This window comes from Lotus japonicus, chromosome 2, assembly GCF_012489685.1.
Source record: "Lotus japonicus ecotype B-129 chromosome 2, LjGifu_v1.2".
NCBI lineage: Eukaryota > Viridiplantae > Streptophyta > Magnoliopsida > Fabales > Fabaceae > Lotus > Lotus japonicus.
The window spans coordinates 31,167,722-31,239,810 of NC_080042.1; the positions used below are offsets into that span (position 1 = coordinate 31,167,722).

The window sequence follows — 72,089 nt, forward strand, 5'->3', positions numbered from 1 at the left end:
TCTTTCATTCTAATGAGTGATGCAGAGAATAATGATAGTTGCATATTCTCTTATGAAACAACTCCTTCTCCTTTCATATTCAAGAGACACTGGTATTTATGCTTCTTGAGAGGTTAATTTCACTTTCATTGACAGCTTGTAGTTGTGTTGCTGCAGGGTAAGTAAGAGCATGTACAATGCAAGGTTCTTAGTTCTTATGTTTTAGCTAAGAACTAAGAACTGAGTTCTTAACCATTGGAGGAGATGACGTGGAGTTCTTAGTTCTTAAAAATAAGAACTATGTTCTTATATAAGGAGTTTTACTTTTTGAGATATTAGCATAAAAAAATATTTTTTTTCTCTCATCCAAATTACTTTATCACTTTATGAGTTTTGTTTTATTACTTTATGAAAATAAAAAAGTATAAATAATATGGTTGGTGAGACCAAATGAATAGTGCTAAGAACTAAAAACTAAGAACTCATGGTTGAAACACAATTGCTTGAGAGTTGCTTAAGCACATGTGGCAATACAGGCCCACATGAATAGTGCTAAGAACTAAGAATTAAGAACTAATATTGGAGATGCTCTAAGAGAATTAATTTGTAGTTAAATTTAGATTTCCAGGTAGTATGGTGTAGTGAGAGTGTGAGACTTATCCCCAAATCATATGTAAAACATTTAAGTGGCTTTAAGACTTCTATTGGTAGAAATAAACAAAACTTTGTATGGTGAGTTATTTGAAATTTTTTAGTTATCTACAATTAAACAAGGAAAAATTTAACCTACACAAGTAAAAAGTGGTGCAAGGTTGCACATTGGCCTTTTGACCCACTATAACAGGTTTTAAAAAAAAATCAAAAAACATATTTTCTTAATTAAACATTTATTTTTAATTAATTTCAAAAAAAAATTATCCTTAATTAAATTTATTCACCATCAATTATATCACTGTTTCTTCATCTTTATTCTCCCACAACAGAAAAAACTGAAAATAAACAAATTATTGATTATCATCTTCATTATTCTAGAACAACCTGGAACCCATTTGCTATTATTCCAAAATTGAATCACCAAGCCAAGGCCTCACCCTCACCCATAAACCCAGAACCCACCCCTCATCCAAGCCTCAACCCAAAAACTTTCAAACCCAGAACTCACTCCCTTTCATCCCTGTCACAACCCCCAAAACCCATGGAAGAAGCACGTCCTGGCAGATCCAATCGGAGAAACCCACCCCTACACCACCCAGAAACCCGTCCCAGAAACACAGAACCCAATCAACCCACCCCCACCCAGAACCCATGGCCCCTAACCACCAAAATCTCCAACCCAACTCCCAATCGCAACCCACCCCCACTCGAACCCCGCCAACCCACCCAGAACCACATCCCCAGACCATCGAACCCACCCCCGCCCAGAACCTCATCCCCATAACCCATCACCCCAAACCACCAAAATCCCCAACCCAACCCCCAATCGCAACCCTGAGAAGAAGCATATAGATCAAAAATCTCCGCCCTCACTCACAACCACTGTGGAATTTCATATATGTGCCAACCATAGAACTAACCCCTTATGTGTTTTTCTTATGGGTTGTTGTTTTCTGTGTTTTTCTTCTCACCCTTTATGAAAATGTTTCCTGAAAATAGATGGGTGAGTGAGTGGGATGGGTTTTATTGCGTTTTGTAGAGGTGGGTTGGACGGGTGAGTGAGTGGGAGAAGGAAAAACTTTTTTTTTTTTTTTCTGTAACTGTAAAGGGAGATGATTATAGACAGAGAGAAAGAGGAAAGGGGGAAAATTGACATGGCTACTTATTCTTCTTCAGATCTGAAAGAAAAGCTTCAAGCTTCCAGATCTAAAACCTTCGAACAAACCCAGATTTAAATTTGGTGTTAAATCTGAGTTGGGTTTGTTTAAATCTGGAAGAGAAGGTTTGGGCATGGAAGAACACGTCGAAGAAGGAGAAGAAGAGTGTTGATGATGATGATGATGAAAAAGAAGAAGAAGAGAATCATGGGTTTTGGAGCGGTGGTGGTAAATGGGTTCTGGGTGAGTTTGGGTTCAGTGGGTTTAATATGGTGATGAAGAAAATGGATGAAGATGACAGATTTGGAAGAAAATGAATGATGAAGATAATGTTTGGGTGGATGATGATAAGATTAAGGATTAATTAAAAATGATTAAGATATATTATGTTTTTTATTTTATTTTTTAATTTAATTAAAATTATCACAGGTTAATTATTGTAATTAATAAATCTGTATTTTTTATTTTTTTTTTAAACCGGAAAAACCTGCTATTACAGGTCAAAAGTAGCTTGTGTAACTTTACACAAGCATTCAATTGTGCACCGTAAATTCCTCCATTAAACAAAGCCTATTCTTGCTTCTTACGTATCTAGTTTATCCAATGTGTATTCAATTAAAAAAAACTGTGCAAATTGTGGCGGTTGAACCGCCGTTTTATACAAACTGTAAATTTCGGCGGTTTAAACCGACATTACAAACTGCGTATTTCGGCCGTTCACCCGCCGCTAGTTCACGTAGTGAGTTATGGCGGATGCAACGGAGGTTTCCCAAAACCGCCATTATGTAAAGAATGGCGAGCAGAATTACGTCGTCTACAAAAACCGCCATTAATGTATATTGTAGCGGTTGAAACCGCCGCAAATTGCAATAATAGCCACCACAATTTGCACAGTTTTTTTTTGTAGTGATTGCTTCACCCCTGCCATTTTTTTTAAATGTCTAATTTATATCAATGTCCAATAAAGTGATTTTTATTTAGTTTATTATTTTTGATATCAAAACCGACAAATTGAACTCAAACCTATTAGAGAATATATACTAAGTTGATATTTTTTCATTAAAACTCAAGTCTCTATTTTATAGACATAAAAAAAAGTCAAACTTTGAAATTATAAATACTCATTTAACTAGGGTAATCATCCAACAAGTTTTCTTTCACGTGTTTTTTTTTTCTATCGTTCTTTGAAACTTCGTTTTCCATAAAAACTCTAATTCAATAGCTTCTTCTTTTTGTGAAAATATCACCATCAAACCTGAGAAGAATGTGAAACTCATAGCCAGAATGATAGCATTAGACAATTTTTTTTCTCAAAACCTCTAAGTAAAATCAATTCTTTTACCACAAAGGTTGGATCCATTTCAAAATTCCCCGAATCACTTAAAAAAACACATGATTTTTGCAGTTCAAAATAAAATAAAATAGCATGCCACCACAATCTTAATTGTCAAGATCTGGCTTTTCTGCTTCCTTTTCCATTTCCATCTCTTTCTCTTTGAGGAATTTCAACAGCTCATCCAAAGCAAGATCAGGATTCTTATCTCTTATTATCTTCTCTGCCACTACTGCTGGAGTTACATCTATTTTTTCCAATAGCTCTTCAATTTGTTCAAACAGTGGATGGTCTTGAATGTCCAGATAATTGGAGGCTAAGATTCTGAAAGCCTTGGCTTTAAGGTAGGTGGACTGGGCGGGGCATAAAGACTTCCATGCCCGCCCAAACAAAGAGTCAACCAGTCAAAGGAAGACCTGGCAGGTAAAAAACTGATGACCCTCGCCCTTCTCTTTAGACGGACCCACAAGCCAGCTGGAAGATTCTTCTGGATTTGTCTTATATGCATAGAGATTTGGGCCCTAGTTGTCAGGCCCAAATGTAGGAAAGGTCCACATCATGACCAACCCTCTATAAAAGGGAAGGTCATCACCTTGTACTGCAGACTTTTGAACAATTAATGAGAATATTCCCTTTCTATTACATCTTTACTACTTTTGTGCTCTGCTAGGGTTAGCTCTTCATTCCTCTTTTCACGTAAGCTTATCTTAGGACAGAACATTGGCGCCGTCTGTGGCTCTAACCTAGATCTACCAGTGATGTAGAAGGAGAGAGTTACGATTCATGGAGACCCGTTCAAGCGGTGTGGGCCGCCGTGATCATCGCCGGAGAGGTGGTGGTCGTCAGGGCGGATGCGGCGGCAGTTGTGAGACCCAAGTTTTTAAGTTTGGAATAAATCGAATGAAATTTCTTTTCACGATTAATTTGATGTAACGTGAAGGAAAACCTGAACAAGTGCTTATTGAATGGGATAAATTTGTGAAGGAGAAAGTTCAGGAAAAAGCTAAGGATTGTATCAAAGTCGATAAAAGTTATAACACGATTAGTATTCGCTTAAACCTAGGTCAAGAACGTTAGTAAACAATTAATTTACCCTTAAAGCACTATAGGAACTAATTCCAAAAAAAAAATATTCAGAGGAATGTCAGAATTTCTCTTATTCATTTCCATGACAAGCGTTTCGATACGAAACCCTAGAATGTACGAACGTCAATTTCCAACACTCGGAAGTTTGCCGAAACCGAAACCCTGATAGTTCAGAAACCCTAAAATCAACGGACGATGAAGACTTTTTCTATTCGGAGCTTCAAATAAAGATTTCATTCGCGTACACCCACTCTAATCGACGTTCCGAATCTTTCTTCAGAAGGAAGTTTCTGCATCCGAGGTCAAAAGCAGAAAGTGCATAAAGTGCATTTTTAAGCCGGTAAACATTAAAAACAAGCCTCGAAAACCAAAAATCATACTGATATTTCTTTGGAGAATTAGAAGATTCAGCGGGAAGAATATCATGTCTAAAATACGTAGGAATCAGTAGGAAAAATCGGAATCGCGAAATAATCATTTTCTCACGTTTTCAATTTCCTATATATACTTTGAAAAATGAAAAAAAAAAAAACAAAAGCTTCACAACACACACACACGGCCGAGGCATTGGAGAGGAAAAAGGAGGAAAAGTGATTTTTCCAATTCTTGACCGATCGTCGTTCCGTTCGTTGCTACGCGTAGACCTCGAGGTACTGATGCTTTTCCCTACCTCTGATCGTAAATTCTGTCGCTTTTCTCTATGTCTTTCTGTGCTCAAAGTTTTGAGCTTTTTGTAAAACTGTCCAAATAAGTTGATTTCAGTGTCTAAACTTATTGCCTACGTGCTCTAGAGCATGAATATCCGGTTGTTTTCTGCTGAATCTCGCCGAATTGCCGCCGAGTTTCAATTCTGCTCAAAAACCCATTTTTATGCTGAGGTTCCGCTTTTTTGATCAAAAACTCTCGACTGAGCTTAGCTTCAGTAGGATTAGTTGTTATAAATGTCGTTAGGATCGACCCCATCTAATTTGTTTTTCGAAATTCTGATTTTGAGTTTCTGAGCTAAAAATATTGACCAAAATACCCCTGCGACAGTTTTCGACCCGATAATTTTTCTGAGAGTTTCCCTGGCCTAGATATCGCCTAAGAATACCTAGGAATTGATTTAGATCGAAGAAAAAGTTCGAAAACCCTATTTTCCATAGTGGCCGAAACCTATTTGCTTGGGTACCGTGTCCAAAAATAATTTTTGGGCCTCTATGACCTGAGCCATTGTGTAGCTCTTTCAATTGTCGAAATTTTGGCGCCGGTTTCGTGTCATTCCGAGTTTTGTAGCTCGAGTTATGCACGTTTTAGCGAATAAAGTGTTTTTGTACAAAACTTGAATCGAGTCAAAACTCATCCATTCGGGGGAAGCCCTTCCATTCGTGCCTAAATGTTGTACTCTGAAGCTTCTTGAGCTTTGTCGAACATTAGTTAGGATTGTTTCGACTGTATCGACTTGTGTTAATTCATTATTGCTTTGTTTGCTCAAAGGTTCAATTGTGGAAACTTTGGGATTGATTGAACAAGCTTGTGAGGGAGACCTACACCGCGAGACTGGAACAACTCGAGGTGAGGGCAACTTACTTACTAGCTATTGCTTTATAGGCGTCGATGAATTCGACTTGAATATTGCTTGAATGTTGGATATTATATTGATATTGTTATTGAACTGAGCTATATGCCATTATTTCTGCTGAGTTTATGATGTTTTGCATATGCTCTATTGAATTGTACTGATTTGAGATAGTACATGATTATATGATTTCGGAGTGTGGGAAAACGTGATGTTATGCCATGCTAATGACGAGGTTTGGGAAATGTTAGGCAGGCTTTGACCGGAGGTCTAAGCCATAGTCATTTTAGGATCGAGACCTTCCCGGGAAATTACTTGGGTTTATTGGGATCTTTTTACTTATAGAGTTTTGGAACAAAGAGAAACGAAACTTGACTTCATAAATGAAATTCATAATGCATTAACCAAAGATAGAACATATTCAAATAGTAATAACAATTTCTTGGAAAAGACTTAGGATCTGAAATAAGTTTGAAAACGGGAAGTGTCGGCGATCCTAGCGTTGTGACTGGGACAGTCACTGAGTGCGGATGACACTCCTTGCTCCTTGAGCATTTGGTTCGGTCATCAAGAAGATGAGCCATTGTGACGAGAGGTCACTGAATGCGAGCAGCATTCTCTCTAATCGTTGATCAGTTGTTTGGCCATCGAGATGGTGAGCCAGGGTAACTTGAAAGGTCACTGAGTGCGAGATGCATTCTTTTGCTCGTGGAGCAGTTTGGTTGGCCATCGAGACGGTGAGCCAAAGTGACTAGGAAAGTTACCAAGTGCGACTAGCACTTCTTTGTTTACCTCAGGGTATTGTAGAGACAATGTACTCTAGCTAGACACGCGTACCTTGGTGAGGACGTTTCGTTGTTTGGCTAACCATATTGCATTCATGCATACATTTCTTGGAAAGTGTGCTGCTTTCCGAAGGACGATCTCAGATCGAACTTCATCGGAGCGAGATGCTTCATTGGAGCGAGATGCTTTATAAAAGCGAGATGCTTTACAGAAGCGAGATGCTTCATACGAGCGAGATGCTTTAGCGGAGCGAGATGCTTGGCTCGTCCCATCCATCGAGATGGTGACATTTTATCCGGATCATATTTTGAGCATGACATTGCATTGGCACGCCATGCACCTAACTATATTTGTTGATGGGTTGGAGATCCAATTGTTATTTGTGATTTGATGATGATAAACATCGTTATATATCTTGATGATTTGATGTTGATAAATGTTATGTATATACCTTAGGGTAGGCAATACGTAAGTTATACGTATATATACAACATATATATATATACCCCCCTTATTCTTCACATGTTGCTTGTATTATTTATTATATTCTGTGAGTTGACCCTCGCGCCTTGGCTTTGTGTTCATGTTTGTGTTTGGGCGGTCGGCCTGCTGCCAGACGTTCAACAGCCGATTCGAGATGGTTCGTCGTTCGGGGAGGACCCGGAGCGAAATGACTACTACTGAGCCTTCGACGTGGACCCGGACTTCATGCAGGATCAGATGAGGGTCGATGTTAGGGGTGTAGTACATCGGGTGTCGTTGTCATAGCTCTGACTGTCATTTCTTATTTTGGGGCAGGGTAGGTCCCCGACTATTAGCTTTTTGTGTGGTTCTCTTCCATGAGGATCACAGGGAGTTTGTCGGACGTAGAAGTCTTTCTTTTGGAAGCCGTTTTGGGCTGACTTACTCTTCGGAGGACTGTATTTATAAAACTTATGACTCTATTTATGAGTCACACTTATTTGCCTGCGGGCACTACTTTCAGTTATTTGATGTTACTTTCCGTCACTTGAGGACTATCGTGACGATGTTTTTAGTTGCAGCGAGGGCTGTACTTATACTGTATATTAGTCGCTGTTAATCGCGATTGGGTTGAGTCTTTAATTCGTCAAGTCTTTTATTTACTTAAAACAAATATCGAAAAAAAAAATATACCTGCTTTTCCGCTTTATTTTATTTTTGAGTTACTAAAGTGACACTCGGAAATCGGGGTGTTACATTGTGGTATCAGAGCTTGTCGAGTCTTTCGGGAGTCTTTGGGAAATAGGTCTTCTGTGCTAGGTTGTGTGACTCTGCAAAGAGTAAAAATTGATTGTCTGCAAGCGATTTTTCGCTTAGAATTGATTGAAGTTATTGCTTAATCATATTGTATAGTTATGTTAGATGCTATCTTATGATGAGTACTAACTGTTTGTTTGACTTAACAGAACATGGTGAACACTAACCAACTAGCTGAGATGATGGCCACTATGGCCCAAGTTGTGACTGCCCAAGCAAATGAAAATGCTTTGAGACGTGCGGCTGAGGAAGCACGTGATCAACATCAGCGTCAGAGGGAAATAACTCTGGATCAGAATAAGGGATTAAATGATTTCAGGAGACAAGATCCTCCTAAGTTCTCGGGTGGAACTGATCCTGATAAAGCGGATCTTTGGATCCAAGAGATTGAGAAGATTTTCGGTGTACTGCAGACTGCTGAAGGTGCCAAGGTTGGCATGGCTACTTATCTGCTACTTGGTGATGCTGAGTACTGGTGGAGAGGCACCAGGGGAATTATGGAAGCCAATAACGAGGAGATTAACTGGAATTCCTTTCGAACTGCATTCCTGGAAAAGTATTTTCCAACTAGTGCTCGGGATGAGCGAGAGGCACAATTTCTGACACTTCGTCAAGGAAGCATGTCTATACCTGAGTATGCTTCAAAACTGGAGTCTTTGGCCAAGCATTTCCAATTCTTCAACGATCATGTTGATGAGCGCTACATGTGTAAGCGTTTCGTCAATGGACTGAGGCCAGATATCGAGGACTCTGTGAGGCCATTGGGAATTATGCGTTTCCAATCATTGGTTGAGAAGGCCACAGAGATTGAGCTGATGAAGAACAAGAGGTTGAATCGTGCTGGAATTGGAGGACCGGTAAGGTCAGGTTCTCAGAACTACCAAGGAAAAGGTAAATTCCAACAGAGGAGGCCGTATCAGCATCCGGAGGGGAGAAGTTTTACCCCAAGATCTTATAAGCCTTTGACTACTGCCACTCCAGGGGCAGGGAGCCAATCAGCACACCCAGAGGTGACATGTTTCAGGTGTGGAAAGAATGGACACTACGCTAATGCATGTCTGAACCAAGGGCCTCGATGTTTCAATTGCAACCAGCCAGGGCATTTGGCCGTCGATTGTAGAGCACCCAAGGTGGAGCCAACTATTAATGCTGTGAAAGGAAAGCGTTCAGCTACAAGGGGGAGAGTTTACCTCATGAACGGTGAAGGAGCTGAGGGGTTAGCTGGGGGTGAGCGCAAGAACGAAGGTAACCTTTTAAATAATCTTTCTGATTTCTAGTATGACATACCTTGTTACTCTCGTAGTGTGTACAACACACCTAACTTGCCTTTACTGTCGATCTTTGACTTTATAGTTATTACCCCTATTAGGACTTTATCTGATTGTTGCTCGTGTTTTAACTATAGAAGTTACACGAGGTTTGGAATAACACGCTAAGCTTAGTGAGTTGTTTTATACCGATGCGTTTAAGTGGAAGCTAGAACTAAGAGTGAACCTCGTATAGATTCCTTATGGGTAATATATGGGTTATGCCGAGGGCGTGTAGTTTCGTAGCGGAATCCTTAAGGACTTAATATCAGGATATTTGTGACTACTGGACGATAGGAACACATTGACTGTTCCAGTGGGTTTTTATAAATTTCCACCTTCGATGTATTAGGCCTGAACAACTTACCATTGAGGGGGTGATATACGGGATCACAGCTGACAATGGACTTTGATAGAAGGACTGGTAGGATTAACTTGATTGATCGAGGATTAGTCGGGTTTGGGGGAAAAATTTGTGTTAAGTATTTGATTTCCTTGCGAAGGAGTTGTAGTTTTAAGAGATGAATTTTCACTTGAAAAGTGTTGAAGTGTTAAAGGACATTACCGATGCAAACTAGATAAAGGTTTAGATTTTAAGCCAATCGATTTGATCACGAACGCGTGAGACATGAAGTCTTGTCAGGTTTTGATCGAAAGGCTAAGTATTGGATTGAATGGAGGATGATCTAGTTACAGAAATAAAGTGTTAGTATTAAGATGAATACTTGAGGTTGTTATATGTGGACAAATTTCTTAGAGTTTAAGAGTGAATGGAACTTTGTTATGGATTTCGGTGATGCATGCTAGAGTTAGCAAGTGAATTTTGCTAAGTTGAATGAGAATCCTAGGGTTAAGGTTGACTTCGGGAGTTGAAAATCATGTACGAATAAGAGATTTAGTGGTGTTAGCATTTACGATTGTAGTTAAACCTTATAAAGTTGAAGGATCGGATGATAAAATGACTAGTTAAGACCCTTGAGGTATAGTTATGATTTGATCTTCTAGAGGATAAGTCTCGATTTATGCGAAGCGTTAGGGATTTCAGTAAGTGTAAATTGGTCTGAGTGAGGAAAGTTTTAAGGAAGGAAACGACAATGAAGGATTGTTAGATATTAAGATGATGATTAGCTTATCAGTTGTTTGTGAATTGATGTTAAAGGGAATAAGTCTAGCGATGAACAAGGTGTTAAGACTCAAGTCAAGTTTTAATTTAAATGGTGATTAAGTAGAAGATTGATTTCAGGGTACGAATGAGGATAGTTACGAAGTTCGAAGTGACGTTTAGGGACTAGTAGATTCCAAGGCAATAGTTCGTCTAGGAGTTATCAAGCGATCGAGTTGAGTTTTGGATCATGAGTGAACATCACGAGGACAAGTTGAGCATTCACTCCAGAACATGGAGATGTACCGAGTTTCTAATCAGAATTTTGGACGAACAAAAGCAAAGGAGTAAGTGGTTAAGGTTGTGCGAATGCACGGAATGCCAACAAATATTATTTCCAACGTAGACTAAATGCAAGTGGTCACGCTGGACAACATAGAGCTGAAAGATGATATGTCTTTGGAGACGCCGTTGGACAACATTAGGGCTAGAAAGTGAAACAATCGAGAGGAAAGCAGAGTGCTGTAGTGAAAGTTATTTGGAACAAAGACACGGACGATGCTATATGGGAGTGAGAGGAAAAAGATCAAGGAATAATATCCGGAACTTTTTGCTGAACCTTAAGTTTCGAGGACGAAACTTTCTTTTTGGAGGGTAGTAATGTGAGACCCAAGTTTTTAAGTTTGGAATAAATCGAATGAAATTTCTTTTCACGATTAATTTGATGTAACGTGAAGGAAAACCTGAACAAGTGCTTATTGAATGGGATAAATTTGTGAAGGAGAAAGTTCAGGAAAAAGCTAAGGATTGTATCAAAGTCGATAAAAGTTATAACACGATTAGTATTCGCTTAAACCTAGGTCAAGAACGTTAGTAAACAATTAATTTACCCTTAAAGCACTATAGGAACTAATTCCAAAAAAAAATATTCAGAGGAATGTCAGAATTTCTCTTATTCATTTCCATGACAAGCGTTTCGATACGAAACCCTGGAATGTACGAACGTCAATTTCCAACACTCGGAAGTTTGCCGAAACCGAAACCCTGATAGTTCAGAAACCCTAAAATCAACGGACGATGAAGACTTTTTCTATTCGGAGCTTCAAATAAAGATTTCATACGCATACGCCCACTCTAATCGACGTTCCGAATCTTTCTTCAGAAGGAAGTTTCTGCATCCGAGGTCAAAAGCATAAAGTGCATAAAGTGCATTTTTAAGCCGGTAAACATTAAAAACAAGCCTCGAAAACCAAAAATCATACTGATATTTCTTTGGAGAATTAGAAGATTCAGCGGGAAGAATATCATGTCTAAAATACGTAGGAATCAGTAGGAAAAATCGGAATCGCGAAATAATCATTTTCTCACGTTTTCAATTTCCTATATATACTTTGAAAAATGAAAAAAAAAAAACAAAAGCTTCACAACACACACACACGGCCGAGGCATTGGAGAGGAAAAAGGAGGAAAAGTGATTTTTCCAATTCTTGACCGATCGTCGTTCCGTTCGTTGCTACGCGTAGACCTCGAGGTACTGATGCTTTTCCCTACCTCTGATCGTAAATTCTGTCGCTTTTCTCTATGTCTTTCTATGCTCAAAGTTTTGAGCTTTTTGTAAAACTGTCCAAATAAGTTGATTTCAGTGTCTAAACTTATTGCCTACGTGCTCTAGAGCATGAATATCCGGTTGTTTTCTGCTGAATCTCGCCGAATTGCCGCCGAGTTTCAATTCTGCTCAAAAACCCATTTTTATGCTGAGGTTCCGCTTTTTTGATCAAAAACTCTCGACTGAGCTTAGCTTCAGTAGGATTAGTTGTTATAAATTTCGTTAGGATCGACCCCATCTAATTTGTTTTTCGAAATTCTGATTTTGAGTTTCTGAGCTAAAAATATTGACCAAAATACCCCTGCGACAGTTTTCGACCCGATAATTTTTCTGAGAGTTTCCCTGGCCTAGATATCGCCTAAGAATACCTAGGAATTGATTTAGATCGAAGAAAAAGTTCGAAAACCCTATTTTCCATAGTGGCCGAAACCTATTTGCTTGGGTACCGTGTCCAAAAATAATTTTTGGGCCTCTATGACCTGAGCCATTGTGTAGCTCTTTCAATTGTCGAAATTTTGGCGCCGGTTTCGTGTCATTCCGAGTTTTGTAGCTCGAGTTATGCACGTTTTAGCGAATAAAGTGTTTTTGTACAAAACTTGAATCGAGTCAAAACTCATCCATTCGGGGGAAGCCCTTCCATTCGTGCCTAAATGTTGTACTCTGAAGCTTCTTGAGCTTTGTCGAACATTAGTTAGGATTGTTTCGACTGTATCGACTTGTGTTAATTCATTATTGCTTTGTTTGCTCAAAGGTTCAATTGTGGAAACTTTGGGATTGATTGAACAAGCTTGTGAGGGAGACCTACACCGCGAGACTCGAACAACTCGAGGTGAGGGCAACTTACTTACTTTGCAAAAGGTACAAACCCAAAACGAGCAGTTGCAAGCCCAGGTAGAATATTTAACTCAGAGGCAAGATTTTAAACAAGGACAACGCCTTGAGGTTGAGGACGTCGTCGAATTTCAACCTTTTGTTCCAGCCATCACCAAGGTGGACATACCAAAGCACTTGCAAACGATGGCATTAGACGCCTTTTCTGGCGACTCTGATCCCATGGAACATTTGAGATATTTTAACACCAAGATGGTGATTGGTGGGGCAACAGACGCGGTGAAGTGCAGATTATTGCCTTCAACATTCAAGGGAATGGCGATGGAGTGGTTCATTAGACAACCGCCCTTCTCCATTGACAATTTTACCGATCTGTCTACTAAATTCCTAACTCAATTCTCCGCCAACAAAACTACAAAAGCAACCATGTTTGATCTCATCAGCATACATCAGTAGCCAGGGGAGAAGCAAAAAACCTACATGGCGCGCTTCAGTAAGATGGCTGTTCAACTGGAGGAGGATAACCCGGATGTATGCCTGGCGTCTTTCAAAAATGGCCTTAGGGCAGGGGATTTGAACCGAGATTTAACAAGGCGACCAGCGAGAGACATGATGGATCTTCGCGCTCGCGTTCAGGAATTCATCTTAATTGAGCAAGACGATAAGAAAAAGCAAGAGAGGGAGGAGGGGCGAAAACATGCCCAACCTGGCGGTGTTCCGCAGGAGAAACCCAAGGCTGGAAAGGAAACAAGGATAGCTCAAACTCCGCGTATGCCAAGACCTGGACCATATCAGAATTCCAAACCCGGTTTCCAAAATACATGGCACAGAAATCCCCTAGGTACCACCACAGCCTCGACTGGTCAACATGGTGCCTCGCCCACTCTAGTCCCACTCACTAAGTTGAATGCTCCCCTAAGCACCATCTTGAAAGCAGTTGGACAGACAAATGTTGTGCAATATCCATCGCCGCCTCGGCGACCACCAACCAATGTGGATACAAACAGATGGTGTGAGTACCACAAAACGTTGGGGCACACCACCGATAATTGTTGGAACTTGCGGCGGGAGATTGATCGGCTGATCAAGGCTGGCCATCTGGCAAATTTTGTTAAAGAGGCAGCAACTCCAGAAGCCACTAAGGTAACTCAAGGGGACAAAGGAAAAGGGAAGGAGATAGTTGAAGAGTTGGGCGATCCTGTTGGGGAATGCTCATCCATTGCAGGAGGATTTGGAGGGGGCGCGATTTCTAGCAAGGCCAGAAAGCGTTATGTGGCGTCAGTACATTCCGTGCATGAGGCATACGAGGGCGAATGTTGGTTAAATCACTTTCCCATTATATTCACCCCTCAAGATTTTGCACATGTTATTCCTCATGACAATGACCCGATTGTAGTAACAATCAGGGTTAACAATTACATGACGAAAAAAGTGTTTTTAGATCAGGGATCTTCGGCGGATATCATTTATGGAGATGCCTTTGATCGCCTGGGGTTAAAGGAGTAAGACTTGAAACCATATAAAGGAACCCTGGTGGGATTTACAGGGGACCGTGTCAATGTGCGGGGATACGTGGAAATACCAACAGCTTTTGGTGAAGGAGAGTTTGTCAAGAAATTTCAAGTGAAGTATTTGGTATTGGCGTGTAGAGCCAATTACAATGTCCTCTTGGGGCGGGACACCCTTAACAAGTTATGCGCTGTCATTTCAACCGCTCATTTAACTGTCAAGTATCCAGCCTGCAATGGGAAGGTCGGGATCCTACGCGTCGATCAGAACGCAACAAGAGAATGTTACCTAAGAAGTGTGACGCTCTATGGGCGAAAGGCCGCCAAGGAAAGCCACCGTATCACAGAAATTTTTCCGCAAGAAGGGTTTAGTTTAGACCCAAGGGACGATGCTGATGATTTCCGCCCACAACCTTTGGAAGAAACCAAACCGGCGCAAATCAAGGATACAGTTTTAAAGATTGGCAGCAGTTTAACAAAAGAGCAGGAGGAAAGATTGACCACCCTTTTGGGCAACAATTTGGATCTCTTTGCATGGACAATTAATGATGTACCAGGGATTGACCCCAATGTGATCACTCATAAACTGGTCATACGGTCAGGGGCGACACCAGTCATCCAGCCAAGGCGAAGAATGAGTGATGAAAAGAACAAGGCAGTGCAAGCAGAAACTGAGAAATTAATCAAGGCTCGATTCATTCGAGAGGTGCAGTACCCAACTTGGCTCGCCAATGTAGTGATGGTCAAGAAGGCCAATGGGAAATGGCGAATGTGCACAGATTACACAAGTTTGAACAAAGTGTGTCCCAAAGATTCGTACCCTCTTCCCAATGTTGATAAGTTGGTGGATGGAGCTTCCGGAAATGAACTTTTAAGTCTCATGGATGCATATTATGGGTATAATCAAATCATGATGCATCCTTCAGACGAGGAAAGTACAGTATTCATGACTAATCAGGCGAATTATTGTTACAAAACAATGCCTTTTGGTTTGAAAAATGCGGGAGCTACATACCAACGTCTCATGGATAAAAAATTTTCAAGCCAAGTTGGCAGGAATATGGAGGTATATGTGGATGACATGATCATTAAGTCCGCCAGGGCTGGTGACCATGGCGATGATCTCAAGGAAGCATTTGCCCAACTAAGAAAATATCAAATGAAGTTAAATCCTGAGAAATGTTCATTTGGGATTCAAGGGGGAAAGTTTCTGGGATTCATGTTAACTTCAAGGGGGATAGAAGTAAATCCAGATAAAAGCAAGGAGATCTTGGAAATGAAAAGCCCAACAAGTGTCAAAGAAGTACAACGTTTAACGGGACGCATGGCCGCCTTAGCACGTTTTTTGCCAATGGCGGGAGACAAAGCGGCTCCGTTCTTCACTTGTTTGAAAAAGAACTCGAAGTTTCAATGGACCGAGGCATGTGAACAAGCTTTTATCAAATTAAAAGAATCTTTAGCAACGCTGCCGGTACTATCGAAGCCCACACCAGGCGTTCCTTTGACGCTCTATTTGGCAGTCACGGATAAGGCGGTGAGTACGGTGTTGCTTCAGGAAGAAGGGAAAAAGCAGAAGGTTATATATTTCGTGAGCCATACTCTGCAAGGTGCTGAATTGCGATACCAAAAAATTGAAAAGGCGGCTTTGGCAATTCTGAAAACAGCGAGGCGCCTTAGGCCATACTTCCAAAGTTTCCACATCAGAGTTAAAACCGATGTTCCCTTAAGGCAGGTACTCCAGAAACCCGATTTGTCAGGGCGGTTGGTCAGCTGGTCAGTCGAGTTGTCAGAATATGATATACAGTATGAGCCAAGGGGCCAAGTTACAATCCAAAGTTTGACCGACTTTGTGGCGAAATTAACACCCACAGAAGGCGAGAAAACTAAGGGAGAGTGGGTCCTGTCCATTGATGGATCCTCCAACGACACGGGATGCGGGGCAGGAATAACTATTGAAAGCCCGGATAGGATGGTCATTGAACAATCTTTGAAATTTGAGTTTAAGGCAAGCAACAACCAATCAGAATACGAAACACTAATCGCCGGATTGAGGCTTGCCATTGAATTAGGCGTCCAGAAATTATTCATTAAAGGCGACTCACAGCTGGTTGTTAAACAAGTAAAGGGCGAATATCAAGTGAAGGACCCACAACTTTCTAAGTACCTGGAAGTGGTACATAGGTTAATGATGGAGATAGAGGAGATCAGGATAGAACATGTTCCAAGAAGTCAAAATGAAAGGGCTGATGTGCTAGCAAAATTGGCCAGTACAGGGCGATTGGGCAACTATCAAACAGTCATCCAGGAAACCCTTCCTCGCCCCAGTATTGACTTGGTAGAAGTTAAGTTAAGAGCAGTGAAGTCAGTGATTGAAGGCGAGCCTTCATGGATGGAGCCAATCAAGGCTTTCCTCAAAAATCCTCTGAAGGATAATGATCTGAACACAAAAGAAAAGCGTAGGGAGGAAAGTTTTTACACACTAGTAGACGGTGAGCTATATCGGCGAGGAATTATGTCTCTCATGCTCAAGTGTGTTGACACAGGAGAAGCCCTGGGAATCATGGAGGAAGTTCACGAAGGAGTATGCTCTAGTCACATAGGGGGGGCGATCATTAGCAGTAAAGGTATTAAGAGCATGATTTTACTAGCCGACAATGAAAAAGGACTGTCTGGAATACGTCAAGAAGTGCGAAAAATGTCAAGTTTTTTCTGACTTACATAAGGCCCCGCCTGAAGAGTTAACAACCATGATGGCACCTTGGCCATTTGCTATGTGGGGGACTAACATTTTGGGACCATTCCCAGTAGCAAAGGCACAAATGAAGTATATCATTGTGGCGGTTGATTATTTCACCAAATGGATAGAAGCGGAAGCAGTGGCAACTATTACAGCCGCCAAAGTCAGAAATTTTTAGTGGAGACGAATTGTGTGCAGGTTTGGGGTCCCATGGCTTTGGTAATGGACAATGGGACTTAATTCACAAGCAATGTCACCAGGGAATTTTGTGCGGAGATGGGAATTGAAATGCGATTTGCATCAGTGGAACATCCGCAGACTAATGGACAGGTAGAATCAGCCAACAAGGTTGAACAGACAAGCACGAAAGGTCTTTGGGCGGAGGAGCTTCCAGGCGTCCTATGGGCATATAACACGACTGAACAGACAAGCACGAAAGAAACCCCATATCGTCTAACTTATGGAACTGACGCCATGCTCCATGTGGAAATTGAAAACCAAAGTTGGCGAGTAACTCAGTTTAATGAGGATGACAATGGGGGAAATTTGATAGTGAATCTAATCATGCTGCCTGAGCAACAACGGGAGGCACACTTAAGGAATGAGGCGGGGAAGTGATGGTTGCAAGGAAATTCGCAACGAAAGTGGTTCCAAGAACTATGAGGGTAGGAGACTTAGTGCTTCGAAAGAATACTATACCCGACAAGCATAACAAACTTTCGCCCAATTGGGGCGGGCCTTACAGGGTAATTGGTGATGTTGGAGGAGGAGCTTATAAATTGGAACAACTTAATGGTCAAAAGATTCCACGAACGTGGAACGCCTCACATTTGAAGCAGTATTTTAGCTAAGGGGAACAACACAAATGAATGAAGCCTCACTCTTTTTCCCTTTCTTTGGAAAGGTTTTTAATGAGGCGGCATATGTAAAGAATGAAGGGGCAATTGCTCCCATGTATGGAAAGTAATGAAAAAATCATTTCAAGAAATTATTTATTTTTTGATTTATATTACGAGTTATGCGGCGCAAGTCGTATCAAGGTATAAAATACCGCGAATAATCCTTTCGGAATAAGAAAGTATCGCCATCGAATATCAAAAGCCTTGGCAATTCTAGTGGCCACTAGAAACCAAGCATCGTCGAAAAATCGGCTAAGGTATATAAACTTAAACGTTAACGAAATTCAGTAAACAACTACTTCAAGGTAACAACAGTTAAACTCAAAAGAACTTCATTAAAAGATAAGAAAAGGGCGAGGCCCATACATGTTTTAAACAACAACAAACAAAGGGGCAAAGCCCAAAGCAAATTTTGACTTAAACAAAATAAAACAACAAACAAATTCAAGCCAGGTTCTCGTTGTTGGCGTTGTTGTCTTGGCTTGCGGCAGTATGTGGGTCCTTCTCCCCTTTATCCTCATTCTTGTCCTCACCATTACCATCTTCGCCATTTCCTTCCTCAGACTCACTTTCAGAGTTGAATTGAGGAAGGAGGTCAATGTCAACATCATCATCGCCGATCACCTGACCATCCTTGATCTCCTTCAAAAACCCGATACGGGAAAGGTCAAAGCCTGGTTCAACAACACTGATTTGCTCTTTGGCCGCCAGAAAACCTTGAGCAAATTGCAGGGATGCACGCCCTAGAATGGAGGCATTCAGGCGTTCATATTTCTTTTCCAGCTTTTGGCACTTAGCCTGAACAGTAGTGTGTTTGACATTGATGGCTTCCTTCAGAGATTTAGTTTTTTGAAGGAGCAAGTTAGAAGTCGCCAAGTCTTCAGTTAACTTAGCACATTTCTCTTCAGCAGACTTCAGATGCTTGTTGGCGGTTTCAGCGTCGACTTTCGCTCGCTCATACGCAGCCTTATAATCAGTCGCCTTCTTCTCAAGATGATTCTTGGCCGCATGCAAATGCTTCACATAGTGAGCCATACCCGCCACGGTGCTGACGGCAAAAAGAGCATGATGAATGGCCATGGAAGCAATATTGGGGGGGCCTTGACCAGAAACGTCTTTATGAATCCGGTTGTTAAAGGTTCGATTCATGAAGTCCAAACCGTTGAAGTGAAGATCGGACAAGTTTAGCAAGGAAGGAGGAGCCTCGCCTCCAATGGCTGAACTAGAGCCAGCATGGCCAAATGGAGTCGGCGGGCGGTTAATGAGCATGTTTGGATCTTCTCGAGGTGGCGGGAAATTGTCATGTCCCTTCTTTTTCTCTGCCGGTTTACTTTTGGAGGTTAAACCGGTTGGATTGAGAGTTGTCTGGTGAAGAGGTTTACCACCAGCGGTTCTTTCAGAGGCGCCTGAAGTTTTTTGGCGTTTAGGGTCCCTGAGATTGTCAGAATCCGAAGTACCTTCGAGTTTTTTCTTCTGCTCAGCTTCAGCAGCTCTTTTCCTCGCCGCTTCAGCAGATTGGGCGAGGTACTCTATCATTTTCATCGGGCCGGCGTCAACCTTGCCTTTACCCATTGTGGCTGCACAGGAAAATATCATAGTTAGAAGTGAGGCATGAATAAAAAAAAACAAGGTAGGTGAGAAGATTAACAACTTACTAAAGAATTGATTTAAAGTGCCAGTTTTCGACGCCTCAATCAACTCATGACCGGAGACAACTGGCAACGAACGAAGGTAGTCGGCGACCCCTCGCTCGGAATCGTCTAAGGCGTCATAAGAAACAGAGATTTTTCGGCGAGGGTTTTTTGTCCAATAAAAGGGAAAGAGGGGAGAATTGTTGGAATCTCGGAACAAATTCTTTATCTCAGGCGATTCAATAATTTTAAAGTATTTTTTCTGCCATACTTTGTAATGGCTCTTGAGGGCGGTAAACCGACTCATTTTCTTGCGGGCTAAAAGAGGGACCCACTTCACGGAAGTGGGTTTCTTAGTAACAGACTTATAAAAAAGAAAGAACAAAGGGTAGGTGGGCGTAAAGCTCAGATGTTCACATAAGATTTCAAAGCAACGGATAAAATCTTCGTTATGAGAAGAGGCGGGATTTACCTTTGTAAACCCTTGAGCAGATATTCGAAGCGAATTAATACTTCCAATACTACCCCAGATGGAACGCCACAGACATTTATCTTCAACCAAATGTACGTTTGTACGCCATTCGAGCGAAGATAGATTCCCATTGGAGGAAAGGATAGAGTCAACAGAACCGGCCGGGCCGGAATCCTCGTGAATGGAAGGCGAGGATTGGAGTTCAATAACAGAGGGGGCAGAAATTTCCCCCTCCGTTGAAGGTGATGAAAGTTTTAAGGATGAAACACTAACGCTATGCAACGACATGCTGGGTAGTTTCATAAAAACTAAAGGAAGAAGATGAACAGTGTCGAGAAAGTAAAACAAAATAAAGAGAAGAAAGGATGTAAAGAACTCACCAGAGGAAGAAATGAGAGTTTGGGAAAGGAGGACGTCGGCTAAAGGGGAACACCGCGCAATGACTACGGCCGGCGTAAACGAAGGACTCACCGGAGTTCGAAGAGGAAAAAGTGAGAGAATTTCAGAAAAGTTTCAGAGTAAAAAAGGAGGATTTCAGAAAGTAAAGAAAGGAAAGGATAAAAGAGGTTTTTATAGGGGAAAAAGAGCAGAGAGAATGAATAGGAAGAGTCGTGGGATTTGAAATTCAAAAAGGTGAGGTGAAAAGGCATAACTCCTCGAGACGCACAAACGGAAATTGCATTCATAGCAAATGATGACGAAATCCCGGAAAACAAGGATGACGTGTGTCAGTTGAAAAGACGTGATGAACGGTTATGATAATGGCGACATATCGTTATAAAAATGGCGGTGCAACAACAAACATAAAAATGGCGGTGCAACAACAAACATAAAAATGGCGGTGTAACAACAAAACATAAACATGGCGACGTGTCAACGAGTGCGAAGAATGGCGATATAAAAACGAAAGCGAAAGGGGGAGTAAAGAACAACCAACATTTATAAACAACTCCACCAAAAATCACTCAGTGAATAATTAAGGCAGGCGACAAATAGCATATTGAAGACATTTCGACTCAACCTACCTGAGCCTCATGTCTTGGGGGCATGTGGACTGGGCGAGGCATAAAGACTTCCATGCCCGCCCAAACAAAGAGTCAACCAGTCAAAGGAAGACCTGGCGGGTAAAAAACTGATGACCCTCGCCCTCCTCTTTAGACGGACCCACAAGCCAGCTGGAAGATTCTTCTGGATTTGTCTTATATGCATAGAGATTTGGGCCCTAGTTGTCAAACCCAAATGTAGGAAAGGTCCACATCATGACCAACCCTCTATAAAAGGGAAGGTCATCACCTTGGACTGCAGACTTTTGAACAATTAATGAGAATATTCCCTTTCTATTACATCTTTACTACTTTTGTGCTCTGCTAGGGTTAGCTCTTCATTCCTCTTTTCACGTAAGCTTATCTTAGGACAGAACAGTAGGAAAGATTAATGTGCATGTCCATTCGACCCGGTCGCAGCAATGCAGGGTCTATTTTATCTTTGTGGTTTGTCGTAAATATTATAATTTTCTCCTCACTACTCGACCACAACCCATCTATGTTGTTAAGCAGACCCGATAGAGTAAACATGCTGCGACCCTGCAAAGTATGATGATTAAGATTCAGTGCGTGCTGCCCAGGATATTTTGGCTTCAATGCCTGTTGTGGAATTCCCATTTCAAAAAAAAAAAGATTTAGTGCGTGTTTAGATGCACTTTTTCATAATTGGTTATAGTATAGGTCAAATTACTTTAGCAAAATTAATTTTTGAGCTGGAATTATTATTTATAGAAGTAAACAGCTCATCCAACACCTAAAATTTGATTTTGAGAGTGCAAAGTAAATTCTAAATAATAGTAGTAGAGTTTAATTTATATGCACCGACGGTGTAAAGCAATCAACCAATCAGATTTATAGGATATGAGAAAATCTGTTTTTTCTTTAAAATCTGATTGGTTGACGGTATAAAAAAACTCTGCACGGTTTGTGCATCATTCTTTTTCTTATAGTATTAACTAATTTTGATCAAAGTCATAAATACCTGAACCTCGTCCTCCTCATCACTGTCTGAACACGAAGATCGAGCATGTACTATTTTGTTGCAATCTATGTCTTCAATCACTATAATGGAACGTTTTGGTGTGCTTTTCATCATTCTCTTAAGAGCAGAGTCAGAGAAAATAGAGCTAAGTTGAAAATCATATCATACACATCAAATCTCAAGTAATTGGCAATAGCTGCAATGAGGCTAGACTTTCCAGTTCCAGGAGGACCATACAATAAATAACCACGTTTCCATGGCTTACCCGCTTTTTTGTAGAACTCTTTGCTCTTTAAGAACTTGTCTAAATCACCAACAATGGCGTGCTTAGTCTCAGGGTCCAAAGCAAGCGTGTCCAATGTGGCGGGATGTGATAACTCACTTCCAGACCAGTGGTAACCGTCCCAAGAATGGATCTCAATGGTCTTCTGCTCAGCTTTCATGGTCTCATATGTTTTAAGCACATGTGGTATGTACCACTTCATTGCTTCTTTCTCTCTATCTTTCTTATCGAATGTTAATTTCAACGAACCACGCTTCTTCTTTTGAGAAAAAAATTCGGAACCTGCAACATCTACCATCCAAGTGAACTTGGTTGCTTCAAATTCGTCCACTACCTCTTCGCTTTCATCCACTGCGAACTCGACGTTTTTGCTTCATTTACTTTGCCAAATTTTAGCGCTTTGTAGGTTTGGGTTACTCGTGTAGGAAGGTAGCTTTGGGCACCATAGTAAAGCTCATTAGGTTTTTCAGCAAAATATTCATCTTTCCAAAATTGGTCAATTGTTAGGGCTACCTGCACACATCAAACCAAAGAAAACAAAAAAAGGGGGTTAGGATTGAAAATTTGACACATTAATAAAAAAAATTGACTGGAGTATATTGTAAATAACTTTATACTCAATACTAGTCGTAATATGTATGGTTAAGTTGCTTAAGCACATGTGACAGTACGGACCCACATGAATAGTACATCTTTTATCCCAAACCTTAAAGCTATGAGTGTATTATATTTATAAATCTACTCTTTCAAAAAAAAAATCTACTAATAAAGTGATATAAGATAAAATTTGATACTAAAATTAAATGGTAGAAAGTATCTTAAATACATTTAAATTTAAATTAAAATGCAATCTTGATTTTCGGACTTCAATAATATAATATATCCTTCTTTCAATTTTTTTTTAATCTACAACAAAAGTAATATATCACTCTGTTTAGTTACAAAAGTAATATATCACAATAGAACATTTTTTTTACTTTAAAAATACAAAGATATTATAATTTTAACAAATGTTTATTTCTTTCAAAAAAAAAAACAAATGTTTATTAATTTTTAAATAAATCTCAACATAAACAAATTTTTATTTATTTCAAAATTAAAAAATAGTAAATTTAAATTAAGAATATACTAAGATATTTTAATCAAAAAAATAATAACATTTTTTTATGTAACCAATTTTTTTTTTAAGTTTTCAACATAACTCTAATAATTGTACATGTCATCTTGCCCCGTGGAAATCCTGACAATTATGCAAGATTGTTGGAGGATTGCTTCTAGTATCTCCTCTATGGAGTTCTGTCATGTGAGACGTGAGGCTAATAGTGTAGCACATGTTTTAGCTTCTATTGCTTTTGATTTCCTTATAATGTGTGGTGGGATGATCCCCCTTAGAAGGTAGCTGAAGCTTTGCCTCCTCTGCTGGTGCCGAGCTTTTGTCTTTGCCAGAGAGGTGAATGGTCTGTATGACGCTTCTACACCTTTAGAGGTATTAGCTCCTTTACCCTCAGATGTAGGTTATTCTGGCAGGTACTTTACTAGAACTAAGAAGACGTGGCTACTCGAGGGAGAACTTAGAGTGATGTTCTCCTCTTAGCGTCCCAGTGTCGATGTGGGTGCATATTTCCTAGCTTTTTGGAGCTTTCCAGCCTTTATAGATTTTTTTGTTTGGGACTTGTGGTTGTAGGCAATTTTTGGTGGGCTTTTGTTTTCTACTAGTTGGAGACTTCGTGACCCTATTTTTGTTGGGTTTGTGTTGAACTAAGATTATTAACGCTACGATTCTCGACACCGGTGCCGGAAAGATGGTTTCTCGACAGACGGGACCATGGTGAGGCCTGAGACTCGTCAGGTAACATTCCCCAAAGTAAAGGGAGTAAGGGAAAATTCGACAAACTCAGCGAAGGAAGCAGTTACCGAGTGATGGGTAGTTATCAGCACGTGCGTGTACCCACGATGCCATGAATGGCGACGGTAATCCACGACTCAAGACCGCCCACGTTGCAATTAGACGATTAAAATCACGTGCTCAAAACCTCCGGCTGAACGTGGGGCAAGGCGCCAAAATTCAAACCCATGAAGCCCGCGTACACTGAAGAACAACCGCTAAGAACGTGGAGGAAGAGAGAACACTATAAATAGGAGAAGCATCATCAGAAAAGGGGTTCCAACTCAACTCTGAAAAATTCACTAAAAGGCTCTCATGTCCGCATCAATGAGACTCAAAGAGCAAGACGTGATGATGGAGGAGTACGTTGCAGGGCCAACTGCTTATTTTTCTTGCATTTAAGCCTGTTGTTTTGCTTGCTTGTTTCCCTGTCGAGATTCACTTCTCTTGTAGATTTCTCTTTACTGTGTTACGTTATGATCTTCATGTAATTAACCTGTGTTTAATAAAGTCCAGTTCCTTTTGAATCGTTCATCTTCGTCGAAGAATATCAACTCACACACAACACTTTGGCAAGACGTTTTCCCAAAAAGGGCCCCGATTTTAAACTTCCCTTTAGTCGAACTAAGAGGATATTTGTTTACTAAAAATCACCGTAAACAAATTGGCACGCCCAGTGGGACCGTTTTTGTGAAAACTAAGTTTTACAGAAGCGTTTTGTGTGTTCGGTTTATTGCATGCTATCTGGTAATTGTTACTTGCTTTGCTTGTGATTTACGTTTTATATGCACCTGAGAAGTGGTAAGACTGTAAGTATGGCAAGCAATCGAGGAAGAACCTCCCCCCAAGAGTCTAACGTGGGCAATCAGAGCAGCCCCGGGGGAAGTAGCGGTAACAATAATGAAGAAGTATCTACTGGGATGGGGCCTGGCACCACTATGCCAACCCAGAATGTGGTGATTTCTGCAGTTGCAGAAATGCCCGTGTCTACATCAGTGCAGGCACAAATTGTCCCAGCGGTGACAAGGGGAGTGGTAAACATGCCACCAACCTCATTTATGCAGAATGTTTCTTTGCCCGTAAGAGACATGCCTTTTGGTATGCCCGCATCTATGATGCAAGGCGTACAAGGCACCTATTCGACATTCTCCAAGAGTGTTCCCCCATTTAGTATACCCCCTTTTGGGGCAAATGGGACAATGTTGAACTTAGGAAGTCGAGTTAGCCCTCCTAGCCCTACCCCTGGGCCCAGTTCGCAAATTTATTTGTCCACAGGTATGAACTCTGGTTCACTTCAAGCCATTAGGCAGCAAGTGGATGATAGCAACCGTGAGATGGTTAACATGCTATCTTGACAGATAGGTGAAATAATTAACCCCGTGCTCCAAAATAATAATGCCAATAATCAGCATTTAGCACATCAGATGGATCGTTTGGCTACAGCTCTGGGGGCAGCAGTCGAAATCCAACCGGCACCAGGGATTAATCAAATCCCATTGCCTAATCATGTCCCAGCCCCTATGCGCTATCAAGCGCCACAGCACCAAGACTTGGGGGCAAACCCTTTGTTTGGGGGAAATGAGGGAGTGCGACCGCCATTGCAAAATGTGTATATGGTGAACAGGGATGAGCACGCTGATGGTGTGCTAGAAAGAATGCGACAACAGAACGCTGGGGGCAACAAAATGTTGCTGCGGTAGTGGAACAATTGTTGAACCAACATGGCTTCAACGTAGGTTTCGCAAATAGACCCCATTTTGTATCGGCCTTTACAGAAGAAGTTCTCGAATCTGAACTTCCTCGAGGTTGGAAGGTCCCCAAGTTCTCTGGGGACTCAGGAGAGTCTACTGTAGAGCACATAGCCAGGTACCAGATTGAAGCAGGGGACTTAGCCATCAATGAAAATTTGAAAATGAAGTACTTCCCAAGTTCTTTAACTAAGAATGCGTTTACCTGGTTCACTACCCTCGCCCCAAGGTCAGTCCATACATGGGCCCAATTGGAAAGAATTTTCCATGAACAATTCTTTAGGGGAGAGTGCAAGGTAAGTTTGAAGGATTTGGCTAGTGTCAAAAGGAAGACAGCAGAGTCCATTGATGATTATCTAAACAGGTTTAGGATGCTTAAATCTCGATGTTTCACTCATGTCCCTGAACATGAGCTAGTTGTCTTAGCCGCTGGGGGTCTAGAGTATTCTATTAGAAAGAAAATTGATACTCAGTATATTCGAGATATGTTCCTACTCGCAGACAGAGTGATGCACATCGAATTACTAAAGGCTGAAAAGTCTGAAGAAAAGGCCAAGACCACTAAGTGGCCAAAAAAGGAAAAAGTAGCGTACATAGACACTGATCCAATGTGTCAAAATTCGTGTGTTTATCGAGAAGTCCCTGCAAACGTTGACATAAATGATGTCAATCTGGTTGAGCTCCAGCCAGGCGATCCTTACGTTTGTAAAGCATTGAAACCATATGAAAACAAACTTGGGCAAGAAAGCCCCAAGAATACCACTCCTGCTGTGAAAACTTATACTTTTGATGTGACCAAATGTGATGCAATTTATGATATACTTGTGTCTGATGGTTTGCTTGTGGTCCCAAAAGACCAAAAGCTTCCTTCTCCTGAACAAAGGAAGGGGAAGAAATATTGTAAGTATCACAACTTTTTGGGTCATTGGACCTCACAGTGTGTTCGTTTCAGGGATCTTGTGCAGGGGGCATTGGATTCAGGGAGACTCAAGTATGATGAGAAAGCTAAAGGCCAAATGAAGATTGATTCTGATCCGTTGCAGATGGCTGAGACCAACTATGTTGAACCTTTCCATATTTGCATGGTCGATATATCTGAAAAGCTAGATCTGGGTCTGACGCTCGGGGAGGCAAAGGAGAAAAACACTGCAGTCGAAGAACCAGAGATCGAGAAAGAGATGAGCCTGGATGAAGTTTACCCCAAGGCTGGAGAAACTCTTGTTGAATTTCTATCCCGGAGCAAAGATGGTGAGAAAGAAGTCATGTTGTGCCCTCGATGCAGCGCAGTCTTCGACAAGTCTGCAGCCAAAGCCTACCAAGATTCTGAAATGAAAAAACACTATCAAAAGAAAGCGCTTGTGTCTAGGAGGCTGAAGTATCCCCACGAGGAGTGGGTTGAGAGAGACCAGGAACTCGATGTCCATAAAGGCCAGAAGTTAACAGGCAAGGACAAGACTTACGTCCCTGATGCTGGATTACCAAAAAATCAATGGTTCAGGCCAGCACCTCCAAAGCCAAAACAACACCAAAAGTGGCAGAAAATCGACTTAGGCCAGGGATCTTCTTACATCAACAATTCTCGCGTGTCGCGAAGCTACTCCTATGGCTCCGGGAACTACTATGCTCCTGAGCAATTGACCAAAACTCAGTTTAGACGTTTCTTGAGGAAAAGGAAAGCTGAGAGGGAAAGAGGTGGCAAGTTTCGTTCACTATGGGACATAAAACCAGAAAACAATCCTAGCAATGAACCTAGCGTGGCGTCAATTATCAATCAGCTTGACCACGCCATTAAACAGGGAACAACCGCGCCACCAAACCCAGCCAAGGAAAAGGGGAAAGATGCTGCTGAAGATGAGGATGAAGACATGCTCGAAGATTTCGACGACAGTGATGGAGAAGACCTCAACATCATTTGCATAGTGTCTATCTTACCTGCAGAATTCGATAGAATCTCAGAGGTTACTGAAAGCGAGGAAGACTACTATGTCGAGGAAGAGCCAAATGGTAACCCTTTGTGTTATTATGTGATGCAAAAAGGGTCTGTCGAGGATGAGAGAGCTATTTTCCAGAGGCCAACCGAACAGATGAAGAGCCATTTGAAACCACTATTTGTTTGGGCTAAAGTCGAGGAGAAAGGAGTTAACAAAGTCCTTGTCGACGGAGGAGCTGCGATCAATCTGATGCCTAGGTTTATGCTCAAGAAGTTGGGCAAAACTGAAGCGGACCTAATCCCCCATGATATGATACTTTCTGATTATGAAGGAAAAACGGGTTCTTCCCTGGGGCAATCATGCTGAATATAACCGTAGGAACGGTGGCCCGCTCCACGTTGTTCATTGTGGTCCCTTCAAAGGCCAATTACAACTTTCTGTTGGGAAGAGAATGGATTCATGGCGTGGGGGCAGTACCCTCAACTTTGCACCAACGTATATCCATTTGGAAATCGGACGGGGTCGTCGAAAATGTACAAGCGGATCAAAGCTACTATTTAGCAGAGACAGGCTACGTTGGCAAGAAGAATTTCGAGAAGAGCTTAGCCACAATTGCTCCTTTGGACACGGTAGCCAATCAATATTTCAATCCATACTCAGAGTACTCAGTGACATTGGATCCCATCCGAGGACTGAACCTCAATGAAGCTGCAAACCTGATGCCATGAGCGGATGGCACATCGATGAAGAGAAAGATGCCACTACTGAGTGGCAAAACAATGGTAAAGATGATTAATTCGAGAATAGCTCGAATTTCGGCTTACGCAGCCGAAAATAGAGTAAGAACGGCCTTAGAGGCCGCAAGAGTGGCCAAAGAAATGGTTATTGATGAAGTTACTAATGTCTCAATTCTGCCCGTCGAAACGACACTTCAGGATGAGGCAACAACAAAAAGGGATAACACACGCTTGGAAGAAGACGAGCAGGGCGTCGAAGAATTCGAAGATCTCCGCAATTTGAGGCTAGATTGCATCTATGATGGTAGCCCATTGGGTTTCGAGAAGCCAATGATCGACGTTTCCAAGAAAATGGAAGCACAGGATCCTTTGGAAGAAGTGGACTTGGGTGATGGCTCAGAGAAGAAACCAACATACATCAGCGCTCTTATTGACCCGGAGCTAAAGGATAGAATGGTGAAATTACTCAAAGAGTTTAAAGATTGTTTCGCTTGGGATTATGATGAAATGCCAGGACTTAGTCGAGAACTGGTAGAATTGCAGTTACCCATCAAGAAAGACAAAAAACCAGTCAAGCAATTACCCAGGAGGTTTCATCCAGATGTGTTGGTAAAAATCAAGGGAGAAATCGAAAGGCTTCTTAAGTGCAAATTCATCAGAACAACTCGATACGTGGATTGGTTAGCCAACGTGGTCCCAGTAATCAAGAAGAATGGGAAGATGAGAGTTTGCATTGACTTTCGAGATCTAAATGCTGCCACCCCAAAAGATGAATATCACATGCCCATTGCCGAGATGATGGTGGATGCAGCTGCTGGTCACGAATACTTAAGCTTGTTGGATGGTTATTCGGGCTACAACCAAATCTTCATAGCAGAAGAAGATGTATCGAGGACAGCTTTTCGATATCCTGGTGCCTTAGGGACATATGAGTGGGTGGTCATACCATTTGGGTTGAAAAACGCTGGCGCGACCTACCAAAGGGTAATGAATACCATTTTTCATGATTTTATTGAAACTTTCATGCAGGTTTACATCGATGATATCGTGGTGAAATCCCTATCAAGGGATGACCATTTGTTGCATCTGAGAAAATACGGCTTGAAAATGAACCCCCTTAAATGTGCCTTTGGTGTCATTGCAGGTGATTTTTTAGGTTTTGTGGTGCATAAAAAGGGCATCGAGATCAACAAAAACAAAGCCAAAACCATTCTCGATACAAGTCCACCAACCAGCAAGAAGCAACTGCAATCGTTACTGGGGAAGATTAACTTCTTGAGGAGATTCATTACCAACCTCAGCGAGAAGACTAAGTCATTTTCTTCACTTCTTCGACTTAAGAAAGAAGACGTATTCCGATGGGAAACAGAGCACCAAAAGGCTTTTGATGAACTTAAAAAGTACCTGTCCAACCCGCCCGTAATGGCACCACCCATAGGAGGGAGACCAATGAAGTTTTATGTCTCTGCCATAGATGAAACCATTGGAAGCATGCTGGCTCAAGAAGGTGAAGATGGCAACGAAAGAGCCATATTCTACTTAAGTAGGGTGTTGAATGATGCAGAAACTCGATACACCATGATCGAGAAATTGTGCTTATGCTTGTACTTCTCTTGTGTAAAGTTGAAATATTATATAAAGCCAATTGATGTAATGGTTTTTTCTCATTATGATATAATAAAGCACATGTTATCCAAACCGATCTTGCATAGTCGAATCGGCAAATGGGCCTTGGCCCTAACCGAATATTCACTAACTTATGCCTCGTTGAAAGCAATTAAAGGGCAAGCAGTTGCCGATTTCTTGGCGGATCATACCCTGCCTAAAGAGATCATAACTTACGTAAGCATCCAGCCTTGGAAGCTATTTTTCGACGGTTCCAGCCATAAAAATGGAACCAGAATTGGAATGTTCATAGTGTCCCCAGGGGGCATCCCCACTAAATTCAGATTTAGGATCAAGGGTAATTGCTCGAATAATGAGGCTGAGTATGAGGCGTTGACATCAGGCCTCGAGATCTTGATAGCCCTTGGGGCAAAGAACGTTGTCGTAAAAGGAGATTCTGAGTTGGTGATAAAGCAACTTACCAAAGAATACAAATGTGTTAGTGAGAATTTAGCTAGATATTACGTGAAAGCGAATAGTTTGTTGGCTAAATTCGACGAGGCCGGAATAAGTCACGTTCCCATAATAGATAACCAAGAAGCCAATGAATTGGCGCAGATCGCATCAGGGTACATGGTTGATAAATTTAGGCCGAAGGAACTCATTGAAGTCAAAGAAAAATTAAATCCCTCTGACCTCGACATCTTGGTCATTAACAATATGGCACCTAGTGATTGGAGAAAGCCAATTGTTGAGTATTTACAAAACCCTGTGGGCACCACTGATAGAAAGACAAAGTACAGGGCTATGAATTATGTCATCATGGGAAATGAGCTATTCAAGAAAAATGTCGACGGAACACTACTGAAGTGTTTAAGCGAAGATGAAGCGTTCATAGCAACCTCGGCTGTTCACGATGGATTATGTGGTTCCCATCAGGCAGGAATCAAGATGAAGTGGATTCTATTTCGACAAGGGATGTATTGGTCTACTATCATGAGGGATTGCATGGAATATGCAAAGGGATGCCAAGATTGCCAGAGACATGCAGGGATACTGCATGTGCCAGCAAGTGAACTTCATTCAATCATCAAACCTTGGCCATTCAGGGGGTGGGCATTAGATCTAATTGGTGAGATTAACCCATCTTCGTCTAGGCAGCACAAATATATAACAGTGGCCATAGACTACTTTACCAAGTGGGTAGAGGCAATTCCTCTACAAAACGTTACCCAAGACACGGTGATCGATTTCATTCAGAATCACATAGTATACCGTTTCGGGTTACCTGAATCACTCACTACAGACCAAGGCACAGTATTTGTAGGTCAAAAAGTAGCATCATTCGCGGAATCTTGGGGTATAAAGCTTCTGACCTCAACTCCTTATTACGCTCAGGCGAATGGCCAGGTAGAAGCGGCCAACAAAACGCTAATCACCTTAATTAAGAAACATGTTGGTCGAAAACCTAAGAGTTGGCATCAAACTTTGGGCCAAGTGCTTTGGGCTTACAGGAATTCACCTAAAGAAGCTATCGGGGCAACACCATTTCGACTAGCGTATGGCCAAGAAGCGGTGCTACCAGCAGAAGTGTATTTGCAGTCATGTAGAATCCAAAGGCAAGAGGAAATTCCAAGTGAAGACTATTGGAATATGATGCTTGATGGGTTGGTCAATCTCGACGAAGAAAGATTATTGGCATTGGATACCCTAACCAGGCAAAAGGACCGCATTGCTAGAGCTTACAATAAAAAGGTTAGAGTTAAATCTTTTATGCCCGGCGATTACGTGTGGAAGGTTATTCTACCGGTTGATAAAAAAGACAAACGTTATGGAAAATGGGCTCCAAACTGGGAAGCCCCTTTCAAAATCGAGACAGTGCTTTCCGGCAACGCTTATTCGATTAGAGAGTTAGGGGATAAAACTCGACAAATGACAATAAATGGCAAGTACTTAAAAGCGTATAAGCCAATGTTGCATGAAATAAACATCGAATAAGGAAAATGAGAAAGAGATTGCCAAAATCGAGTGTTTTATTAATTAAAGTGAAACATTACAAATATGGCAAAAAACTCTAAAATGGAGGGTTGTCCCTATAACTATTATATCTAGCCCTTAGAGGCTCCATGCGTCTCAGTACATCTTCTTGCCGGGCTTCCAGTCGCGATTTCTCTTGTCGAAGTTCCAGTTCCTCACGAGCAGTGGTGGAAAGCTTGTCAACCAAGACTTTCAGAGCTCCCACACTCTCCTCAGGATCCACTTGATTCAGAGCAGCCCTCAACTCGTCGAACTCCTCCATTTTCTCAGTGATTTGGTATTCAGCAAAGAACACTTGAGCGGAGAAGTCCCGGTGCTCTTCATACAGAGGCATTGCCTCATTCAGGAGCCCCAGGAACTCCTGAAGAGGAGTTCTCACGGAAACAATGATGTTCCGATGCAGAAGTTGGTTAATGAGCCCTGCAAGCTCTTCAGCCAGGGGAAGAAAGGAATATAGTTCCCAGAACAAATCTTGATCAAAAGCCAAGCTCCGGATTTGGTTGAGAAGACGACGACTGGCCATGATTAAAGGAGTTAGGAAAACCCTGGAAGAGTTACAGTGATAAGGAGTTTGAAGAAGTTACTGAAGAAAAGTAATAAGAAACGCTCTATTTATAGTGCTCGTAACAGAGGGTTGCATTAATTAATGGCAATCAGTTGCCAACTCTTCACCTTATGGTTATAGGCCACGTAGGCCACCACTACCATCGTAAATAGCTTTGGTCTTTCAAGAAAACGTGGTAAAAGACTGCAATAAATTGGCCTATTTCCCAAAAATCAAGCGATGACGGCATAAATAATGCGTTCAAGTTTGAACGGTGCAACAATAATAGGCAGTCGTTGAGGAGTAAAAGCATAAATGTATTGTAGAAAAACGAAGATGCTTGGCAAATTAATGGTTGGATTAAATAGCCCAAAAGTCAAGTGCCAAAGGCGTTGTCGAAATAAGTACAGGAAATTTGGCATCAAAAGCCATGATCAAAACAATGTCATCATTACAAACCGATAAATGAAAAGAGGAATCCTAGAGCTGAGATTTGAAAGAATCCAAGCGGTCAGCAAAAGTGGCAATTTTGGCTTCGAGATCCCTCTTGACAGCCTGATCAACCTCTAAGTCCTTGATAACCTCCTTCGTCGAGACGATCAGAGCCTTGGTTTCCTTAGTGAGCGCATCTAGTTGAGTCTTCACAGCAGGGCCTTCCTCGACCAAATCAGCCGTTTCTTCTCCAACTTTGTAATCTCTCGACGCAGCTCCTCAAGTTTAGTGTCGACATCAGATATGTCATCTGCAATTAAAACCTTCCTGGCAGTGAATCTCTTGAAGTCCTCTTTCATCGCTGCAATCTGAGCTTTACCAGAAGAGACTTTGGCTTCCTTGAGGCTAACAGCTTGGCCCATGTCCTTGGCTTGATGGAAAGTGGCTAAGGCATCCATCAAAAAGGATTGAAGGTTGGCCAAAGCGGTCTGGCGAGAATCAAGCTTTTGACCAAGCAGGAAGACGAGCAATTCCTTAGCAGTATGACTCGTTTGAGAATCAGCTCGAATCTGGTCGAGGAATCCACTGTCGAAGACAATAGCCTTCAGCCGACCCAGGCTCTCCTCAATTTGCTGGAGATTGGCAATTTCACTGGATTGAGCAGTCTTAGCAGTAACATCAGCTTGACGAGGCGGAGAATCCCATTCCAAAGTGTCATCGAGAAAGCCATCTAAGGCCACTAGTGGGTCTTCCTCAAATAAGGTGTCAAGCTTCTCGCTAGACACACGAGATGAAGAACCGCCCTTGGCTTGAGGTGAAAGCTGCACAATAGCAGTCGTCGACTTTGGAGGAGGCATGGGGCTAGCATCCTTGTCAGGTTGCACTCTCGAACGCGAATCATCGGCTGGCAACAGGATCTCGACCTGAGGAGTCTCTTCTTCATGAATAGGAGAAGTTGCACCTTGAGTTTCCTACGAGAGAAAATCAGAAAAGTAAGCCTTGGCCTCTTTAGTGGCCTCTTTAGTAAAATAGGATGCACATCCAAGGAGCCGCCAGAACGTGGAAAAGTTATGGGGACGAATGATTACCTGACGAGTAGACCCTTTGGAAGGGCTGGAGTTGGTGGAGCTCTTGGAATGGTGAGGGGACTTGTGACCAGATTTTCTCCTAGTCTTCTTTCTCCCCTCAGCTGTCGAAGTCTTTTTGACTGAAGACGCAGCCTTAGGGGGCTTCTCGACGCCCCCAGTTTTGGATTTTGCAGGGCTGGGAGCTGGAGAATTTTCACGGGATGGAAGATTGGAAGTGGAATGCTCGTGGACATCAGCCTGAGAAAAAGGCAAAACTCGATCTGATTGAGAAGTCACAAACTAAAATGCCGCAAAGTATTCTTGAAAATAAGAAACATACCTGAATAGCAGCGTTGCCACCACCTTCCTTGCCATCGATTTCAGGCTGAGCATCAGACACCAATGGAGAAGCCTTGCTTGTTGTGGAAGCACCGGCCCCCTTGGCCTTCTTCTGGCCAACTGAAGCAGTAGGCTTAGCTTTCCTTTTTCGACCCTGCAGAAGAAAATATTAGTCAATATTTCAAAGAAGTTAAAAGGAAAGGGAAAAGCCGAAAGGAAAATACCTTGAGTTTGTCAGCAAGGCTGACATTATCGTCCTCATCATCATCATCCTCAATCTCGACCGGCTTGTCCTTAGAGGAGTGGGCCATCGGGGAAATAACTTGAGGAGCCGGTTGGGTAATGACTTCAGCTGCAAATGGAGAGAGAAGTTAAGAGGCAAAACGGCAAAGTCAAGGCCAAGTCGAAATATTACCTTGACCAATACGCATGTTCAGCGATATGTGGTTGAAGATTTCGACGGGCACATGATACGGGAAGTCCCATAAGTGATATTTAGTCCAAGTTACTCGCTTTCGAGGAGGAAGAGCTTGATTGGCTAACACGTTTATATTTATGTGATCAACCCATTTGGGCAAGACCGGTGGAAAAGCCAATGCAAACCTACTCGTGGGCAAGGATGGGAACCTAAAGCCAGTTTTTCGAATAACAAAAGATAGACCTTCCTCACCAGGAGGAATGACTAACTTGGATTTTTTAGCTTTAGATTCCCATTTTTTCCTTAATACTTGAGCTTCTTTCGCAACTGTATCTCGAAGGCGAAGAGTTGGATAATATACCACACCAAAGAACTCTTGAAAGGATCAGATTTCTGCCAGGTGCATACCTTTGGTCTTCTTGAAGCCCTGCTTCTGCAAAAGAAAAGCATCTGTCATGCATTGAAGACAATCTACGAGGGGCTTCGAAATCTGGGCCCAATACTCAGACCACCAGGTTTTGAAGGCATTAGTGGCATAGTACGAAGGAGCATAGTTGAAAGGGCTCAGGTTGAGAAGCTTATTGTTATAGAAGTGAACAGTTGTGTCAAAAGCAGAAGCCTTCTTGATGGTCCCAGGATATAGGACAAGGCTCTTGTCGAACAAGGTGTTGGGCAAAGCCTGGCTAAGCCCAAATTGTCGAGACACCAATTGAGGGTTATAGCCACACAAAGTGTAGTCGTTACTAGCAAAGCCTACAGTCAAAGCCCTAGGCGAAAGGATGGTCCTCCAGAGAGTAACGTGGTGTTCCTTGGGTGACGAGGGGTCACATGTGTTAGGGTAAGAGTTCTTTAGCCAGAAAGGGCCACGGCTAGCTTTGCTATAAGGAGAAAAACTAGATCGATAATGCTTCAGCTCAAGAAACATGGTAAAATATTTCCTGAAGTCAGCTTCAAAACTCGACGAGTCATAAGCCGGGGTCAAGGTTTCAAGCCTATGAGCATCAATCCTAGTGCTAAAACCAGTCGGAGGATTGTCTCGCGCCGGCAAGAGAGATTCGAACACTGCATTCAACCAAAGTTGAAATAACCACAGAGGTCCAGCCGCATTCAAAGAAATGGTCTTGGTACTCCGAACGTCCTCGACAGCTTCATTCAGCATTTGATAGAGGTTGCCGAGAACAAGCCTGGCCATATCGAGTTGTCGACCCTCATGGATCAAGTTGGCTAAAGGTAAAAGCTTAGCGGGTATACGCAAGGACTTGGTACAGAAAACATAAGCTGAAAGCCAATACAACAGGAACGCAACATGTTCAGCATCAGACACCTCACCATTCTCGACATAATGGTCTTTAATAAACCGGCCAAATGAGATGTTATTAGTAGGAATCGTGATGGGTTTAGTAGCTGCAGGCACGGAGTGATAATCATCACCAATAGGCCATAATCCAGTGATAGCAGCAACATCCAGGAGGGTTGGGGTAATCATGCCAAAGGGGACATGAAGGCAATTAGTAGACCTCTCCCAAAAGTAAAGCGCACTCAACAGCATGGCAGGGTTATACGAGATTTGGGATCTCGACAGCTGAATCAAGTCGAGAATCCCAACATCTTTCCAGTGTTGCCTCTTGTCGATACCATTTGAGATAGGCTTTGTCGTTAGCAGAGGGGTTAGGAGGAGCTGAACGAAAGGCCCTTTTTGTAACACCCTCTAAACCCCGCATAATAATATATCATAAATCAGAGTAAAATGCATAACACAGAGGGTGTCACACTTATTCTCCAGAAACATAAATCAAAACACCTGTCATGCTCATAATAAATATATAAATTTTCCAACTTTAATGTCGCAACATCATATGCATAGCACAGCGGATTTATTTCAACTCCAAAATTTAACATAAAGAGAGTTCATAGGTAACTTTTAACATCAAGGTACAAAACTAAACGTTTCCCGGTGTTACATAACAGAGCATGACTCCCCTAACTAAACCGTAAATGAAAGACTAGCTCCTCCAACTAACCCTCGCGAGAAGCTCCACTATCTTCGGTACCTGAGCGATGTCGCATAGAACATCATTCCAACAGAAGGGTGAGAACTCATATCATATGGATAAGCATAATAATAAATAATGTAAAAGCTTATCTATGCTCCACATAAATTACTCACATTCACTAACAAATAATAAATTATGTAATTTTAACATAATTAATCAAGTTCATAGTTATGGCAAATACTCCATAAATTATAGCTCAATTAGAACATATATAATAGTCTCTAATTACCACCACATCAAATCTCTCCAAAAATATCACCATAACACATATGACTCAAGTGAGACCCGTGCAAATGTCTTTGGTACCAAAGTTGTTATCCTTAGCGGTATCACCGCGTCCACTCCAGACAGATAACCACCAATAAAGCCCTCGCTCTAGGCTTCAAAACCACTCCAGTTTTGGGACAAGTCACTAGCCTCCACGAGAACTAGCAAACATTGCCTCTTGACAACTATGCAGTGTATTGTGCAAAACTCAACTAACATATGCATATTCAGACCATCTCCAAGTCCTAATTATTTTAGCATATTCATCACCAGTTGCACAAAACACATATTACATGTTATCAATTATACAACTTGCAATCACAACAACTTAGCATCTCAAACATAACATCAATTCAGAAACAACATCATATAATGATTATTAAAAATAGATGTAAATTAAATATAATTCATATATAACAGGTTCTGCAACTATTTCCTAAAGACTGGATTTCTCTCTAAATTTTCCCAAAAACTCGCGACATGCTCATGCTCGCCATCTCGCGACATCTCACTGCACAACTCGCCATGTCGCGACATCTCACGACATCTCCCTACGCAACTCGCCATGTCGCTGAATAACTCGCCATGTCGCGACATCTCACGACATCTCCCTACGCAACTCGCCATGTCGCGACATCTTGCGACATCTTCCTGCGCAACTCGCCATGTGCGCGCACCACACATCTAATGAACTATTAAACAGATGTAAATTATCAAATATACTCAGAAAAATCTAATATTTTTATCATGGTTCCGTATACACGTTTTGTAAACCTCTATAAATTTTCAAGTCACAATTCAAAGTACAAAAATCAGGAAAAATCGTACACTAACCGCAGTTCGTAAGAAACTGGACAGCTTAACCTATACTCACTAAAATACACATAAATCGAGCTACAGACGTCAGAATGACGTGAAACCAGTGGCAAAAGTTTCGTAACAGAAAAACCTACAACTTTTATGAAGACTACTTCTTCAAATTCGGCCATTAACATAGCACGAAAAAGGGTACAAGAGAACATAAATTTCTGCGCATCATGCAAGCCTATCATCTACCCCCAAAATCATCTAAAAGCCAAACCCTAACTATTTCAATTTGGGAATTTTTGCAACCTAGGATTCCTAAATCATGCTTTCTATCATTATCCACTATCATACCAATCCATAAAACATGAATCCAAACCCTTACCTCTTGTAGATCAGTTCTAAGTTTTCTCCTCTTTTCTCCTCTCCTTCTCTGCTTTCACGTGTTTCTTGTTCTGCTTCTCTTCTAATCCTTATTTTTTTTCTTTTCTTTCTTTCTATTTCACTCCTAACCCTTAAATAGCCATACAATGGGCCTCACTCTCAATTACTCACACTAAACCCTAAAACCTTATTTAGCTAAATCTTATACTATATCACATAAGATTTAAATTATATCACAAATATCACTCATTTATAATTTAAATAATTTACTCACTCCATATATCACATAATCACTTAATTATCTAATAAAATCACATAATTCATCAAATTACCATATACCATAATACTAATTAAAATAAAATAACAAATAACCTAATAACAGAAAATGGGGTGTTACACTTTTTGGGTCATTGAGAAATGGCATGCGATAAGAGGGTTGGAAAGCCAAAATAAGCTCTTCTCCTCTAACACTAGGGTGAAACGATTCATGTTCCTCAGGAAGACTATTAGGCCTATCATGCTTCACTACTTTCAAAGGACCCAAAATGGCGCGTAAAGTACCATTAACAGAGAAAGGAATGAGTACCTGGGATTTCCAGATAGCTCTCTTCTCCGCTTCGTTGGGGGGTTCTAGGATTGCCACGCGTTTGGATTCATCCAGCTTAAGCTCGGTGGCCAACGGAATGGTCTGCTCAGGGTTAGAAGCCATTGAAGAAAAAGATAGGTGTGCTGAGGAAAACGGAGGAAGACGGAGTAAGAACTCTGGAGAAGAAAGTTGAAAGCTTTTTGAAGAAAGTAAAGCTTGAAGAGGAACGTTAATGGGGTATTTATAAGCAGACGGAACTAAGGCAGCATTGTGCTTCAGTTTATAAAATTTGGAATACAAGTGAGTATTTTATTAATTAAATCATGTCGTTGCCCAGCTTTTTGGTAGAAATGAAATCATGGCCCTAAAAAGGCTATAACTGTCAGCTAGTGGAAAGTCATCAGACGTCATGACTATTGATTGGACCTAAGGATCGAACGGCCAAGGGTGCAAAGCATTTGAATTGTTGAGATTGAACGGATGCGATAAAAAATGCTTGGTATCTTCAAGCTAAAGCAGTCGACAACCAACATTTTTGGGGGGCAACTGTTGAACTAAGATTATTAACGCTACGATTCTCGACACCGGTGCCGGAAAGATGGTTTCTCGACAGACGGGACCATGGTGAGGCCTGAGACTCGTTAGGTAACCTTCCCCAAAGTCAAGGGAGTAAGGGAAAATTCGACAAACTCAGCGAAGGAAGCAGTTACCGAGTGATGGGTAGTTATCAGCACGTGCGTGTACCCACGATGCCACGAATGGCGACGGTTACCCACGACTCAAGACCGCCCACGTTGCAATTAGACGATTAAAATCACGTGCTCAAAACCTCCGGCTGAACGTGGGGCAAGGAGCCAAAATTCAAACCCACGAAGCCCGCGTACACTGAAGAACAACCGCTAAGAACGTGGAGGAAGAGAGAACACTATAAATAGGAGAAGCATCATCAGAAAAGGGGTTCCAACTCAACTCTGAAAAATTCACTAAAAGGCTCTCATGTCCGCATCAATGAGACTCAAAGAGCAAGACGTGATGATGGAGGGTACGTTGCAGGACCAACTGCTTATTTTTCTTGCATTTAAGCCTGTTGTTTTGCTTGTTTGTTTCCCTGTCGAGATTCACTTCTCTTGTAGATTTCTCTTTACTGTGTTACGTTATGATCTTCATGTAATTAACCTGTGTTTAATAAAGTCCAGTTCCTTTTGAATCGTTCATCTTCGTCGAAGAATATCAACTCACACACAACACTTTGGCAAGACGTTTTCCCAAAAAGGGCCCCGATTTTAAACTTCCCTTTAGTCGAACTAAGAGGATATTTGTTTACTAAAAATCACCGTAAACAGTTTGCCTCCCCTCCTTTTCTCTTGAGAAGGGTTCCTCGGATTTTATGATGATGTATAATTTTTTACTTTAAAAATATATATTATTTTATACAATAAAATTGAACACTAGCCTTTCAAAATAAATAAATAAAATTAAACACTAGAGATTACGTTTTTCTTGAAGTGGTGTTCACCAATATAGACATTAAACCTTTGCTGGTCCCTTCTCCACATTAACCAAAAAAACCAGGGTTATAGCTACAGAATCCAGCTTACAATCATATATTTAATGCATCAGACAGGCTGCCAAAGATGGAAGCTTGGTGAATTGGTAAATGCTTTCAATAAGAATATGCAGGGCTGTAACCATAACTACTAAGGCGCGTGGCGTCTGGATGGTGGGTAATGAGTTAGGTTCGCGTCCTAGGGGCTAAGAGCAATTGATGCTTAGGGGTTTAAAGGCTCAGATAAGACGGGATCATCCTCGTTTGATTCGCTTTTGTGGCCTGGGGGTTGTGTTTGTTTGTACATATATCTCTATTTTCATCAATAATAGTAACCATATCTACCAAGGCGCATGGCATCTAGATGGTGGGTAATGAGTTAGGCTTGCGCCCTAGGGGCTTAGAGCAATTGATGCTTAGGGGTTTAAAGGCTCAGATAAGACAGGATCATCCTCGTTTGATTCGTTTTTGTGGCCTGGGGGTTGTGTTTGTTTGTATATTTTCATCAATAATAAAGTTTTGCTTTTAAAAAAAAAAGTATATGCAGTGCTGTAATTTAAGAAATTCATGTTTATTAATAATTCATAAATGACCACAGTAGAAAGTAACATGAACACCTAAACTATGTTCATACCTGCATATTCATTAAGAAAGTACATGCATTGTCTGAAGAAAAAGAAAGGAAGGATTCTAAACCTTCTCTCTCAAAGACTCTTCAGAGCATGTTAAGGCCAGAAGATAAGAAATCAAGATTAAATAATTTCCCAAGTTGCATTGCAAACACAGAAATAGCTGTATAAAGAGTTAATTCTTGAGCAGCTAATACAGGTACATGTCACTAGCAAAAACAAAGAGCAAACAAACCTGGAGTAGTATCAGCTGGTACAACAGGCTCATTTTGAAGTGAAGAAGTACAACTGCGGATCTGAGATTTTGTAGCCTCGAGTTCATCCTGGAAAATGCAGTGATCTTGTTAACATTTCTAGAAACGTGTAATCTAAAATATGACAACTATCACATGTGGAACGTCACCTGTAAGCAACCACTTCACCTTTCACCAGAAACTCGAGCACGTCTCTATCAAATCGTCCATCAAGTTCAACTTCCAGATATTGGCCTGCACATTGATTTTAGTATGATAGGAACTGGATATGGTTGCTGAGTAATTGGAAAGACTCAGTGAGTCTCCCTAAGTCCCAAACCCCAAATGATCCAAAAGATACCAATTCTCACCCTAAACTCTCTATTTATAGGCAAAATGCCTCACACTAACCTACCCACTAATTAACCCGCTTCACTATTTGAGCGTGTCTAACATAGTACAAGTGAAGTTATGTCATAGCATTAGAACCCTTGGTTAACCCTTCAATAATGTCTCTAGAACTGACTTAGATCAACTAATTAAAATAAATAAATAAACTAAGACTTGAAATATATTACAGTTTTTCCATCTCATTCCAGTAGTACAATCTGATAAAAATGCAGGATTTCTTTAGTTCTTTGTCTTCTATTTTTATATTATTAAATTGGAATCTTTATAAGTTTCTATTATATTACTAACTTCCATTACTTCTATCAACAATAAATTGAAAATCTAATTAAAATTGAACAAAGATATTACTTCGAACACTGGGCCTTGATTACCATACAGGGTGTCTCCCACAAGTAGGAATTTCACATTTTTCTGTGTCTGATAGGGGCTGTGTGAAGTGTGAACAGTGCGTGCAAAAAGTACCTGGGGTTGATTTAATTTAAATTAAGTTAGTTATGGATAGTTTGTGTAAGTTATGTAGTTACTAGTTGTGGGTACTGGGTAGTTTTATGACTATAGCAGTTAGGTAACTGCTATGGTTTGAATTTAAATTATATAGGAGTGGTTATAAATAGGGGTTATGTAAGAAGGTTGGGATTATTCAGAAGTTGTGAGTTTAGTGGGAGAGGTCTGGCTCTCGAATTCCAGAATTACTAGGAGAGGACTGGCTCTCGAACATCCAGAATTTGTATAATTATTCCTTAATATTCTGTTCCTATCAGGGTCTTCAGGATTGCTTCAATTAGTTTCTGGAAAAAGAAGTTATAAAAAAGGTAGAAAATGACGAATGTGTACCTCATAGGTAGACATAAACCACTTGCAAATAAACATTTAAGAAAGTTATAAACAATGAAAATTGGGTGAAAAAATAGGATTAACCTGAATGAGGTTATCCAAGGAATTTTCAGGAAGGGAGTTAGAATTGGTACCCCCACTCTTGGATTTGCTACCCCCTTTAAAGCTGGAAATTTCTATAATATCCCTGTTTAAATAATTCCCGAGCCTTAAGTCTCGAGAAGTATTATAATTTTCCTGATGAAAATTCCCGAGCTTTGTTCCTCGGAAACATCCCGAGGGTCTAATTCCCGGAATAATTCCGAGGGCTATGCCTCGGTAATATATAAACGTGGATTTCCCGAGGTTTGTCAAGCTCGGAATGTGAAAAATGTGTTCCCGAGGTTGCCAAACCTCGGAAAGGTTCCTTGAAGAAATTGGAACACTTCCTGAGCCTTAGACCTCGGTAAGGAAAACGTAAGGAAACAACTTCCAGTCCCGAGCACTAAAGCTCGGGAAATAACTTCCAGTCCCGAGCCCTAAAGCTCGGGAGAAAGTGCAGAGAATGTGAAGGCTCGGGAAAGGGAGAATGTTAAAACATGGGGGCAATTTTGGGTTTTTTGGAAAATAAGGGGGGTAGCAATTCCAAGATGGGGGTACCAATTCTTATTCCCTTTCAGGAATCAGCCAAGGAAATGCAAACGATGATGACTTGGGATTAGTTGATACACAACCCAGATTGATTGATGGGCAGGGTCTGAATTTTCTGCAAGAGAAAGGGTACAGAGAAACATTGACGATAATAAAAACCACAGTATTATTAAGGAAGCCATGAACCAAACGATATTTTTAATCTTCATTATCAACATGCAATTTGTAGAAATACAAACTGCATACATTTCGTGAGACTGAGAGAATGAAATTGCTAAGCCAAACACGGAAGCCATTGACAATGTTATGAGAGGTACTAATGGAAGCAGTGCCATGCTTATCAGTCAAAGCAAAACAGCGAGCATGGAGCAAGTAATGGGAAGGCCTTTAAGGACAGAAAGTGGTGCCAAGTTAGACTTTAATCAAATAATTGTGAAGGGAATTATCAAGATATGTTCACAAAGGGATACTTAGCTAGACCAGCTTTAATTTCCAAAAAACAGGAGAACAGGACAAGGTCTTCAATTTGACAATTTTGCTTCAAATATAAAGATTCTTTTAAAAGGGACAAGGAATCAGGATCTGTAAACTGATTCTCCATCTTTGTGCGAGTCATCTCACCATTGACCCCTACATTTTTGGTCCAGGAGTCTTATCGCTACATGACTGTGTTTACATAAATCCTTAACAACAAGAGGTACTGGACTTTATCTTTATACATTATTAGCTCAGAAAAGAAAAGAATGAATGAAGATCCGACCAAAATATGACCCCTTTTATTGTTTACATTGCTCATCACATGTTCAAATTCTGACACTGATGGTCTTCATGCAGGGCAGTATATTTAATTATTTACACGGTATGAAAACATATATATTTAATATAAAAAATTGTGTAACTCGGCAACTAAAGCAAGTAACGATGATTATTTTGAGTTAAAAGAGAATGTTCTTACCTCCAGAGTTCTTGGAAGAGCACGCTCCGATTTAATTCCACAAAATTAAGTTTGCATCAAAGTAGCTATAGATGTTGATAAATCATCATCCATCATCCATTATATACAACTGCATAGCAGTTCTGGTTTCTGGCACAATAAAGATTCAGACTCATTAAACCTGAGGTATACAACAGAGAACTTTGTTTTAACTTGATGAGATAATGGTGCATGATTATATGTACAATGTACCCTAACCTGAAAAATGGAAGTGTAACATATCCTGCGAGTTGCACAATAAAGATTCAGACATATTAAACCTGAGGCAATAGAGAACTTTGTTTTAACTTGATGGGATAATGGTGCATGATTATATGTACTATGTACCCTAACCTGAAAATGGAAGTGTAACATATCCTGCGAGTTCACATAAGGCTTTTTAATTCAACTATATTATATCTTATGAATCGAACACAAAGAGGTTTAGTTAGTAAGTGTAACATATCTACATTCACCCCATTAGCAGGTCTAACAAGATAGATTTCCCCTTCAAAACTTTAAATCCACATTCTCCACTATCATGCTTCAATGAACAAAAATAAAAAGAAAATTTAACTCTTGCTGCTTATCAGTGCAAATAGAATGGCTCTGGAAAATGTTTTGCTGTCACCTCGTTTGCACCAGTCAGCAATACATGCTCCCAGTAACCTGATGGTACAATATTCAGTAGGGTTTTTGATATACTCACACCCAACTTTATCTTCCATCCACTTTTTCTTTCTATCTCTCTCTTATTTTCCTATCATATCTCTTATCCATCTCTATCTCTCTCATGGGGTGTGGCCATGCGGGTGGAACAGGTGTCAAACGAATTATTATTGTATTCAGTATTTTTTTTTAGAAAAAATGAAATATATTAGCTAATAGTATCACCTTGAGGCCACCCTCCTCAATTAGGGATAGAAGAAGGAATAACACTTCCCAAATAGGAACCACCCTATAATATTGTATTCAGTATTATGTGTCAAACACCAATGCTGCAATAATTATACACAGATTACCAATAAACTAATTATTTATTAATTATTATACATCATAACATTTAGCATACTAAACTTGAATATAAGAGCAAAAAAGTTTATGTAAGTAAACCAAAGCAGAATCCAATGAAAATATGCACGGATGAGTAATAAATGAAAATAATTGAGGACCTCACTGTTTGGAAGCGTGGAAAAATTAATAAATGAAAGACAAATGATGACCTCTATGATGAGTTTCAATAGCCCAGACATAACACTATTGCTTCATCTGATAGATATACATCTTATTCCATGAATCAAGGAATAGAATACAGATAATTGCTTGAACTATAAATTTGCAGTCTCCTACTTTAAAGTAGTATACAATCACAGGGGAAACAAAGACAATATAGAGTATACAAGCATGAAATTAGAAGTTACTATCATGGTTCTGATTGTAAAAGGGATGATGTTCCCTTATCTGGGTTCCTTCCAGGGGTTAAAGTTGAAGCAACACTATTGAGGAATGATGACGAGGAAGAAGGACCAGGAGGTGAAGCTCTAACTGTTGAGAATGCACTGACATTGCTGCTGATGTAAGTGCTGGTTCCACTAACAGGTGCTGCTTCAGTCAATGATTTTGGAGCAGGTGGCTTCTCAATCTCCTTCACCCCTTCTAGCATTTGCACTATTCTGCTCATTGCTGGTCTCTGAGATGGCTGCTCTTGGATGCACCAAAAGCTTACCTGAATAGCTCTCATCACTTGCTCCATATCAATTTCTTGGTCAGCTAGTCTTTTGTCCAAGATTCCCTTGATGTTTCCTTTCTCAAACTCTTCATAAGCCCAAATAGAGAATTTCTTCCTATTTGTTTCTTCTGAGACTTCAAAGTTCCTCTTACCACTCACAATCTCCAACAAAACCATGCCGTAGCTATAAACATCAGATTTGGATGTTATGGGAAGGTTCGCAATCCACTCTGGTGCTAAATATCCTCTTGTTCCCCTCACGCTCGTCAAGGTTCGGTGCCTATGGTCCTTCGGGTTAACGAGCTTTGCAAGACCAAAATCAGAGACTTTAGCAACATAATTCTCATCCAAGAGAATGTTCTCAGGCTTTATATCGCAGTGGACTATGCAGTCGCGACACTCCTCGTGAAGGTATGTGATGCCTCTTGCAGTCCCCAGGGCTATGTTGAATCGATACTCCCAGTTCAGCAATTTCCCTGAATTCCCTTGTGCGAGGAACAACAAATTGTCAAGAGACCCGTTTTTCATGAACTCATAAACTAGAAGCCTGTGGCGCCCTTCTGAGCAAAATCCAATGAGCCTCACCAAATTCAGATGATGAGTGCTACTTATTGTTGCAACTTCCATCCTGAACTGCTTCTCACCTTGCTCTATGCCTTCGAGCTGCTTCACAGCCACAACAGTTTTGTTAACAAGAATGCCTCTGTACACAGCACCGAATCCTCCGGCTCCAAGCTTCTCCTTGAACCCCTTTGTCGCGCGCTGGAGGTCCTTGTACGAGAACTGGACTGGTGCACCAGAAGCATACTCAAGAAGAGCATACTGAGCAGACAAAGCACCGAACCTCGCGTTGTTCCGACAACACCACATCCACAGGCCAGCTTCAAACGCAACCAAAGCTATCAGGGTACCCAGAATAACAACCACGACCACCCAAGCAGGTACCTTGGAACTCTTTTCCTTCACAGTCCCGCCCGACGAGGGTGGCGGATTTTGAGCCACTGGTGGACAAACCTTGACAAAAGAAGTGCTAGGCAGCGCAGGATTATGATATCCACTGACAAGATTTCCTGATGGTTTTTGGTGACATTGCCCCGTGCCGTCTGACAAACTAGTAGAAGCATAACAAGCATCAGAGCCTGAAAGACAGTTTCCACTACACCCTGATGTCCCAGCAAAGAAAGACTGTGTCCCGGTTTCAGGGGAATAAGTCAAGAACTGAGTATGGTCCAATCTCAACATAGATACATTCCCTTGACAATTGTCAAGACTCACCTTCCTCGTACACCCTTGCCTGCTATCATTTGGATCAACCATCTCAAAATTCTCAGATGGGCACCCGCAAATCGGGCCGGAATCGTTATAACTGCATATACCATAATTCCCACAGTAAGCATAAACCTCACACTGATCCTGAACAGCAGCCCATGTAGCACTAGGGTTTCCACTACCTCTAGAAGTGCTATAAATCCTCAAATTCCCATCACTATCTAACTTTAAAACCCTCAAATTATCACTCCCCCCATAGTCACTACTATAAGCAACAGTAACAGGAGTACTAAAATTGGCATCAGAAAGCTGCAAAACCCCACTGGTTAGCAACCCCAAAGAAGGAGAACTCAAACTCTCTTTCACAGAGGAATTCAAAACCTGATTCCAGAACTCAATGCTATCATTCCACTTCAGGGTCAAATTCCCAGTACTAGTGAGCATAAATGAGTAAGGCCCAGATTTCAGAACCTTACCAACAGTAAAATTCTGAGTAGGCAAAAGAGTATCAACAGGATGGTCAAAGCTAGACCAGAAGTTCCAGGAGCCATTAGAAATTACCAGATTGCCGCTCTCTTCCACGGTGGCGTTTGTGGCGCCGAGATTTGCGGTGCCGGAGTCCCAGACAGTAGCGCCGGAGCCGTTGACGAGGCGAAGGGCGCCGGAAGAGAGGAACTGGAAAGACCCACCGGAATCGACAGCAGTGCCGTTAGCGGCGGACCAGACGACGGGGGCCCCGCCGGTGTAGACGATGGAGGCCGTGAAGGAAGGAGGGGAGGTGGGTGGCTCGACGGCGAGAAAGCGGAGGGAGAAGGGGGCGCTCGGCGAGGAGGACCATGCCTGGCTGGTGTCGGAGGCGGAGAGGGTGGAGCCTGGGGTGACGGAGGTGGTGGTGCCGATGAAAATGGTTGAAAAGGAAAACACAACAAGTGTGAGGAACAGAGAGTGAGGTTCAAAATTAAGGTACATAATGTTGTTTTTTTTCTGATGTTTTAATTTGATGTGTGAGAATGTGAAGATGTTGTTTGATGCATTTTAAGGTTTGAAGAAGAAGAAGAAGAAGAAGAAGATGATGATGATGATGATGATGATGATGGTGTTTATGGGGTTTGTATTGTATTGTAATGTGTATTGGTTTATAGTAGCTGTGGACAGGGAAGACTTTGACTTGGCTCTTGCTTGTTTTTTGGGTTGGTGTATTTTGTTCTGTTTTTGTTTTTTCAATACTTGAGATAGATGGAGTTGAATCTTCAACGATGTTTGTTTGATTCTTTGATAGTGAGTGCTGGTAGCTGCTGGTCATTCACGGTTTGAAGTTTTAAGAGCTTCCTCAACCGAAGAGCTTTTCAATTCCTCCTCACCTGCATTATTTTCTAACCTCCTTTTTGGTTTAAGACTTCCTATTTCTAGATATGTTGTATTATTGACAAAAAGACTTCAATTTTTTTGTTTTTTTAATGTATTCTCACATCATACAGTTGTGAGTTAATCACCCGCCTTACCGTTAGCGCATGGAATAATATGGGGTTGACCAATGAGTTTCTTCATTTCCCAAGAATTGAAATTCAAACCACCAACTACTTAAATAAGGAACGAAGTGTAGAACTGTTAAAAATAGTTAATTATCGGAATTTCATCGGAATTTTTATAAAAAGTTACAACAAGGCTTTTTTTCATAAAATATTACGATAAGGTTTTATTGTTGTTGTTAATCTTCCATCAATTGTTAATAGAATTTGACTTTCAATTATAATTGAGTGTTATTTAAGGTGTCTCCATGGAATTTGACTTCATGGTTTTATATGCAAGGTCTAACATAAGAAAAGCAACATGCTTTGGGCATTATGTGATAAACTTCATGATTATTCATTTTTAAAGGTCATTAAACAAATCCATTATAGATATCATCATGTGCTTAGGTTTTCGAAGATGCTCACAATTGCTATCAAATACACAAATTGTTTAAATAAGAGTTGAAGGACTAATAAAGGAATCTGAATATGCCTAAAAAAATTGGCTGCGCAATTGTTTTTTTCAAATAGTTTTGGGAGGGTAATTAAATATGATATAATGTGTTTTTTCAATGATTTCCATCGAACTGACAAGCTGGTAAAGGATTGAATTCAACGTTTATTGCTCTCATTTCTTTCAAAAGAAAATCATCATGAATTAATTTTAGATTATAGGCCGATTAGCCTCATCAAAAGCATTTATAAATTAGTTTCTAAGGTGTTAGCAAACAGGTTGAGCTTGGTGATGTCAAGACTAATATCTGAAAATCAGTTTGTATTTATTAAAGGACGTTAGATAGCTGATTGTTGTCTAATTGCAAATGAGATAGTGGATTGTTTGAAGAAAAGAGACGGGGTGGGTTGTTGTTGAAGATGGATTTTGCCAAAGCTTATGATAAAGTTGATTAGGGGTTCCTTTTTTATATGATGCGGGAGATGGAGTTTAGGGAGAGGTGAATTACGTGGATGCAAAATTGTGTTTCAACGGAAACATTACCAGTGTTGATGAGTGGTTCCCCTTCGGAGTTTTTTGAGATTCATAAAGGTTTGCGACAAGGGGATCCTTTGTCGCCTTTGCTTTTCGACTTGTGTGCAAACGAGATGTCTGTGACGTTAAATCAGCTTCTTGATGGGAATGACTGTTATGGTGTTCATTTGAGGGGCGGGATGTTCCTGAATCACTTGCGGTTTGCAAATGATGTTCTTTTGTTTTGTGAAAGTAATTACAAACATGTAAAGATGCTAGTAGATGCAGTTGAGGCGTTTTTGTTTGTGTCAAACCATGAACTGAATTTTCTAAATTCAGAATTAATAGGTGTAAATATGTTGTTAAATTTTTCTATTGGGCTGCTACCTATATTGTACTTGGGGGTTCCCCTTGGGCAGTGGTCCAAGAAGGAGAGAATTTTGGAAGCCGGTCATGGCTAAGATGCAAAAGAAGCTTGGTTCATGGAACTCAAAGTTCTTGTCGTTGAGTGGGAGGTTGGTGCTTTTGAAATATGTTTTGAACTATATTCCTTTATATTACAAGGTTGTTTTCCGGGTAGTGGTAGGGGTAATCAAAGACATGGAGAAGCTGATGAGACGTTTCTTTTGGGGGCCAAGAGGGTAGTAGGAAGATATCATGGGTTTCTTGGGAGGAAATATAGAAGGGAATGCGGTTTGGAGGTTTGTATTTAGGGGCATTGGAGTTGAAGAATAAAGCCTGGTTATTGAAGTAGATTTGGAGGTTTGGGAGGGAAAAATTGATGTTGTGGTAAAGGGTCGTGTCTGTGAAGTATGGTGAGGATGAAAAAGATGTTTTTTTAGGGTGGAGGACATTTCTAGGCGCACGTTCTCAATTATGGTTGTTGATATTTTCAACACTCTGCAAGAGGAATATCCAATTGCAAATGAATTTAGATTTGGCCTGGCTTGCAATGTGGGGATCAGGGATAGGGTGCAGCTTGGGAATGATATATGGGTTGGCGAGGAATCTTTACAGGTGTGTTTTCCATCCTTTTTGCTTCATCTGTGAACATGAATTTACTTGTGGTTAATGTGGGCAGCATTGAGAACGGGAAATGGATTTGGCCATCAGAGTTTAGGCGGTCCCATTTATTGGAAATTAGAGCAGTATGAGACGTTGGGTTGCCCATCCATGGGATAGTACGGCGTCGGATCTTCCTTTCTCAGCGACGGATCTCCCTACTCTCGCGACCCCTTTCGTCGTTGGGTTGCCCATCCATGGGATGGTACGACGTCGTCGTGTCATTGTCATGGAGGATCATCAGCGAGGACAGTTGGTGGTGGTGTGACTGGATCAAAGGTCTATTGACATTTGAGATGTGGGAAGGTCGGTACCTCTTACTTCCCTTGTTTCTACATCGGCGGCTTGAGAGTGGACGGGTAGCTGTCGTGCCGTCTCCTTGCGCAGCGGCAACCTCTGTTCTTGTTCCTTTGTTTTTCCTTTCGGTGGTCTCTATCGGTTTTCTTCTGAGTTTCTCTCAAGGGCGGCGCGACTTGTTTCAGCGGTGTTCCTCGGCCTCACTCCCCACGTGTACATGTTCCCCGTAGCTGAGAAGAATTGTAATGGACAAGGACTACAATTGAAATGTGAGCATAAGATTTCGGGAAAACTTGAGCATAAATATATTCGTAAGAATACTATGTGAGCTGTTTGTTTACTTTGTATTATGGGATGAAAACCGGTTTAGATATACAATCACAATCAACAATAGCAGGAAAGATGAAATCAAATGTTGTTTCTAATGATAATGCAGAAGGATTGCTTCTCAATTATTCTATTTGTTACTTTTTATTGACAATTAGAATTTGATATCGAGTTACAATTTGCAGCATCGCACGTGCATCGCACTGGCCATTATACTAGTTATTTACAATAGGCACCATGAAGGCACAATAAATATAAAATATCCTAGAATATTCTATTTACTTATTTACATGATTAATTTCCTAATTACATGATTATGTTATCTAATAATCATAAATAAAAGATATCCTACTTATGTTCAAGATATCCAACATATACAAAAGGGGAATTCTTACTCTTAGGAAGATAAAATGCATTAGTTTTTGCTTGAATCAAACCAACCTGCGAGTAATTGCTCCTTGGTGTTGTGGAAGTTTTTCAAGCTCCCTACCTGCCTATCATAATGGAACTTTCTTGTTTCTAAGGAATAATATAGAATCATGTTGCCTTGAATTCTGGGAAAATAAATCTTGTTATGCAAACCCATGTGAATTCCTTTGGTAGAAAGGAAAGATGATAGACTAACATTAAAAAGTGATTTCCCAAACTTTTTACACTTTCCTAGCTCCTTGTAGTTGAATTGAGCTTGAAAACTCGAACCCATTTTCCATTATGACCTACAAATACAGATGCAACATTTCAATCTCATAATAAGATGTAACTTTGTTCGTAATGTTCATCAAGTTGTGGGGTATCAACAAATCCCCATACAAAATTGTTCCATTCCATTTCATAATTAAACATAAATAGACTATCTTCCCCTAAAAAATAGAAAACTCTATCACAAACAACCAGACAACCTAGCTTCATCACAAAGTTAGCAGGCAACACACCGGTACGTCGTTCCTCCTGTCCTGTAACAACCAGCATAACTCTAATGCTAAATGCAGGGCTAACATTTTTGTGGAACCTCATTGTTACACATCCTGGAGAAGTAGGCAAGGATGAGAAACTCATGACAAGAGACTTGTTAAATCCCTGAGGAACTTGACTTGGCAAGTCAAGTGTTTCCTTGGTAAAATGGTTATAAAAAGAAACACAATTTACATAATCAGACATCATCAGCCTACCATCCTTTGAAAAGCGCACTTGGGTCTGCACCAATGATTATGGAAATGTCATGTGAAACCTATAAACATGGTTTGGATCAACAAAATTGTGAACACACATAGGGTAGCTAGGAAACAAGAGCCATGGAGATAAAGGGGTGCGTTCCAATTTTCCCAATGTTTGTTTCCTCTTAAGTTTACAGGCTGCCAAACGACAATCGTTTGAAATAGCTCGGAACATGGTGTAATCAAATAGACCTTGGAATTTTGAAATCAATTTTAGAACCTCCATTAGAAGGTCAGAAAATTTTATTCTTTTCTTCTCAGGTGATTGTTGGTCAGTGCTCGACCTGTACAAGAATAATATATCATACAACCAACGTCCAGGTCATAAATATGAAGAAATTGAGAAGAATATAGTGAATAATGCACCTACCTGAGGTTAGATCTGGGCATCAAAAACATGGGACAAGATGTTTGTGAAATTGGACAAGGTATATTGACTCGCAATTGATAATTTGATATGTTGAAACAATATAAGGCTTCCTCATCAATTTCACTTATTAATGTATATGTTGCATTCTAGTCCATTCTCATATGCTACTTTCTGGGAAACCGCATGAATTCCATTGAAGAAAATTTCTTGCTCCAGACCACTTACTGCTGTAACACCCCGATTTTCGGGTGTCACTTTAGTAACTCAAAAATAAACTTTAAGTGGAAAAGTAGGTATTTTTTTTTGTTTCCTTTTTAAAATAAAGACACTCTAAAGATAGAGACACAACCCAAGACGCATTAAACATAACCTAATTTACAATACTATTACAGCCCTGCTATAACCCCAAAGTGTCACGAGTATCAGCAAGTGACAGAAAGTGAGCTCGAAGGCAGAATAAGTTCAAGTCCAGAAATCAAGTGAGAAGTTATAAGTACAGTCCTCCAAAACATGAGAGAGTCAGCCCAAGAAGGCCTCCTCCAGACCTCCTAATGTCCGACTACTCTCTGTGATCCCCATGACAGAGAACCACACAAAAACTAATAATGTCGGGGACCTACCCTGCCCCAAATATAGACTCGACTAGTCAGAGCTATAACAATAACACCTAACCTTGAAAGACTCTATCCACCCATACCCTATACTTCTACCATCGACCCTCATCTGATTATGCATTCCGTCCGGGTCCTCGATGAATGGTTTAGTAGTAGTCGTTACGCTCCTGGTCCTCCCCGAGGGATGAATCATCTCGAACTAGCTGTCGAATGTCTGGCAGCAGGCCGACCGCCCAAACACAAACATACAACCAAAGCCAAGGCGCTAGGGTCAACTTACGGAATATAGTAAATATACAAACAACATGTGATGAGGGGTAGATATATATATATATATATATATATATATATATATATATATACATTTATATATAATCCTAGCATGTTATCGGCTCTAACAATAATTCAGTAAGCAATAACACACGATTCCAGTTAGGGTGCATGTATGTTTGAAATGCAATTCAATGATCCGGATAAGTCAATTGGGATGGGCACCATCGAGTCAGTTACCACTGGCCTAGTGTGTAACCTTTTCCATTCGGGCGTCCCTTACAAACCCATGCATAGTCGGGTCAATTCTAACCACCCTAGGTTGAACCATTTCCGCCCGCTATGTCGAAGATGCACTCTAGGTGTCTTTGAAGAAGGCCGGTCTTGCGACCGTCCCAACCTTCGTGAAGCCGACCGAAGCCGTCCCAACTTCACCGAGGCCCGATCTTTCGACCGTCCCAAGCCCCGAATGTATGCATGATGTGACATGGTTAGCCAAACATCGAATCGACCTCGCACGTGTGTGTTTAATTATAAAACCCAAACTTATAACCCAAATGATTAATGTCGGCCCGGGGACATAAACCCAATGAAAGAGTACAAGAGTACTCGGCGACCTCCTCTCGTCACCGTGGATCACCCCGTGGCTTCCACCAATTCCCAGTAACTTCAAGACTTGTCGACATTTCCCCGTCTTTCGCAATCATTTCTCCACAAGTTCCTTAAGGTTTGATTCATTAATAAAAATATTTCAAGTTGAGTTAGTCAAGTTATGAGTTTCTTTCTCAAAAACTAAGTTCCCTAAGGTCTCTAGTCCCAATTTCTTTCCATTCTAAGTTTTCCAAAATCCCCCAAATGTAATCCCCCGGGGAAAGTCTAAGTGTTCCAATAGGCTTAATCTCAAACCTCGGGTTTGGACTTGCCTAGGGTTGTTCATTCAACCCGAAATAATACAAGTAGGACGTTCCATGATTCCACACTCCGTAGTCGCGACAAAGCGCACAGTTCAATAACAATATCAATATAACAATAATTCAGTGCGGAAATCATAAGGCGGAAACCAGTAAACGGCCGAAGCCTCTCAGAAAACGGAGACACACGTCTCACATAAGTTTACTCGGCCGAAGCCTCCAGAAAACATTTTCCATTTCAAAGCCATAAACAATATTTAATGCAATATTCAATATCAAGCAATATTCAAGTCGAATTTATCGACGCCTACAATACAATAGCTAGTAAGTAAGTTGCCCTAACCTCGAGTTGTTCCAGCCTCGCGGTGTAGGTTTTCCTCACAATCTAGCTCGGTGCCACCCCAAGTTCCCTCAACTGAACCTTAGAGTAAACAAGCCAAAACTCAATTCAAACTCGAACAATTCAAAGCGTTTGAAGCTTCGGAGTACAACAATCGAGCACGAGTTATCGCGAAAACGAAATTCCCCCCCCCCCTAAACATGCTCTCGGCCACTCCTTGAAAAAAGGGGTTCTGGCGCTTTTTCTTCGATCTAATTTAATTCCTAGGTAGTTTTAGGGTAAAACTAGGGCAAAGAAATTGTCGGAAAAATTTTAGAACGACCGGGTCGAATTACGACTAGTAAAATTAAGGTTCAAAAACTCAAAGTCAAAACTTTGAAAAAAAAATTGATGGGGTCGTTCACAACGACATTTATAGCAACTAATCCTAAGGGCACTAAGTCGGATTGTGGCTTTTTGAAGATAAAGTTTCAATATGTGCGTAAAATGGGTTTTATACAGTTTTTCAGATCTTTGGCGACTCGATCGAAATCGGCGCGCATCGGCGAGTGATTTAGCTTGTTGGGCAACTATAGAAGGTAGTTCAAAGGAAAAATCAGGAAAATCGAACTATTTTACGAAAAGCTCGAAACTTTGAGCTCCGAAAGAGATAAAGAAACGCGATATAAAAGATGATCAGAGGTAAGAAGTAAGTAGATTACCTCTGTGTCGTGAAGTAGAGACAAACAGCTCGAAGATCCGTCAAGAAATGAAGAAAATCTCTCCTCTCCCTCTCCTCTTCTCACTCGCGGCCTCAATGGGGAAAAGTGGTGAGTTTTGTGATTTTTTTTCTATTTATAGGAGAGTGAAATCGCGGGAAAATGAATACTTTGCGATTCCGATTTTTGCAGCATGTTCATCTGTGAATTCTAAGCGAGATTCTGGCGACAGAATTCCAGAACTCAAAACAAGTCTCTTGAATTTGAAGAAAACGATACAAAAGCGGTGTGAGTTAAATTGCCCCGAAAAACTACTTTTTGCTGTGAAAGTCAGATGACAAAACTTCGTTCTGAAGAAAGATTGGAAACGTCGAAAAAAAACTGGCAACGCGGATGGAAACTTCGTAAGAAGCTCTGAATAGAAAAATTCTTCATTCAGCGTTCGAATTTAGAGTTTTTAGAGAATAGAATTTAGCGTCGTCAGACTTCCGAGAAGTGAAACCTATCGTGCGTACAGTCCAGAGTTCCGAAATGAAACGTTGGTCGAGGGAAAAATAAAAAGAACTTCTTATTTTTCCAAGAATTTAGAATTTCGCTTAAACAATGCTTTAAGAGAGGAATTAGCCTATTATGGACACTCTCGCCATAAGGCGGGTGTGCTGACGACTCGTACTTACTCCTAAAACGTCCATGGTACTATCCTCAACCAATTCCTGAACTTTCTTCTTCATTAAACTTTCCCAAACAGCAAACTCCTGTCACGCTTACACCGATCCTACGCGTGAGTCGGAAAATAATTATTTAATCCAGTTCTGAAATCTGGGTCTTACAATACTCCCCTCCAAAAAGAAAGTTTCGTCCTCGAAACTTAGGGTTTCGTGAAAAGTCCGAGGTACTGTTCCTTGATCTTGTCTTCTAACTCCCATGTACCTTCACTAAAGCAATCTGCTTTCCTCTCAGCTGTTTCACTCTTCTATCCCCAATGCTGACCGGCGGTGTCTCAAAAGTCAAATCATCTTTCAGCTCAATGTTGTTTGGCTCGATTACATGTGTCGGGTATGGAATGTATTTCCTCAACTGCGACACGTGAAAAACATCATGAATGTTGGAAAGAAACGGTGGTAGCGCGATCTGATACGCAACTGGCCCAACACGGCGAGTGATCTGGTAAGGTCCAATGAATTTTGATGTGAGCTTCCTCGACTTAATAGCCCGGCCAAATCCGGTAGTCTGAGTAACTCGTAAAAACACATGGTCGCCCTCTTCAAACTCTAGGGTCCTACGCCGCTGATCGGCATAACTCTTCTGTCTGCTCTGCGAAGCTTTCATCTTTTCTCTGATCTGTTTAACCTTCTCAGTCGTCTGTTGCAGAAGTTCCGACCCAATCAATAAGCTCTCTCCATCTTGATACCAACACAAAGGTGTCCTACACTTTCGACCATACAAAGCCTCATACGGTGCCATACCAATGCGCATGAAAACTGTTGTTGTAGGTGAATTCGATCAATGGCAGAAGATCATCCCAGCTTCCTTTGTTTTCCAACACACAAGCACGCAGTAGATCCTCTAACGACTGAATAGTTCTCTCTGTCTGCCCGTCAGTTTGTGGATGATACGCCGAACTCAATCTCAGTTTGGTTCCTGACGCCTCATGAAGAGCTCCCCAAAAGTGCGAAGTAAACTTCGGATCTCGGTCAGAAACAATACTCGTCGGCACTCCGTGCAGTCGAACAATCTCGGCCACATAAATCTCAGCCAACTTCTCCACGTTATAGGTAGTTCTCACTGGTAGAAAATGTGCAGACTTGGTCAGACGGTCCACAATTACCCAAATCGAATCATATCTCTTCTGTATCCTCGGCAAAGCCACCACGAAATCCATGGAGATACTATCCCATTTCCATTCTGGCACGTCTAAACTCTGTAGCATACCAGCAGGCCTCTGATGCTCTACCTTCGCTTTCTGACAAGTCAAACATGCAGCTACATACTCGGCCACTTGTTCCTTCATTCCCGGCCACCAGAAATTCAGTTTCAAGTCTTGGTACATCTTTGTTATTCCAGGATGAATGCTCCATTTGCTCTTGTGTCCTTCATCCATAATTAGCCTTCTTAATTCTGGGTTGTTGGGTACACATACTCTGTCTTTGCATCGTAGGATGTTGTGTGCTCCTACCCTGAACTCCAGGTCTTTCCCTTGCGTCACCAAGTTTCTCTTCTCTAGCAGAAACACATCTTGCAATTGTTGCTCTCTAATCTCTTCCATCAATCTACTGGCGATTCTAATCATGCCGAACTTCAGCTTTCCCTCAGATGGTGTCACACCCAAACTCATATCTCGAAATTGTTCCAGTAACTCCAGTTCTCTGATCATCATTGACGATACATGCATCTTCCTACTCAAAGCATCAGCAACTACATTTGCCTTCCCAGGGTGATATTGCAACGTAAACTCGTAGTCCTTGATGAACTCCATCCATCTTCGTTGTCTCATGTTCAGTCCTTCTGATCAAACAAGTATTTTAGACTCTTGTGATCGCTAAATATCGTGAAAGTACAATGTTGGTAAATCCGCAAGTGTACGAATCCACCCGGTTTTAATTATCGAACCACAGGGATTGTGAGTGACTAAATTCAGTTTAAGCTTTGAGTTTGAAGGTTGGTTTTATTGAATAAGAGATATGTTGAAGTAGTAATAAGGAAAAAGGAAAATAAAAAGACAATTCATAAAATAACATGCTTTGGGTTCTTGTTCAACTAGTCAATTTAAGCACATCATTCTAAGCACATGAACTCATGAATCTCTCCTTGATGATATAGCCTAGTTACTCACTTATTGATTCCTCACATAAGCAATTCTCTCATACTAAAAGCTAAGTCCAATTCCTTGTGTACTTAGTCATTTATATGAGGTTTTAGATCATGCAAATTCAGGCCATCAAACCCCAACCCTTCCTCTATTCCTAGTAGCAAGCATAGAAGGGGTAATCCCAAATCGATTCCCTAATCTATAACAAACTTCCGTTCTGATTATAGAAAAGCAAAAAGCAAGCATGCATACAAGCTTAGATTGATGTTCAGAAAATGGGATTCAAGGAAAGAAGAAGAACATGTGGGAAAGAACTTAAGATTATAACTCAAATATAAAAAGTCTTACAAGGAAATCCAAAGCAAAAGAAGAGAGATTAGCCAAGCATGGCAAGCTAAGAACCTGAATTACAAGCTTGGAAGCCTTCTCTCCCTCTCCTAGATGTTCCTCTCCTTCTAAACTTATGTAAAAATGGAATGGGTATCAAAGATTACAAAAGAAAATGACTAAAATCTTATTTATAGGCAAAAATCCCGAGTTTGGGCTGTTCCGGGCGCTCAGGCGCCAATTCAGAGCGCCTGAGCGCCAATTCCATGCTGAAAAAGTGCCTCTGGAAGGTAATTGGCGCCTAGGCGCCAATTAAGCACGCCTAGGCGCCAATTCCAGAACCCTGGAAAAAGCAATTGGCGCCAATGGAGCACGCCTAGGCGCTCTGACTCGTTGGAAAACCTTTTGATCTTCATTTTAACTCCTCTTTACTCCTCTTTAAGCCTCTCTTCAATTCTCCAAACCTCTAGACACTCCATCTTCAGCTGTTACAACCTGAAAACTTGATGACAAAGCTAGGAAAATATCTAGAAATTCAGAGGTTAGTTTTGCACAAAGGCTCCAAAACAAGTGGAAATTGCCTATGACTCTTAAACTCTAACCAAATGCAACTAAAGCCCTTATAAAACTACAAAATTACTAAACTAATGCAAATGCACCAAAAAAAAAGTAAAAATGCATGAGAATGCATGAAACACTACATGAGACACAAGAAAAAGACTCAAAACCTACAAGGAAAAACCCTAAAAACATCATATAAACCCGGGTCATCATACAACCATAGAGGTAATGCCTCCAGATTTTAAGCAAAAACACAATAGCAGCTAACTCCAAATCGTGCGTCGGGTAGTTCTTCTCATGAGTCTTCAGCTGTCTCGAAGCATAAGCCACCACCTTCCGATGTTGCATCAGTACACATCCCAAGCCGTGATGTGAAGCATCACAGTAGACTTCATAAGGTTCCTCCGGTTGTGGCAAAATAAGCACAGGTGACGTCGTCAAATGTTCCTTCATGGTCTGAAAACTCGTCTCACACGCTTCTGTCCATGTAAAAGGTTGATCCTTTCTCGTAAGTTGAGTCAAAGGTCCAACAATCTTGGCAAAACCCTCAATGAAACGTCTATAATATCGAGCTAAGCCCACAAAACTTCTGATTTCTGTCACCGTCTTCGGTTGTTCCCAAGCTAAAACAGTCTCCACCTTCGCCGGATCAACAACTATGCCTTCCTTTGAGATAACATGGCCTAAGAATTTGACTTCCTCAAGCCAAAACTCACACTTGGAAGGGTTCGCATACAGCTTTTTCTCCCGCAACACTTGTAAAACTTGATATAGATGTCCCTCATGCTCCATAGCATCCTTCAAATAGATTAGGATGTCGTCGATAAACACCACCACAAACCGATCCAAGAACTCATGAAAGGTACGGTTCATGTAGTCCATGAAAACAGCAGGTGCATTCGTCACTCCAAACGGCATCACTAGGTACTCGTAGTGTCCGTAGCGAGTTCTGAAAGCAGTCTTCGGTATATCCTCGGTCTTCACTCTGATCTGATGATAGCCAGACTTCAAATCTATCTTGGAGAACACGACAGCCCCTCGAAGTTGATCCATCAAATCATCTATCCTTGGCAACGGGTATCTGTTCTTGACTGTCGCGTTGTTGAGCTGTTGATAGTCCACACACAATCTAGACTTTCCGTCTTTCTTCTTGACCAAAAGCACTGGCGCTCCCCACGGTGAGACACTTGGTCGAATGAATCCTTTCGCCGAAAGATCCTCCAACTGATACTTCAACTCCACTAGCTCTGCAGGTGCCATACGGTAAGGTGCGATTGAAATCGGTCCAGTTCCAGTACAATGTCGATCAAAAACTCCACGTCGCGTACTGGCGGTAATCCAGGTACATCTCCAGGAAAGACATCAGCGAAATCTCGAACCACTGGGATACCATGAACATCTGAGTCCTTCCTACCCTCCAAACTTAGCAATGAAGAGTACTTCTAAGCGCCCTCGCTCAGCGATGTACTAATGTGGTTAGCGGAAAGGTACTCGAAAAGGTCCGAGTCAGGGAACACCACTTTCTTTCGACTACAGTCCAAAAGACAATGGTAGTGGGATAACCAATCCATCCCTAGGATTACATCTAGGTTTTTAAGGGGTAGACATACTAAGTTGGCATGAAAAGTTCTATCTCTATATACTACTGAACAATGCATGCATGCGACATTAGCAAGTAGTGTCTTAGCAGGTGTAGTCACCATAAGATCAAAACTCAAAGCAGTGATAGGCAGATTCAATCTTGATACGCAATCCTTAGAAACAAAAGAATGAGTTGCACCAGAATCAAAGAGTACAGTTAGGAGGTTACCGTTGATTTCACATTCCTCTCTGATCAAGCCATCCACTCCTTCAGTATCTTCGCCATCCATTGTGTAAACCCTCGCCCTAGCAGCTGGGCGCTTTCCCTTAGCAGTATTCACAGACGGTTCAGCCTTGGGTGCCTTGCAATCCACAGCTAGATGCCCCTGTCGGTTGCAGTTGAAGCATCTTGGTTGTTGCACTGTGCAAGTGTTTGCATAGTGTCCAACAGTTCCACACCTGAAGCAAGTCATATCTTTGTTCGGGGCTCGGTTGCCCGATCCTCCAGAAGCAGCAGCAGCCATCGGTTTGTAAGGTCCTGAGGTAAACCCTCTCCCTGCAGGACGTTGGTAAGGTCTCTTCGCCTAAAATCTTCCTCTTCCCTGAAAACTCTGGGAACCCGACCTCATCAGTCCCCCAGCTCCACCTCTGTTCAACCTCTTAATCTTCATCAGTTCTACCTCTGTAGCCTTCTCAACCAGTGCCTGGAACCGCACAATCCCTAACGGTCTTACTGAGTCCTCAATGTCAGCCCTCAGCCCATTCACAAAGCGCTTGCACATGTAGGGTTTGTCAACCTGATTGCGGAAAAATCAGAAGTGTTTGGCCAAGGATTCCAGCTTAGCAGCATACTCCGGAATAGACATGCTCCCCTGACGAAGAGTCAGAAACTGCGCCTCAAGCTCATCGCGAGCACTATCTAGAAAATATTTTTCCAGGAAAGCAGCACGAAATGAATTCCAGTTCACCTCCACATGGTTTGCCTCCATAATCCCTCTGGCGCCCCTCCACCAGTACTCAGCATCACCCAACAACAGAAAGGTTGCCATGCCCATCTTGGCTCCCTTAGCAGTCTGCAGTACACCGAAGATCTTCTCTATTTCCTCGATCGAGAGATCCGCTTTGTCCGGGTCAGTACCACCCGAGAACTTAGGTGGATCCTGTCTCCTGAAGTCATTCAGCCCCTTGTTCTGATCCAGAGTCACCTCCCTCTGACGCTGGTGTTGATGACGCGCTTCCTCTGCAGCACGTCTCTAAGCGTTGTCGTTTGCCTGATTAGTCATTGCCTGGGCCATAGTGGCCATCATCTCAGCTAGCTGATTCATGTTCACCATCGTCTGTTATCCCAAGCCAACAGTTAGTCCTAACCATACGATAACACTAGAAACTATTCCTTATGATTAAGTAACAATGCAACCAATTAGAACGAAAATCGTTCTGCAGACAATCAATTTTTACTCTTTGCAGAGTCACACAACCTAGCACAGAAGACCTATTCCCCAAGACTCCAAAAAGACTCGACTAAGCTCTGATACCACAATGTAACACCCCGATTTCCAGGTGTCACTTTAGTAACTCAAAAATAAACTTTAAGTGGAAAAGCAGGTATTTTTTTTTGTTTGTTTCCTTTTTAAAATAAAGACACTCTAAAGATAGAGACACAACCCAAGACAAGATAAACATAACCTAATTTACAATACTATTACAGCCCTGCTGTAACCCCAAAGTGTCACGAGTATCAGCAAGTGACAGAAAGTGAGCTCGAAGGCAGAATAAGTTCAAGTCCAGAAATCAAGTGAGAAGTTATAAGTACAGTCCTCCAAAACATGAGAGAGTCAGCCCAAGAAGGCCTCCTCCAGACCTCCTAATGTCCGACTACTCTCTGTGATCCCCATGACAGAGAACCACACAAAAACTAATAATGTCGGGGACCTACCCTGCCCCAAATATAGACTCGACTAGTCAGAGCTATAACAATAACATCTAACCTTGAAAGACTCTATACACCCATAACCTATACTTCTACCATCGACCCTCATCTGATTATGCATTCCGTCCGGGTCCTCGCTGAATGGTTTAGTAGTAGTCGTTACGCTCCTGGTCCTCCCCGAGGGATGAATCATCTCGAACTAGCTGTCGCACGTCTGGCAGCAGACCGATCGCCCAAACACAAACATACAACCCAAGCCAAGGCGCTATGGTCAACTAACAGAATATAGTAAATATACAAACAACATGTGATGAGGGGTAGATATATATATATATATATATATATATATATATATATATATATATCTTATCTGGGCCCACTGCCCATCAATCTGGACCCACTGTCCAAAAATCTGAGCCCACTGCTCAAAACCAATCTTCACAACCAAAACAAACCAAAGCTGATTATGCTTTATCAATTCCAACTCTCCTTGCCTTCAAACAAGCAGGCCTGGATAATGTTCCTCAGGGACTCATCAATTTACCAAATAAATCTTGGGCCAGCATCGCTGATAAAGATGATGACCTAGATCTCCAATCCCTCCAATCTTTTATTGAAAGAACAAAAAGCTTAGCAACTCATGATGGAAAGAAACCAGTTGTTGTTGCCCAATCTAGCCCAGTTACCCAATCTAACCCAAAATCGGAATATTTGACCAAAACTATCTCCAAATTCCAAACCTTGATTGAACCAGAATGGTGGGACCATTCAGGAGGGAACCTCGCCAATAAAATTGGTACTAAACTTTTCCCTGGTTATCTTGATCCAATCCACCCAAACAAAACCCAGAGATTCTATGAGTTTATCTTGGTTGATACAAACAGTGTGGATATTAAGCATTTTAGGGATAAAAATGACAACTCCCTAATTACCCACTCCACACTCCAAATTCTCCGTGTCCTTCGTCCCACTGACTTTGGACCCAATCCAAACACCTACAGAAAATTTTCCCAGAATTTTGACCCTATAGGTTTTAATTATTGGGATTACATCAAAGCTTGGGAATTTACAATCCTTGGCCTGCAAAACCAAAATTTCAAGCATTCTTGGCTCATTTACTTCAAATGGACCAACAAATATTCCTTTCCAATTTGGTTCCATTCTTGGTGGAGCTTCTTTGGTCCAACTACTGAAATCTTTCCCCCTGAAGTTCTGGAGGGATACAATCTTTTCCTGAAACATTGGGACAAAGAGTTTAACAATTATCCTGATTGTTTAAACTTTTATACAATCTTTTCCCTTTCTTGGGTATTCTCTTGGAGGTACGGTCTTAAAGCCAAACCCCAACCAATTCTCAACAAACATGCCCTTATCAAGTGGTGGAAGGCTTTTGATGCTTCCAAAGCTCACAAGGATAAAGTAATTCAATGGTTCAAAAACAACCAGAAATATCTCAAGCATGTAAGTCCGCAAACCAGCCTCTTGCTAAATCAAAAGGCCCACATCACAGCGGCCCTTGCAGGAGCTTCAACAGAAGAAGACTTGCTAAGAAATCTTCAATCTGCTCTTCAATTATTGAAGGAACCAATTAAGCAAGCCTCATCTTCAAAGGCCCCTCAACACAAAGTCTCCGAGCCATCCTCTCTTGGGTCGTCAGATTTTGTCCAAACCACAGAATCAGATGATGATGACTTCTGCTAAGTTTGTCGTCTTGTAATCATTTTATTCTGTAATAATTCAATTTTTGTACTGTAGCAAATAGTAAAATTGACTTTTTACTGTAGCAAATAGTGCCAGTCAAATAGTACCGTCAACCGGAACTATTCAAACAGTGTCCAATTTTTTTCTTTAAATAGGCTCATTCTGAACCTTGTTATTCAGAGTTTGGTAGAGCTTAGATAGAGAGTTTAGAGAGAGAAACACTGAGAGAATTCCTTCTGTAAGTTCTCCTTCAGTTTTCCTTTCTTTCAATCTTTTCTGTTTTTAAGTTTCAGTTTTTCAGTTTTTAAGTTTCAGTTTTGTAATCTATGTTTATGTAATATATATCTTGTTTTTCCTTATATATATATCTACGTTTATATATAATCCTAGCATGTTATCGGCTCTAACAATAATTCAGTAAGCAATAACACACGATTGCAGTTAGGGTGCATGTATGTTTGAAATGCAATTCAATGATCCAGAGAAGTCAATTGGGATGGGCACCATCGAGTCAGTTACCACTGGCCTAGTGTGTAACCTTTTCCGCTCGGGCGTCACTTACAAACCAATGCATAGTCGGGTCAATTCTAACCACCCTAGGTTGAACCATTTCTGCCCGCAATGTCGAAGATGCACTCTAGGTGTCTTCGAAGAAGGCCGGTCTTGCGACCGCCCCAACCTTCGTGAAGCCGACCAAAGTCGTCCCAACTTCACCGAGGCCCGATCTTTCGACCGTCCCAAGCCCCGAATGTATGCATGATGTGACATGGTTAGCCAAACATCGAATCGACCTCGCACGTGTGTGTTTAATTATAAAACCCAAATTTATAACCCAAATGATTAATGTCGGCGACCTCCTCTCGTCACAGGGGATCACCCCCGTGGCTTCAACCAATTCCCAGTAGCTTCAAGACTTGACATTTCCCCGTCTTTCGCAATCATTTCTCCACTTAAGATCCCTAAGGTTTTATTCATTAATAAAAATATTCCAAGTTGAGTTAGTCAAGTTATGAGTTTCTATCTCAAAAACTAAGTTCCCTAAGGTCTCTGGTCCCAATTTCTTTCCATTCTAAGTTTTCCAAAATCCCCCCAAATGTAATCCCCCGGGGAAAGTCTAAGTGTTCCAATAGGCTTAATCTCAAACCTCGGGTTTAGACTTGCCTAGGGTTGTTCATTCAACCCGAAATAATACAAGTAGGACGTTCCATGATTCCACGCTCCGTAGTCGCGTCAAGCGCACAGTTCAATAACAATATCAATATAACAATAATTCAGTGCGGAAATCATAAGACGGAAATCAGTAAACGGCCGAAGCCTCTCAGAAAATGGAGACACACGTCTCATATAAGTTCACTCGGCCGAAGCCTCTAGAAAACATTTTCCAATTCAAAGCGATAGGCAATATTCAATGCAATCTTCAATATCAAGCAATATTCAAGTCAAAGTTATCGACGCCTACAATACAAATAGCTAGTAAGTAAGTTGCCCTAACCTCGAGTTGTTCCAGCCTAGCGGTGTAGGTTTTCCTCACAATCTAGCTTAGTAATACCCAAAGTTCCCTCAACTGAACCTTGGAGAAAACAAAGCGAAAATCAATCCAAAATCAATTAGCTCGATCACAACAAAGTTAATTAACGATAGACAAAGCTTACGAAACTTCAGAGTACAACAATCGAGCACGAGAGGACGAGTTATCGCGAAAAACGAATTTCTCCCCCCTCAAGAACATGCTCTCGGCCACTCAAGGGAAAAAGGGTTCTGGTGCTCTTTCTTCGATCTAATTTAATTCCTAGGTAGTTTTAGGGTAAAACTAGGGCAAAGAAATTGTCGGAAAAATTTTAGAACGACCGAGTCGAATTACGACTAGTTAGGGGCACTTTGGTCCAAAATTAAAGCTAAAAAACTCAAAGTTGAAACTTCGGAAAACAAATTTGATGGGGTCGTTCACAACGACATTTATAGCAACTAATCATAAGGGCACTAAGTCGGATTGTGGCTTTTCGAAGATAAAGTTTCAATATGTGCATAAATGGGTTTTTATACAGTTTTCAGATCTTTGGCGACTCGATCGAAATCGACGCGCTTCGGCGAGTGATTTAGCTTGTTGGGCAACTATATAAGGTAGTTCAAAAGAAAAATCGGGAAAATCGAACAATTTTACGAAAAGCTCGAAACTTTGAGCTCAGAAAGAGAAAAAGAAACGCGATAAAAAGAATGATAAGAGGTAAGAAGTAAGTAGATTACCTCTGTGCCGTAAAGTAGAGACAAACAGCTCGAAGATCCGTCAAGAAACGAAGAAAATCTCTCCTCTCCCTCTCCTCTTCTCACTCGCAGCCTCAATGGGGAAAAGTGGTGAGTTTTGTGATTTTTTTTTTCTATTTATAGGAGAGTGAAATCGCGGGAAAATGAATATTTCGCGATTCCGATTTTTGCAGCACATTCATCTGTGAATTCTAAGCGAGATTCTGACGAAAGAATTCCATAACTCAAAACAAGAGTCTTGAATTTGAGGAAAACGATACAAAAGCTGTGTGAGTTAAATTGCCCCGAAAAACTACTTTTGGCTGTGAAAGTCGTATGACAAAACTTTGTTTTGAAGAAAGGTTGGAAACGTCGAAAGAAAACTGGCAACGCGGATGAAAACTTCGTCAGAAGCTCCGAATAGAAAAAATCATCATTCAACATTTGAATTTAGAGTTTTTAGAGAATAGAATTTAGCGTCGTCGGACTTCCGAGAAGTGAAACCTAACGTGCGTACAGTCCAGAGTTCCGAAATGACACACTGGTCGAGGGAAAAATAAAGAGAACTTCTTATTTTTCCAAGGATTTAGAATTTCGCTTAAACAATGCTTTAAGAGCGGAATTAGTCTATTCTGGACACTCTCGCCACAAGGCGGGTGTGCTGACGACTCGTGCTAACTCGTAAAACGTCCATGGTACTATCCTCAACCAATTCCCGAACTTTCTTCTTCATTAAACTTTCCCAAACAACAAACTCCTGTCACGCTTACACCGATCCTACGCGTGAGTTGAAAAATAATTATTTAATCCAGTTCTAAAATCTGGGTCTTACATTTATGAGCTACTTAAATATATTATTGTCGTCACCGGGGTCGTGGCGAGACGACGTATAAAAGTTATGAAATTAGAAGGCCACCAATTTATTAAGGGCAGTTGGAACCCTAAAAAAATAAAAGAAAGCTGGTCTGCGACAGAGTTCTCAGTTCGGGAGTCATTTACGTATGGGGAAGGTATTAGCATCCCGCGAAGTCAGTAAAAGACGGTTACCTCTGATTAATTGTGCAAAAATTGATAACTTTAAAAATGTTCATTTTACCTCAAAAAAAAGATTTAAATATTATGTCTTATGGTTTAATATTTACAATTGAGAGAAAATGATTATTTACATGGAATCCTAAGGTTTTTTATTATGGAGTACCTGTCGGGAATTAAATCCCGGCCTAAGTATTCTCTGTGCGGAGATATCAATGTTACATAGTTCTAACATGATTTAAATTGATTAAGAAAATGATTTTTTTTTATCTTGAGAGATATTGACCTTGATTTTTTATTTATTTACGGAAAAATATTTTTGGATTTTTAAATGATTAAAACTACACACACATTAATAGACTACACACTAAATCCGTCACCCTAAAACGCACACATGGAATCACAGACTAATGCACTTTTTTTTTGGACAATACAGACTAATGCACTCACATACTAAAAAAATATGTTGGGCCTATTGCCTAGTACAAAACAAAAACACATATCTTCTATCCTTTAATTAAAAGTCCCGATTGAACTGTTCATGGCCACTTTTTTGTTTGGAAGAGAGAATTTTGGGTTGGCCCCTTCCACTGCTATTCATTCCAGGTAATTGAGATGAAATGAGGAGCTAATCTCTGTTGCATAGCTTGCTGCTAGCCTCCGCCCTCGATTCAGGGACCCTGCGTTTGCGTATGCTATCCTACACGTACTTGACTGCCTTCTTCCGAGGTCATTTTGGAATCTGATAATAAACCCCTCATCGAGGCTTGCTATGGGAGGAAGTAGATTGGAGTCTTAAAGACCATCATCACAAATATCAAAAGGCTGAGTAGTCACTTCGAGGACTGTAGATTCGTGTGGGCCCAACGTCAATCTAATGCATTGGCTTATGAAGTAGCACAGCTCAGATTCAACGGTCTACTCCCAAGCCTCTGGGTTTTGAACCCCCCCCCCCAGCATCCGTTCCATCATCGTACGCGAGGCCTCAAGTCACGTCAATGGTCAAGCTCGAACCAGCTAAGACCTTCGCCTCTCAACACGCTGAGTAGTCTTGTCTACTTTTTCCTAGCTAGTGCCTTGTCTAGGATTAGACTTTGTCAGGATATAGTTCTGTAAGACTATCTCCAATGGTTTCAACATTCAACACCCTCAACACTCCACTTTTTCTCTTTCCAACACTCCACATCACCTTCTCTCTCCAGTTCAACACTTCATTCAACTTTTACACACTCCAATGGCTTTTCATTCAACACCCTACCCCCTACCCCACCACTTTTTTTTATTTCATATTTTGATTTAATTTTATATTTTTCTTTTTATGATTTCATAAAATTAAAATTTTCGATAAAAATTAAATCAAATAAACTATTATCAATTTAATTTAATTTAATGTTTTTTTTATTTTTTTAAATTAAATTAAATTAACGTAATATTTTTTAACGTAAATTAAATTAAAACACTTAACAATTTAATATTTTTTTAAAAAAATATACACAATAATTTATTTTATTTTATTAACTTCAAATGGAAGAAAAGAAACTAAGCACACAATAATATATTTTATTTCAAAGCATAGGGGATAATAGAAAGATAATAAGATGAATAAGATAATGGAAAACTTGGTTTTTTTTTTCTGTGTTCAAATCAAACGAACCAAGTCTCTATTTATAGAGAAAAAAAAATCATGAATTTTGGTAAAAAAATTATATTTTTTAAATTTTTTTTTGAATGAAATAATTGAGTTGGAAAGATTAGGATAAACGAAAATCGCCCGGACCAATCAAAAGGAGCCACGTGTTGATCTGCAGCCCCTCTCTCTCTCCACTGGGTCTCACACGCAGGTTTCAACAATGTTGAATTTTTTCAACACCTCTCTCCCCCTTTCAACTTTCAACACTTCACTTCAACACCATTATTTACCCCTTTCAACACTAAACACCCCCCTTTCAACACCATTAAAGATAGTCTAACTTGTGTCTAAGTTCCTATGACCTTGTATTTCGATGTCCCCAATCTCTAGCTAGTCTTGGGCCCGAGGCCTCTCTCCTTATGGTTGTAAGTTGGCCACCGGCCTTTTTATTCAATGAAACTCCAACCCTTTGACCAAAAAAAAAAGAGTAGTTAATGAAGTTCAACCTCATAATCTTTGTTCTTCCTAATGTGTTTGACATGTAATTTACTGATCTTATAGTACTTACACTATGTTTTTACTTATTTGAGTTCCGCAGATGAAGTGGTTCCTTCATCAGAAACTTTGAATCCCTTGCACCAAAGTATTAGTATCTGCCAATAAAAGATTGGCAAGTTGAGAAGAGTCTAAGTTTCAACAACATAGAAGAAGCCCAATTGTCTTTATAGGACAATGGATTCTTGATTTTGAGGTTGGTTTCTTAAAAAAATTCTTGCTTTTTATGTTTGCCAATATACTAAGGCAAATTCTATGGTGCCTCCCTATTTTTAAGGGTGTGGTGCCTCCAACCCTTTTAGCAAATAATATGCTGCCATGTGTATTAGTATTTTCAAATTTTATTTTTCTGTTCAAATTTGAATTGTTTTTTAGAAAATCAAAAATGTTTTATATATTTTTTTCAGAGGGGCCTTTTAGCAATTGTTTGAAAGTTGTATATTATCTTTTAACCATCATTGAGAATTTTTACAAAGCTTATTCGTATTCTGAGTTCAACCCATTTTCTTCTTCTTCTTCCTTGAACCCTAAATAGTATCAGCTTCTTCACCTTCCAGCTTCTTCATCGTTCGTATTTCGCACACGAGGACCATTGTCGTTATCAGCTTCTTCACCTTACAGCTTCTTCATCGTTTGTTTTTCGCACACGAGGACCATTGTCGTTCGAGCTTTTTTATCTTCCATCTCGATTTGCCGTCAACAATCAAATAGCACGGTTCGTTTCTTAATTTGGGTTTAGTGTGTTTTGGTTCTAAAATCGCATTTTCCTAATCTATTATTTGCTGCTGTTGTTTGATTTCAAATTCAGGGGTTCTTATATTTGTGGGTTTTGAATCTGGGTTTAGGGTTTACATCGCATTTTGGGTATTGTGCTTTTGGGTTTAGGCTTTTGAATCGGTGGGTTTAGGGTTTAAAAAATCGGAATGAAATTTTTTTCGTTTAAGGTTTACAAAATTGATTTCGTTGTTTTCGAAAATCAGGTTTTGTTTACTTAAAATCTTTGTGTTGTCTTTATTTATTGGTTTCGTTGCATAGGTTTGTTGCCATGGCAGATGTGAATGAATATTTCTCTATTGACTTGTCTAATGATAGAGGTATGAGTGAGGATGATGATTCTCAGGCTGTGGCTGATGATGGCAATAATGAGAATTCTAATCCAGATCGTTGCAAATTAATCCCTAACTTGACAGCTGATGAGATAAGGGAGCTGGTGTTTTGTTCTGAGAAGGATGCTATTGAATTTTACCAACACTATGCCCATTTCAAAGGTTTTGGTGCAAGGAAAGATGATGTCCGTCGTGATCGAAAGGGTAATATTATTAGTCGTCAACTGGTGTGTAATAGGGAAGGTGAGAGACATGAGAAGCATGTGAATAAGGTTAGCCGAGTTAAAGAAGCAAAGCCTATTACCAGAGTGGCTTGCCCAGCAAAGTTCCGTGTCCGTTTTCATGCAGACTCAAGCAAGTGGAAGGTTGTGCTATTTGAACCAGAACACAATCATGGGTTGACACCTGCATCCCACGTTCATTTAATGCCCTCATTCAGGGGATTGACTGATGGTGACAAGGCTCAAGTAGACAGTCTAAAGTTGTATGGGGTGAGAAGTTGCAACATAATGGGGCTTTTGATGGGTCAGAAAGGTGGGCATGAATCGGTGGGTTTTCTGAAAAAGGACTTATATAATCATGTTGATAAGAAGAAAAGGATAAGTTTAGGTGCTGGAGATGCAAACAGTGCATTGAGTTATTTGCAGCGTAAGGGGGAGAAGGATCCCATGTTTTTTTTCAAATTCACAAGATCAGGTGAAGAAAATCTTG

At 40.9% G+C, this 72,089-nt stretch overlaps 4 protein-coding genes and 1 pseudogene across 4 annotated transcripts in view; 1 reads left to right on the top strand and 4 right to left on the bottom strand.

Annotated features, from left to right (window-relative positions):
- Window positions 1-3,230: 3,230 nt before the first annotated feature.
- On the bottom strand, window positions 3,231-22,924 carry LOC130736331 (AAA-ATPase At2g18193-like; annotated as a pseudogene).
- Window positions 22,925-33,066: 10,142 nt separating this feature from the next.
- On the bottom strand, window positions 33,067-34,868 carry LOC130736332 (uncharacterized). Its single transcript, XM_057588170.1, has 4 exons — window positions 34,782-34,868; window positions 34,559-34,711; window positions 34,240-34,476; window positions 33,067-34,122 (listed from the first exon to the last, which is right to left on the bottom strand). Exons 1-4 carry the CDS (start codon window positions 34,866-34,868, stop codon window positions 33,361-33,363), a joined length of 1,239 nt encoding a protein of 412 aa, XP_057444153.1. The 3' UTR covers window positions 33,067-33,360.
- LOC130737879 (uncharacterized) lies at window positions 34,788-45,386 on the bottom strand. The gene is made up of 5 exons (XM_057589737.1): window positions 44,546-45,386; window positions 44,309-44,437; window positions 41,649-41,733; window positions 41,481-41,568; window positions 34,788-37,026 (listed from the first exon to the last, which is right to left on the bottom strand). The coding sequence occupies exon 5, from the start codon at window positions 36,522-36,524 to the stop codon at window positions 35,361-35,363; it is 1,164 nt and encodes a 387-aa protein (XP_057445720.1). The 5' UTR covers window positions 36,525-37,026; window positions 41,481-41,568; window positions 41,649-41,733; window positions 44,309-44,437; window positions 44,546-45,386; the 3' UTR covers window positions 34,788-35,360.
- Window positions 45,387-45,556: 170 nt separating this feature from the next.
- On the bottom strand, window positions 45,557-48,480 carry LOC130737878 (G-type lectin S-receptor-like serine/threonine-protein kinase At1g34300). The gene has a single exon (XM_057589736.1). The coding sequence runs from the start codon at window positions 48,291-48,293 to the stop codon at window positions 45,750-45,752; it is 2,544 nt and encodes an 847-aa protein (XP_057445719.1). The 5' UTR covers window positions 48,294-48,480; the 3' UTR covers window positions 45,557-45,749.
- Window positions 48,481-71,317: 22,837 nt separating this feature from the next.
- The window catches only part of LOC130736333 (protein FAR1-RELATED SEQUENCE 5-like), a 9,149-nt gene continuing 8,377 nt past the window's right edge, over window positions 71,318-72,089 (top strand). The window contains exon 1 of the mRNA XM_057588171.1: window positions 71,318-72,089. This exon is cut by the window's right edge and continues 13 nt beyond it. Coding sequence (XP_057444154.1) covers window positions 71,318-72,089 — 772 coding nt within the window.

Excerpts from the sequence above, each read along its gene's own strand:
- LOC130737878 (XM_057589736.1), bottom strand. The coding sequence starts at position 48,293 with ATGTACCTTAATTTTGAACCTCACTCTCTGTTCCTCACACTTGTTGTG.
- LOC130736332 (XM_057588170.1), bottom strand. The coding sequence starts at position 34,868 with ATGGCCCACTCCTCTAAGGACAAGCCGGTCGAGATTGAGGATGATGAT. Across the intron at positions 34,712-34,781 it reads GCCTTGCTGACAAACTCAAG|GGTCGAAAAAGGAAAGCTAA; the intron begins GTATTTTCCTTT and ends TTTCTTCTGCAG. Across the intron at positions 34,123-34,239 it reads CCAAAGGGTCTACTCGTCAG|GAAACTCAAGGTGCAACTTC; the intron begins GTAATCATTCGT and ends TTTCTCTCGTAG.
- LOC130737879 (XM_057589737.1), bottom strand. The coding sequence starts at position 36,524 with ATGCTGTTGAGTGCGCTTTACTTTTGGGAGAGGTCTACTAATTGCCTT.